Source organism: Oenanthe melanoleuca, chromosome Z, assembly GCF_029582105.1.
Source record: "Oenanthe melanoleuca isolate GR-GAL-2019-014 chromosome Z, OMel1.0, whole genome shotgun sequence".
Lineage (NCBI taxonomy): Eukaryota > Metazoa > Chordata > Aves > Passeriformes > Muscicapidae > Oenanthe > Oenanthe melanoleuca.
The window spans coordinates 41,597,560-41,669,648 of NC_079362.1; positions in this window are offsets into that span (position 1 = coordinate 41,597,560).

Genomic DNA, 72,089 nt, shown 5'->3' on the forward strand with positions numbered 1-72,089 from the left:
TTGTGTTTCCTTCTTGCTTGTTGGTGAAGACATTGCAGTGATCTTATTGATGACCTCAGTGGGGATCTGGCGCCGTCCATCTTGCCACTTCACTCCCAGGAACTGGATCTCTCGGGCAGGTCCTTTGACTTTGCTCTTTTTAATGGCAAAACCGGCTCCCAGCAAAATCTGGATGATCTTCTCTCCCTTCTCAAATACCTCCACTGCCGTGTTCCCCCACACAATGATGTCATCGATGTACTGCAAATGTTCCGGAGCCTCACCCTTTTCCAGGGCAGCCTGGATCAGTCCGTGGCAGATGGTGGGGCTGTGTTTCCACCCCTGGGGCAGTCGGTTCCAGGTGTACTGCACGCCCCTCCAGGTGAAAGCAAACTGAGGCCTGCACTCTGCTGCCAAAGGAATGGAGAAAAACGCATTGGTGATGTCAATGGTGGCATACCACCTTGCTGCCTTGGACTCCAACTCATACTGCAGCTCCAGCATGTCCGGCACGGCAGCGCTCAGCGGTGGAGTCACTTCATTCAAGGCACAATAGTCCACAGTCAGTCTCCATTCTCCGTCAGATTTTCGCACAGGCCAGATGGGGCTGTTGAAGGGTGAGTGGGCTTTGCTCACCACCCCTTGGCTCTCCAGCTCACAGATCATCTTGTGGATGGGGATCACAGCATCTCGATTTGTCCGGTACTGCCGGCAGTGCACTGTCATGGTGGCAATTGGCACCTGTTGCTCTGTCACTTTCAGAAGCCCCACTGCAGATGGGTTTTCTAATAGTCCAGGCAAAGTGTTCAGCTGCTTAATGCTCTCTGTTGGTACAGCAGCTATTCTAAAAGCCCACCTGAACCCCTTTGGGTCTTTGTAGTAGCCATTCCTGAGGAAGTCTATGCCTAGAATACGTGGAGCCCCTGGGCCAGTTACAATAGGATGTTTCTGCCATCCCTTCCCTGTCAGGCTCATCTCAGCTTCCAGCAAAGTGTATTCTTGTGATCCCCCCGTCACCCCAACAATAGAAACAGGTACCTTCCCCACATGTTCTGATGGTATCAGGGTGCATTGTGAACCAGTATCAACTAGCACTCTATGTTCCTGTGGCTTTGATGTGCCAGGCCATCGCACCCACACTGTCCAATAGATCCTGTCATCCCATGCCTCTCCCTGGCTAGAGGCAGGGCCCCTCTAGCCCTGGTTATTATTTCTTTCCTGGGCATACATAGTGGAGGTTCCTTCCAGGGGATCTGACAGATCATCCTCCCTTCTGTGATACCCTGCACCTTTACCATGGGAGGCTGAGGCTACCTTCATCTTAGCACGGTTCCCTCGGTTAGCATTTCCCTCCCTGAGTTGACACACCTGTGCTGCCAGGACAGAAGTGGGTTTCCCATCCCATTTTCCCATGTCTTCTCCATGGTCTCGTAGGAAAAACCACAGGTCAGCTCATGGGGTGTACCCTCTCTCCCTAGCTGGGGGGTGTTGGGTTCTAACTTTGGGGCCTGTGACTCGCACTGGTGCCACACTGATCTTCCTCACCTCCACCCTCTCCTCCCTCATCTCCTCTTGGAGGTCCCTGGCCACGGCAGAGACATTGGCCTGCATTGGGCCATTCATCATACTCTCAAAATTTCTGAGTCTGTTGGCAACAGAACCCACTGTCTCTTGGTGGTCATCAGCGTTGATCATTGCAATGAAGGTGGTATACTGAGATGGCCCCAGGGTTGCCAGATTCCACAGCATCTGCCCTGTGCACCTGACCTTGTCAGGGTCATTGTCATGCTGTCCATCCCTCCCAAAGAGTACCTCTAATACTGCCACTTGTCTCAGCTGCTGGATCCCTTCCTCAAGGGTATTCCAGCGCATTCTATGGTGGTGCTCCTGCATTCTCTCTTTGTGGACAAACTTCTCTCTCACACTCATTAAAAGCCGGTCCCAGAGGGAAAGGAGGCCTTGCTCCCTTACAAATATCTAGTCCAAACCTGAATCCTGGGCCAAGGATCCCAAATTCCTGGCCTCAGTTCCATCCAGTTGCACACCTGTTCCCGTAAGGTCCCAGACCCGGAGTAACCAAGTTGTAAAAGGCTCACGGCCTCGCCGTGCAATGTCTTTACGCAGGTTACGGAGACTGTCGTATGAGAGGGACTCGGTGACAATCTCAATCTCTGGCTCCCTTGCTGGCTGTGAGGATCCTCCTGGCTGATCCCCATTATCTAGGTGCCTCGTTTTGATCTTAGATTTTCTAGTTTCCACAGGGGCAACTGCTGCTGGCTGTGGCTGCCCCTGTGATCCGGCTGGAGCCTGGACAGATACAACATCTACGGGTTCCACTGCAGCACCATCTGACTCTCCCTCTTTAGTGCAGGGGGAGGGTTTCTCACCAGCTGAAGAAAAGTGCTCCTTCAACATCTGCCTGTGCTCCTTAAACATCTGGCTGTGCTCCTTCAACATCTGGCTTTGCTCCTTCAATACCTGGCCAATATCCTTCACTAGAGCTCCCACCCACTCTGGGTGGTTCATTTCTGCAGTGGGCTGTGGGGCAGCATCAGGCTCTGGGGCAGCATCCCTATCCCCGGAGCAGAGTCATGGTCTGGGGCAACATCCCTAGTCCCTTGGGCAGGGTCATGTTCTGGGGCAACATCCCTGGTCCCTGTGGTAGGGGCAGACTCTGCGGCCACATCCCTAGTCTCTGGGGCCACATCCCTAGTCCCTGGGGCAGGGGAAGACTCTGGAGCAATATCCCTAGTCCCTGGGGTAGGTATCAGGGCTGTTAACCAAGCCAAAATTCCCTTGTCTCTGAATGCTGAGAAGAACAGGCCTATCAGCAACGCCAGCCTCTGTATAATAACACTAGCAATTAAACAGATCTGAAATCCTTGAAAACTGGTGGAGTAGCCTCAAATAACTGGGTGATAGTTTGGGAGAAAATTTCCCTTGCATTCATTACTTCACAGTAAGTACCATTATTGAAATAACCCCAGAAACACGCAGTTAGAGTATGATAGTTCTGGATCCATGTGGCCACTTTCCAGAGAAAATTAAAAACCCATGAATTCCTGACATAATCAATCCACCAAACTAATCGGATAATAGCTACAGTAACTTTGGTGAGAGGGCCCATATTCAAAAAAGGGCTTACAAATGGGAGAGAGGTATCTGTGGCCACATGGAGCCCAAACCAGATTAAACCGGACAACATGTTGCCCCTCAAGAGAGCTGTTACTCCTGTCTTAACTCACCTCTTAATGCTCTCAAGCCCCACATTGGGCGCCAAAATCAGTCCTGGTTCGAAGGACAGGTGTCTGCCAAGAAAGGGAGAAATTTTCCTTTGAAACAGACCCGAATTCCACTCCTCCCCAAATATCATAAACGTTTGAATCAAGGACTCTGAGGCAGAGATAAGGGGGTAGGAATAACAGCTCTTTTACTAATATATCTAACTGTACCAGCAGAAACAACAGCAATTGTTAAAATTACCAACAAAACAGAACAGATTACTCGGTTCCAGTCCTTTCTTTAGCTGTGGGCACGCTCTCTCTCTGCAGGAGCGGAGGCGGGAAGGGGCGGCAGCGGCCGCGCCGGTCTCAGGGGGGAGCGGCTGGAGCGGGCAGCTCCTTGCTCACCGTTTGGGTTCTGGTGCTCAGCTGTGTCCGCAGAGACTGGAGGCTGTAGCAGGGCAGATGCAGGGCAGGTGATCGCAGAGGGTCTGGCTCTCCTGCCTTTGGCCGCGTTGCTCCAAGACCGAGAGGATCCCCCTCCCAGCTCGCCGGAATCACGAGTCCCCTCCGGAAGCACGAGAGCCCCTCCCCAAGCCGATCCCACCCACCCCTTTTGTCCAGAGCCAGCAAAGATCTGCGGTGCAACCAGCCAGCTCCATTAGCATGACAATGGGAAAAATTCCCCAAATTGACACAGTAATAGGAAAACACTCAACCCCCAACAGTCAGTTACAATAGGATGTTTCTGCCATCCCTTCCCTGTCAGGCTCATCTCAGCTTCCAGCAAAGTGTATTCCTGTGATCCCCCTGTCACCCCAACAATAGAAACAGGTACCTTCCCCACATGTTCTGATGGTAGCAGGATGCACTGTGAACCAGTATCAACTAGCACTCTATGTTCCTGTGGCTTTGATGTGCCAGGCCATCGCACCCACACTGTCCAATACTCTCTGTAATCCCATGCCTCTCCCTGGCTAGAGGCAGGGCCCCTCTAGCCCTGGTTATTATTTCTTTCCTGGGCATACATAGTGGAGGTTCCTTCCAGGGGATCTGACAGATCATCCTCCCTTCTGTGATACCCTGCACCTTTACCATGGGAGGCTGAGGCTACCTTCATCTTAGCACGGTTCCCTCGGTTAGCATTTCCCTCCCTGAGTTGACACACCTGTGCTGCCAGGACAGAAGTAGGTTTCCCATCCCATTTTCCCATGTCTTCTCCATGGTCTCGTAGGAAAAACCACAGGTCAGCTCGTGGGGTGTACCCTCTCTCCCTAGCTGGGGGGTGTTGGGTTCTAACTTTGGGGCCTGTGACTCGCACTGGTGCCGCACTGATCTTCCTCACCTCCACCCTCTCCTCCCTCATCTCCTCTTGGAGATCCCTGGCCACGGCAGAGACATTGGCCTGCATTGGGCCATTCATCATACTCTCAAAATTTCTGAGTCTGTTGGCAACAGAACCCACTGTCTCTTGGTGGTCATCAGCGTTGATCATTGCAATGAAGGTGGTATACTGAGATGGCCCCAGGGTTGCCAGATTCCACAGCATCTGCCCTGTGCACCTGACCTTGTCAGGGTCATTGTCATGCTGTCCATCCCTCCCAAAGAGTACCTCTAATACTGCCACTTCTCTCAGCTGCTGGATCCCTTCCTCAAGGGTCTTCCAGCGCATTCTACGGTGGTGCTCCTGCATTCTCTCTTTGTGGACTCATTAAAAGCCGGTCCCAGAGGGAAAGGAGGCCTTGCTCCCTTACAAATATCTGGTCCAAACCTGAATCCTGGGCCACGGATCCCAAATTCCTGGCCTCAGTTCCATCCAGTTGCACACCTGTTCCCGTAAGGTCCCAGACCCGGAGTAACCAAGTTGTAAAAGGCTCACGGCCTCACCGTGCAATGTCTTTACGCAGGTTACGGAGACTGTCGTATGAGAGGGACTCGGTGACAATCTCAATCTCTGGCTCCCTTGCTGGCTGTGAGGATCCTCCTGGCTGATCCCCATTATCTAGGTGCCTCGTTTTAATCTTAGATTTTCTAGTATTCACAGGAGCAACTGCTGCTGGCTGTGGCTGCCCCTGTGATCCGGCTGGAACCTGGACACATATAACATCTACGGGTTCCACTGCAGCACCATCACACTCTTCCTCTTTAGGGCAGAGCAGGGGTTTCTCACTGGGTGGGGAAAAGATCTGGCCTATCTCCTTCACTAGAACCCCCATCCACTCTGGGTGGTTCACTTCTGCTGGGGGCTGTGGGGCAGTATCAGGCTCTGAGGCAGGGTCAGGCTCTGGGGCAGCATCCCTAGCCTTTAGGGTAGGGTCAGGTTCTGGGGCAGCATTTCTAGTCTCTGGGGTAGGGTCAGGCTCTGGGTCAGCACCACTATATCCTGGCGTAGTTATCAAGGTTCTTATCCAAGCCAAAATTCCCTTGTCTCTGAATGCTGAGAAGAACAGGCCTATCAGCAACACCAGCCACTGTATAATAACACTAGCAATTAAAGCAGATCTGAAATCCTTGAAAACTGGTGGAGTAGCCTCAAATAACTGGGTGATGGGTTGGGAGAAAATTTCTCTCGCATTTATTGCCTCACAGTAAGTACCATTATTGAAATAACCCCAGAAACACACAGTTAGAGTATGATAGCTCTGGATCCATGTGGCCACTTTCCAGAAAAAATTAAAAACCCATGGATTTCTGAAATAATCAATCCACCAAATGGATCAGATAATAGCTACAGTAACTTTGGTGAGGGGGCCCATATACAAATATAGGCTTGCCAATCAGAGAGAGATATCTGTGACCACATGGAGCCCAAACCAGATTAAACCAGACAGCATGTTGCCTCTTAAGAGAGCTGTTACTCCTTTCTTAACTCTCCTCTCAATGCCCTCTGGGTCACCAAAATCTGTCCTGGTTTGAAGGACAGATGTCTGCCAATAAGGACAGAAGCTCCACTTTGAGATAGAGAATTTAATTCCGTTCCTTCCCAAGTATTATAATTGTTTGAATCATGGACTCTAAGGCAGAGATAAGGGGGTAGGAATAACAGCTCTTTTACTAATATATCTAACCATACAAGCAGAAACAACAGCAGTCATCAAAATTACCAACAAAACAGAACAGATAACTCGGTCCCAGTCCTTTCTTTAGCTGAGGGCACACTCTCTCTGCACTTGGTGCCGGTGCTGCAGACGGGACAGAGCTGGCACAGCTGTGGAGAGCAGGCGGGAGCAGGAGGGGTGGGGGCGGCAGAGGCTGTGCTGTGTCTCAGGTGGGAGCGGGCTGGGAGCAGGCTCCTCGCTCACTGTTTGTGTCCTGGTGATTTGCTGTGTCCTCAGAGGCAGGAGGCTGGAGCGGGGGAGATGCAGGGCAATGGACTGCAGACCATCTGGCTCTCCTGAGTTCTGGCCCCCTGGCTGGAGACAGGGGGTCCTCTTCCTCCGAGCTCGCCGGAAGCATGAGTCGCCCCCCGCCCGGAAGCCGTTCCCATCTACCCTTTTGTCCAGAGTTGTCAAAAGATCCTGGGCGTAGCTCACAGGCTCCATTATCACAATAATGGGAAAAATTCTTTAAACTGACACAGTAAAAGAAGAAAAACCCAACCCTCAAATACTCCCTCAGCTGTTCCTCACAGGGTTTGTGTTCCAGCCCCTCACCAGCCTTGTTGCCTCCTCTGGGCCCGCTCAAGGGTCTCAACATCCTTCCTAAACTGAGGGGCCAGAACTGGACACAGCACTCAAGGTGTGACCTCACCAGTGCAGAGTACAGGGGAAGAATGATCCCCCTGCTCCTGCTGGCCACACTGTTCCTGACACAGGCCAGGAACCACTGGCCTCCCTGGCCACCAGGCACACTGCTGGCTCGTGTTCAGTCGCTGTTGACCAGAACCCCCAGGTCCCTTTCTGCCTGGGCACTGTCCAGCCACACCATCCCCAGCCTGTAGCACTGCAGGGGGTTATTGTGGCCAAAATGCAAGACTCAGCACTTGGACTTATTGAACTTCATCTTATTTATTCAACTTATTTATTAAACTACTTCCTACTTATTTCCACAGAATTCCTGAGTGACAAAAGAGTGCCAAAAAGAGACTAAGATTTAGGCTAAAAATATTAAAAATTTGCTCCCTTTTGCAGTGTTTACCTTTTTCCTTGTCTTAAAAATAATCTTGATTTCATTCAGGTTGTTTTCTTCTGCACTAAATATCCAGGCATATGCATTTCAAAAATTATGAGCATGTGTATGGATTGAAATAAGACTAAGAGAATAAAGCAAAAATATATAAAGTAGGAGGTATTGTAAAGTCTACATCATGATGGCTGCCAATTTCCCAAGTCTGGGATGGTTTCCTATTTCTGTGTCCCTCAGGTATTATCCAAAGAAGGGACTTCAGCATATACTCATTTGAGGGCAGAAAGCATTCAAAATTAGGATTATATTAAGTCTGAGAATCACATGTATGCTGAGCCCATTAAAAAAATACATCACAATAACTTTTATTTCAAATGTGTTTCTCACTTCAAATCATTTCTAGGAAAAAAAAAACAAAACCAAAAACAACAACAACAACAACAACAAAAAAAAACACAAAAAAAAAAAACAAAAAAAAAAACCAAAAAAAAAAAAAAAAAAAAAACCAAAAAAAAAACAAAAAAAAAAACAAAAAACCAAAAAACCAAAAAACCAAAAAAACAAACAAAAAAAAAACTATAGAAACCATTGCTGTGAATCAGATGTTCTTCTTCTCTGCCTTTCTTTCCTGGTACCATCCAGGGGTTCAGTTATAGTTTTGTGCAAAGGGCTGGGAGCACCTGCAGCTGTGGATCAGATGTGTCAGAGGGTGTTTTGCACACCTGGGATGGATGACAGCAAAACACTTTGGGGGAAGATCAAGAAGTTTGTGATTCCCACTGTTACTGTCTCTCACTTCCTGAGATACATGGCAACTGACAGTTTTTAAGTAATAAGCAGAGTGGCTTGATCATATCTCTAAAGACCGCCCATGTCAGTCTGAGAGGGCTTTACCTTCCAAGGCAGTAGGAAAGTGCAATATCTGCCCATGCCCACTGGTGCAGGAGGTGATGGGGGGGCAAAAAATTCATTCTGGGAAATCTGCACATTTCCTTCTTGGTCACACCACACACAACAGCTATCTTGGATATAATTTTTGCATGCATCCCAGTAGGAAAAACCAGTTGTGATTTGCATTGATCCTTTAGACAAACAGAATTTATATTGAATTTTGGTCTGAATTTAAGTAGCTTCAGAAAAAAACCCAAAAAACAACAACCACAACAACAAAAAATACTCAAAACAAAACAAATAAAAAAACCAAAACAAACAAACAAAAAAACCCACAAAAAAACCCCACCCCCCCCCCCCAAGGTTACTGTGTTTTAGATCACTATTATTATACTTTCAAAGTAAAACATTTTGATTCTTAAATTTGAAACCATTTTTCAAAGTCAGATTAGATTTCTTTTTAGAAGCATTAGAATTGCAGAAATGCAAGACCTTGATTTATTTAAGATTAAATAAAAACATTCCTATTGGGTTATTAAATTTCTCATGGACCTTATTTGTTTGTTTATATTTGATTCAGTTTATCACAAATAAATAAATAAGTAGCTGAATTTTCATGGGTCTTGAATTCACTATGACTAATCTGATTAGAAAAATAAGTATTTGGCAATTTTCTTGGTGAGTAGGCACACTGAATGCCACAAATTCACAGACACAGCTTGTGTCTGATGTAAGAAAATATGCGTAGCATTGAATAATAGTAAAAGGGCTTGTTACAGCTGTGCTGGTCTAAGTATAAAAAAAGAGAGGAAGGGTTTATAGTGTTAAATGCCATATGTTCTGGAAAAGTGGGCACAGCTCTCTTCCCTTCCTTCTCCCTCCTCCCTCCCTGGCACTGCAGTCCTGTTCCAAGAGGCACAGCAGCTGGGGGCTCCTGGCTGAGCTGACAGTCTGGCCCAGCCTTGCCTGGGGATCAGCACACCTTCAGTTTCAGAGTCCCCAGTACTACCAGCCCCCTACCAAGATCTCTCATTGCAATTTTAAGTTCAGCAATAAATCTGTTTTTCATTAATGAGAGAATTAACAAGAGAGAGACAATCTCATTTCAGACCTATTAAAAACAAAATTAGGTATATTAAACAAGGTATATAAAGTGCTGTGGGAAACTTTTTTCACCAATAACCATGACTGCCGCCAGAGTAATCCAATCTAAATTGCTATTGAAAAATTGCATCCCACAGTTTTCCTATTTCTGAAGGTCACCAGCTCCCCCAGACTAGCCCTACCTTAATTTCACTTGCATTAGTTTTACCAACAGTACAAGTGAAAGGCCTTTGAGAGAGTTACTTCTTTTTGTCAACCCATTTTAATAAAATCAGGATCTGGTTAAGTAGGTTTAATCACACAGATACAGTTCTTGTCTCATTGACTCTAGAAGTTTGGGATGTAAAGCTATCCAAGAAAAATCAGAATCAGCACCTCTGATTGCGCTGTGGTGGAAAAGCATATCTGAATATGCTGAAAGGGCTTGTAGCTTAGGTGGAAAATGCTAGATTATGAGCAGAACATTATGTCTAAACATGACACATAATTCATTCCGCTTTCCTATAGCTCACTGACATCTATTGTCATTTCTTTTTTTTTTTTCTCCTAGTTATAACAACGAATGAAGATGTGGTAAAAGTCAAAAGGTTGAATTTTAAAGTCACAGTTCTTATGCAGATGTGCTCATTTGTTAAAGCTTAACATTTAACCACAGGCCATGACTAGAATTTATTAACTCACTAAAAAATGATAGTATTAGGTCCTCAGACATTGTGTAGTGACTGCTTGCTTAATTATCCATATCTAAAGAGCTAAAATGGTGGCTTTTGCTGATTTAATATTCTTCCAGCTTTCTGCTGGTGTGCAGTGTACTGTGCATTAACAACACAGGTCATTGAGTACCCACTGAAAGCTCACTCTGGAAATACCTGAAGGACACATTGAACTCTTCAGAAATCTGTGTCACAATACTTCATGTGTTAACAGAATGCAAGGCACAGTGATGCATAGCAAAGGATCAGCCCAGGGTGGGCATCTGAAGTGCTCTGTCTTGCTGCTGAATGCTAGAGTGAAGCATTGTAATTTTATTCCAATTATACTTTTAGTGCCATGATGTCACAGCATAAATTTGTACTTTTGCATGCAGCTCATGCTGGTGTGATGACAGCTCTTAAAATATTGAGCGATTGTAGGCCCGTCAGCATAAAATTATTCTAACACGGTGCCTTTATTAGGGCTTCAATAAATGCCTTTCTTCTTGTGTTCCGAGGTGGCATTTGCAAATGAGCTAATTTCTCAGCAGTACAATAATTGTGTTGCATTTATTTTGCGAGGTGGGGGTGGAGGAGGGAGAAGAAAAACGCTGTTACATAAAAGGGGTTCTTTTGCCATCAAAACTACATTCACCATCGTTAGCAAGTTTAAAAAAGAACACATTAACTAAATGACTGTACAATTATTTAAATTAAGTCGGTGCTTTTTAAAGCCATGGAGGAGTATAAACACTTTTCCAAGCCATATAACAAAAGATGTGACAGCCCTCTTGCAAGAATCACTTCCTGAAAGTCAAGCACAAACTATGTTTGCTAACTGGTGACAGATATTTTGGGGTTCAGAATGCATCTATTTCAACAAACTGAATCCAAACCTGATGTCAGCTAACCTAATTCACAGGGCAAAAAAAAAATGCATAGGAAGCAAAGCTTAGGAGGGGAAGCAGGTTTTAAACGGTACATGTTTCCTTTTACTGTCTTTGTTATCTAGAAAATAGACAAAATGATGCAAAGAAAATGATGCATAAATGGAACTGTGCAATCATAGTGCTAACTTAACAGGAAAGGCTTGAATTCACTGTTTCCTTGATGCACACATCCAGCAATCTATCTGAGATTTTGTGTCATGCTGTGCTTCTCATTTCTTGTTGTGTTACTTAGACTTAAAACAACAACTGACTTTTCAAAGTGGTGCTTAGGACGCATCATTCAGTATTCACAAATGTGAAATCTGTTCAGTGCTGAAAGCCTTTAATATTAGGGATATTGCTTTAAATATATATTTTTAATTATTCCAAGAGGTAAGCTATAGCTGTTATCAATGCCACAAGCTCCTTATCCTTTCCTTCCTCTATTCCTACTATAAATAATGATGTTGTTAAACTTAAAATTTATTCAAAGTCAACAATATTTTCCACTAAATGAGAAGTAATATTTTTTTTAATAATTTATTTGTCAGAAAGAGACTCTTATCCAGCCTCTGAAATGTAAATGTTTAATAAAATCTGTACAGCTGTCTTATGGGTCTAAATTTAAAGGTGTTTTTAAGACAAAACTACTCAGTAGTATCTGCAGTAAAGGCATAAAAAGTGTATCAGAGAGAAGTCACTGTAAATAAAGGACTTAATTGAACCACACCGCAGTAAGTTCAATAATTGAGAAGATGTCTTTTTCTCTCAATTATTCTTAAAATGCGTGTCTTATACAAATATCAGATGTTGAATAAGGTTGGATTTAACCAGAGCATTCAGCAGTACTTTTTGCTTAGTGAGAGTCAGTTGTGTTTAGACAGAATCAAGCATAGGCATAAAAATCAGAAAAACTAAGGAAAAGCCAAACTACATCTACTGCATCTATTGCATAACACCAAAACTGTTGGGGGTATTTTGTGAAAGAGCAGAGAAGTCAGCTACCACATTTTAAGTGCATTTCTTTAGCTGCCTACCATATCTAGCTACAGCTAGGTAAGAGAATGATTTGTACCCTGCAAATGTCTGGTTACTGTAAGTATAAAGACAAACTGATCAGGAAATTGCATTACTGTTTAGTTAAATTGAAAATATTTTGTTACCAAACCTGCAGCAAGAGAGGATATCTGTCAAGTGAGTGTAACTGTTTCATAAATTCATTAAGTATTTGCCATATACATTATATCAACATACATATCTCGATCTATCTATCTATCTATCTATCTATCTATCTATCTATCTATCTATCTATCTATTTCTCTATTTGTCTACACGCACAGAGTAATTTTGGTTGCTGGCAACAGTAATCTAAGTGCCTCGGTAGGATGCAACAGGCCATGAATCAGTTTCACAAAACTGTTGATTTGTGACTAGAAGACTTTCAGTCTCTTATCTACCTGTAGCAGAAATATCAATAAAGAGTGACCTTTTCTGTTAAATATAATGAATAAAAATACATAGGTAACTGTCAGCCAGTCCAAATAAATCTGTCAGAGTTACTATAGTTAGCACTGATGAAATTCTTTAGGCAAAAAGGGGAAATCTTACTCATAAAAATGTAAGAAAAATATATCTTAGAGCTGGATTTATATACAGGTATTTCAGTATTGACATGGATAGATTATCTAACCAGCAAGTTAACTGTGTTTTCATTACCCACTGGAAAAAAAATGGAATAGGTAGTGTTTTCTTCCATGGCCAAGGAGAAAGGGGGAACGGGGACACACAGAGGAGTTAGGAAAAGAAAGCATCTCTCAGGGTCACTTGGATTTTGATAAAAAACTTCTAATCCTATTAATACATTTTACATTGCAAAATACTGAAAAACAGGCAAGAGAACAATAAGGTCATCAGAGAAATACAGGGGACAACTTCAGTCAGTGGCAAATTGGAAACAAAAGTAAGAAAATAAACACATGAAGAAAATTACATTATTGATAAGGTGGAAGGATAAAATATTAACAAAATCTCATGTTCTGGCAATGCAGCATTACAAAACTTAAGCATAGTGATTAATGAAGATGCATATGACTGTATTTTTAATAAAAGAAAAAAATAAAAATTATCAATTTTCATGGGGCTCAAATGAAAATGTGAAAAAATATTCTTCAGATGAAACAATATTTTAATAAAACCCATAAAGAAACATCTCATGTGGTTTCCTTTTTTAAATTTCCTATTCACCATTAATTTCTTCCCAAATTCTATTTGAAAAACTATGAAATGTTTTATTCCATAAATGCCAAAGTGAGATTTTCTGACCTTTTCAAAGGAAAGTCAAGGCAATCAAATCTATTTATGCTGATTAAAATACTTTTTTGAGTGCATTTTCTGTGCAGTTGCATCCATGGTTTTTGGTAAATAAATTGTCCTGCTGAAAATGTTAGTAAAATTTAGTACAGAGAAAAATAAAGCTTCAGAAACATGTGCAAGACTGAGAGCTGGGACTGCTCAGCCTGGGGAAGAGAAGATTCACAGGGAATTATCAATATGCATAAGTATCTGAACAGAGCATGTAAAGAAGACAGGCTCTTTCCTGAGAAAAGGCACAGTGGCAGAACAAGAAACAACATTCACAGGAGGCTCTTTCTGAACATCAGGAAACGCTTTCTCCTTGTGAAGGTGACTGCAGGTTGCACAGAGAGGCTGTGAAGTCTCTGCTCCATACAGACATTATCCTGGGCAAACTGATTAAGGTTGCCCTGCTTGAGCAGGGCCTTTGAACTGGTTGAACATCTGGAGGTCCCTTAAAACCTACCTCAACCATCCTGTAGTTCTGTGGTTCCATGGAGTTAGTGAAAGGGAGTCCACTCCAAATCAACCAATGATGATGTTTACCAGGAAAAATTTCTGTTCCATTAACTTTTAGAAAGAATACACATAGTTATGACTTTCAAATTTTAAGATCAAAGAAGAGGGTCCTTGCAATTATAGATTATCTTCAAGCCCCAGGGTTGAAGGCATTCTTAAGAAATTAGACGGAGCTAAAGAATCCACCCATGTACCTCTCACAGAAACCTCACACTTTGAGAATTTCCCTTGCTTTGAAAGATGTCAGTTTCTTACTATTAAATAAAGAGAATGTAAGAGAAGTAAGAGGGCCAGCAGAAACCCTAATGATGTAATGGCAACCCTCTGAGGTTGGGCAGGCAATTTTCAGGCCTTCAGGAAGTAGAGGAGAGCTGTTCCTAAAAACACCAGTGGAATAGCAGGGGAGTCCTTTGGGAAAATATTGCTCATGATGGAAGGCAGAAGGCCAAGCTGTTGATTCTCAGCAACTGGGGGCTCCTTGTTGGTGTTTTCAACTGACTTACTACACACAGAGTGAATTAACAATTTCCTTTGTAAAAGGAAATACAATCTTCAGCTCAACAGGTGACAGGTCAGAGCCAGCTGTAGGAGTAGTCATAAGACCACAGCTGGGATCACAGCCCCAGCATCCTTGCTGTTAGTGCAAGAGTCACAAAGAGGTCTACTGTGAAGACAGTATAATAACCTCAAACACATTTTACTCTAGTGAGTATTGTGGACCTTCTTTTTTTTAAGCAAACTATAAATTTAAATATCTCAGTGATCCAAATGGTGGGAGGACAGCAGAAACTGATTCTCAACCATATTCTTAGTTTCATCTTCCCACCTAAACCTCTTACAAATTCCCAAGCCACTAATTGTATTTAATCCCTAAGTCCTTTTTCATGTAAAAGTCACTTCTTCCCTGCTAGTGCAGTTATGAGGGATTGCCTTCATACAGCAGTTGTGTATCTGTAATTTTTTTTCCATCCAACAGGCAGAACATACACATTTTGCAGGTAGAGTACAAGTATGTCTGCCTCCTTCCCGCATGCTACAAAACCACTCACCTTCGACTGAGCACATAAACAGAGACACCTGAAGGCTGGCACCTCCCAGTGTTTTCCTAGAGTTTTCTCTCTACTCTTCTATCTAGAAAAACCAACCCATTCTCCCTATACTCACAGGGAAAGAAATCTCATAGGAGCACCTGAAGCAGATCAGATCAAACCTCCTTCTAGCCTGGTAACATGTCTCTAACAACCAGTACTGGAAGTTCAAGGAGAAGTAAAAGAATGGAGCAAATATATTTCATGACAGTAATTCCCCAGTTCCCACTGACTGGCAATCTCAAGACATCGTGAACCAATGGTGTTGTCTTACTTTTTAATAACTCACATTGTGTATTTTCATGTACTAGTACTGCAAAAGTACTACCAGCACTCATGGGTCTACTCTATTTACCACATCAATCAGACTGATAAGGTACAGACCTCAAGAAAAAACACCACCTTCCCAAAAATAAAACCAAATCACAAACAAAAAATAAATCCTCAAATCAAACAAAAAAAAAAGCCACCAAAACCAAAGAAAAACCAAACCAGGAGTAAGGAGTTACTAACAAATATGTAATTAAGATATGTAAACACATGGTTTTGGTAGCTGACTGCTCATTCTAACCATGAAGGGTGGATACACCCTTTTGGTAGACCTGTAAAACTGCTCTGGGTTGGTGTTTTGTCTGCTCCTCTCCCGCTCCCACACCTCGCTGTCTGCATGGAGCTGCCGCCGGTGCCCTTTCTCACCCCCTGGGGGGGTGGTGCCCCGGGGCTGTGCTGCTTGGCTTGCCCTGCTGCCCCGGCTGCTGCTGCTGCTGCTGCTGCTTGCTGCGCTAGCTACCCCGGTCGCTGCTTCTGCCCCGCTGCTTTTGCCCTATTGCTTCTGCCCGCTGCTGCTGCTGCTGCCCCGGCTCTGCCCTGGCTGCTGCTGCCTTCCCCTCCCCCTTCTCTCCTTCAGCTCCAAGATCTGTACCGGCTCTGGACGGGACCTGAGCATCAGAATCTGCCTCCGGAGCCTGCCCAAGAAGCTTCTCGCCCTTCCCAGCAGCGACCGTCTCTCACTTCGGTGAAAACAGTTCTTTTGTCATCTGGGATTGTACTTTCCTGTTGCTGGGAAGTGTTTTTTCTTGTGTTTGTTAATAAACAAGTTTTTTCCACTTTTCCCCCCGAGTAAAATTCTCTCCGAGCCCAGTGGGGGGAGGAATTGTGAGGGGGGTTTATTTTGGGGGGCTCCTTTGGAGGCTTTCCCCCAGTTTTGTCCTAAACTTGGACAAATAATTTGGTGGCCCGTACGGGGAAACGAAGAAAGTGGAAAAAACTGTGTAACTATATATATAATGCTGTTTGGAATGGATTTCAGTATGTGGTTCTGGATACTGGGGTTTTTTGAGGTTTTAATGCCTCTTTGGTCTCTGGGGTTATTTTCCTGCCCGGAAATAGCTCCAGTACTGTCCCTTATTTGTAGTTTTTATACTAGAGGGATAATGACCAAAATATTGATTGGACTGGGCTTGGTTGCAATGGCTTGTAAGAGGTTTATGAAAATGCTGGAATAGGTTCCAGGGATATCTTCTGGATCCTGGTTATGGATATGCATCCAGTTTATTAGAGGAGAAGCAGGGGAGGAGGCTTTTCAGCCTTTGCTTCTCTTTGTCTCCTCTGAATTTTTTACATCATTATTAGGATATGTGCAGTTCTCCTTTAGTATTAAAGAGATCATCTTTCTGATGTTTAATGTTGTAAGCTTCCTCTACACAGTTTACAGTTTATATAAAATCAGGGCTGAGATTTCTAGAGGTGCTGGTGCGACTCCTGATTTAGCAGCAGGACAAAGTGTGAGGAGTCCTGAGTGGTGTGGAAAATGGCAGGACCTGGGCCAGATGTTAAAGGAATTTTCTGATCCTATGGTTTGGGATTTTTCACATGAGCAAATTCAGAACCCAGCTGAGGTGGTAAAATATTTGAAAGAGAAATGCCACAATAACTCCAGGGAAAAAAAAATTACTGCAGTGAGCTGGGTTCTGGCGTATGCTTATCGTACCCTGTTAGATAGTGGAGAACAACAAACAAAGGAAAGGGAACAGGGAGATAACATAGCTACGATGCCAGCTACTCAGGCTGTAGTTAGCACCCCAGGCTCGAGGACAGGGATGAAATTAGAAAGCAAGCTTCAACCAATGGCTGTGGCTACCAGTACAAGGAGTGGGAAGTGCACCAAGAAGACCGATCGGCCAGTGGAGGATGATGATGAGGATGCAGGAGAAGGACCTTCAACACCTCCTGATGTAAAATCAAGAGTTAAAACCACTGGTGTGAGATCAGAAACTAATAATGAGTCCCTGTCCTTAAAAGATCTTTGTGGTTTAAGAAAGGATTATACAAGACAGCCCGATGAATCCATAATTAGTTGGCTAGTTCGGCTTTGGGATGCAGCAGCGGGGCAGAAGCAATAGGGCAAAAGCAGCGGGGCAGAAGCAGCGGCCAGGGTAGCAGCAAGTGCGCAGCAAGCAGCAGCCAGGGCAGCAGGGCAAGCCAAGCAGCCCAGCCCCCAGGGCACCACCCCCCCGGGGGGGGAAAGGGCACCAGCGGCAGCTCCATGCAGACAGCAAGGTGTGGGGGCGGGAGAGGAGCAGACATAACACCAGCCCAGAACAAAAACGAACAAAAAATTTTGGCATTTGAAATACAATATGGTATCTATTCAAGGCTTGATTTTCAAAATGCAAAATGCCCATTAATGCTATCCTAAGTAGTATGAGCTACAAGTGTCAGTAATTTATAGAATAAAATGGTGCCTAGCCCTTGAGTCTTTCAAGACAGATGCTAAAAAACAAGCAGACAATATGCTGACAGCAGTGTGCAGAGGCACATCTCACAAAGTGAGGATTATCAGCAGGGAGAGGAACCTGGCTATTAATTCACTAATGAAAGCTTTTGATGTGCTATCTTAGAATCCTTCCAGTCTCATGTCTGGAGCAATTTTCTTTTTCCTAGCTACCAAGTGCCCTCTGTCTTCTTTTTCAGATTTCTTGTAACATGAAACTCTTTGTGCAGTTTTTCCTCCCTAATTTAAATAATGAATAATAAACCTTACACACTGCCTTTCCTGAACTGTTGTCCTGTGTTTTGCTATGAATTTCTCCTATCTCATTTAGACCATAAGCTTTTCAGATAGGGCATGCATCTTGTAAATTTATGGTGTTGCAAGTGTGTTTAATGCTAATAATGTGCAGTGACAGGGCAGGGCAGATTCATAAGCAATGCCCTGAAAAAGAGGAAGCTATTGAATTCATAATCTGGCACTTCAGATTCACAAGAGAGAAAAAAGCTGTCATCTCAGAATAGGGGATCTGCTATGAAAGGAATGGGTTTTTTGCACTAATGGTTATCAAGAATTCATACATTCCACCTCATTATCAATTCCATATATTAGTGACTATTTCCTAATGTTACTTGTACCATAAAACTGCTGCCTAAGTCCATTTGATCACTCATATTTGTTAAAAGAAAGACTTCACCAATAAAAAGCAAATTAGACCCAAGGTATATGAACAAAACACCCACACACTCCTGCCCATCAAACTTCATAATGCAGGGAACAAAACAACTTCATATGTAAAAGAAGGTAAAAAGTTCCTCAGTGATACTTAAGGAATAATATTTGAGTCATACAAGGAGGGAGAAAGGAAGCACAGTGCTGGGTAATTTAAACAAGGGAAATGTTTGGGAGCTATAGCTTCTGCTTGGGACCTGTAGTTTCAGAAGATGGAAGACTTCATCAAACAGAAGAAGGACTTGTAGGAAAGGTAATTTCTTTACAAAATTGTTGGAGGGCAAAATACTATTTTTGAAGAGCCCATTTAATTACATCTCTGATCTTAGAGTAAGATGAGTGCTCCTGGAAAAGAACTCACATTCTTACTCATTTTTCATCAGCACCAACATTTTGGCAGCACCTGGTAACTGCCTGTTCTAAACACAGTCTAAGAATTTACTTCAGAGTAGTAGGATGCCTTGCTCTGTGTGCTCAGATGCTCCTTAAATGTTGTAAATAAAGATAACACTAAAATGAATTACTCTCAAAAAAAAACCAAAAAAAAAACCCAAAAAAAAACGAGTGAAGAGAAGAGGAAAAGAGGCCTACATTGATCTGGGATAGCTTAATCCAGAAGGAGAATTTTTGTTGAGACTTCACAGCAGGGAACACGAAATTTGGCATGAAAAATATCCTCTTCCAGCACCCCCACTCGTACAGCCCTCCCAAGATACTTCTTAAAGGAGAAGAACTTGTGGGAGGCCCCCACAGAGCACATTTTCCCCAGCCCTTGTCCTTAAACACAGCATGACTGTAACTGAGTTTGGCAGACAAAGCTGTGATAATTGCATTGGACATCTCATCCACGACATTAGTTAATTTTTTTTTTTAATTTCTTCTGATTTCTTTCCACTCTACTAATAGCTAGTCCTCTGGAATAATCAAGCCATTTGATATTTTTGTGCTATGGGATCAGAGAAATAAGTATTTTTCTTTTTTTTCCTTTCTTGATGGGAGGAGCTGAGGGAGTGAGGAAGAGGGGAAGGAGCCCTCAACTATAAATCTAACAAAGTCAAAGCTCTTCTGGCATTCAGAGTAAAGGTTATTTTCTTAACCCAGATCAAACTAATAATTAGAATGCGTAAAGAAGGTAAGGACAGTAATTTCAAAATGTGACAAGTTTTTTGCCAGCACTAACCTATCTAGATTAAACTGTATCTTATAGAAACCATTTCTATTCCTATTGCCTACCATATGTTTTATAAGAAAAAAACCTACAAAATACATAAAACAATAACAGGAGAGTAACATACAGTAGGAAAATAAGATAAAAAATAGGGATTAAAAGCACTGATTGCAAAAGTTGTAGGCTTAATTTCCTTATTTCTCCCAACAGTTTCGCCCAGCCAAAACTACCCATCAGGCTTTCTGCTGTGATTCCATTTGGCAAATATCCACAGTTAAACACACAAACAATCTGTGTTTCTATGTCTGTGTTTGGTACAAGGTGAGTTCTTTCTTGGTTCTTGATTGGCTGTCATGTTGACAAGGACAATAAATATGAGGTAAGTGAGTAGTTTGCCACCATTAATGACATCTTTTTCAGAAAATATATGAAGTAAATAACTGAGTCACAGTGATAGAACAGGACATGCACAGAATATAGTTTGAAATGCTTCTTCAAAGAGTATATATACTACCAAGAGCAGGCTCCACAATTAAACTTTAAAGAAAATAGTTGTGCAGTCTCAGGATACTTCAAATGTTGTATCTTAAACTGGGCCTCCAAAAGTGTCTTTTTATATCCCATGAGAATATTTTCATAAATAGCCTTGATTGCAGATGCTGACCGGGTCAAAAAAATTAAAAAAGAAATAGTTTTTTTCCCTTAAAAATACTTATCACAAAAGCAGAGAATTTAAATTTAAAACAAAGCTTATTAGATGGCAAAGAACTTTTTAATTTTTTAAGAAAATATAGTTTCTAAACAAAAATAACAATTAATATTTTATTGTATTTTAAAATCAATAATTAACATTTTTATGCTGAAGAATCTACTTGCAGCATGAACCAAGACTAAAAACATTTTATGCGATTTTTTAAGTAATATTTTTTTCACCAGCTAATATTCTCATATATAAACTCCTCTGAAGGAAATAGTGATGGAAATATTCTGCAAAAGAAAGAATAATTCTGTCATCATCAATTTTGCACTCCTTCCTGAGGTTAAATTGTGTTATATCCTAATATTCTATCTGCTACAGTCTACCATCTCTATGCCAATTAAGATGGAAACTAAATTTTCCAAAGACAGTAGCTAACTGAGAACACTCAAAGGAAAAGTTGCCTGTCTGCAGAAATATGACAGGGTTGTGCCCACACAGGACACAATCTCTTACTGATCCAACTCGGACATGACCAAGGCAATGCCAAGATCTAGCTTAGCCTCACTGCTGTGCTAGCAATAGCTCTTGTCTTCCAGGTCAGCACAGCCAGCCTGTACTCTTGAGAATAGCAGGAGTTAATTGAAAATTCAACAAAAGCATAGCTAAAGAATGAAATAAAAAGGAGCGAGTCTGTTCAAGAGAAGAAAAATCATAAAAGATACTTTAGAATGAAGAATCAATCTTTCTTTGGCTGGGAAGGAGTTTAGAGTGGGCCAATAAAATGTTTTGTGAGCATTAAAAATACAGCAGGCAGTGGATAGAGCCTTGGACAAACCCTAGCGTGTAAGATATGTCTCTTCAAAAGGGGGGAAAGCCTAAGGACATGTTTTACAGCGTGCTTAGGTAGAGAACAAGGTTAAGACTGCAGCATCAGCCAAGAGATGCTTGTGGTCTGAAATATAAATCAAGTGGAAGAGTGGATACTCTTGGTATCCTGACTCCCTTCTTTGGAAAAATAATGGCGATAAAATGGCTGAGGTTTAGTATATGTGACAACAACTATAGGCATTTTTACTGCTGAAAATTCCATATGAAACTTTTATGACCCTATTCACACTGAGGGGTTTTTTTAGTCAGTGAGTAAGATATTTGCCACACATTTCGTTAATGTCAGTGACAGCAGAGAAGCTGGTAGGAATTTCAGCTAGTTCTTAATAAGAGCCCTTCTGTGGGAGCTCCTTCCATCTGCAGAAGGTCAGAGAATAAGCTAGTTCCTTCTACTCTGCAATGGAGCAGGAAATGCTGATTTATTTTTTTCTCTTGTTCTCATGGAAGGGATTTCTCACAGAAAGTTGAAAAGAAAGTGAAGGCTTCTTTGTAGTGCCTTGTCCCTCTTAGTTAAGACTTGCATGTTACGTAGCCTCAAAAACACTATTCCAGAAATATTTCTAAAAATCTAAACCAACCCAGTGCAGATTTCAGCAACAGAACACAAACCCAAAACAGAGAATAGAGACAAAACCCTCTGCTGCATCTTACCAACATAGCACAGTCTGCACCAATCCTTCCTCCTGTCCCAGCCACCTCTTAGTGCCAGTGCAGATTCCTGAGGTACTTTCCATACAGAGCAGCTTTTTCAAGAGAAGTAGCCTTTCATTGTGACACTCTTCTCCTCCATCCTCAATGCTTCCCTCACAGAAATGCACGGCATGCTTTGCTATCATTATACATGATTATATAATCTAAGGTCAATGAAGATACAGAAATGTGATGGACCTGCTGCACTACAACCACAATGGTCAAGTAGGAGCTCACAACAGATCAATAAGCAAGCCTTTCAAAAAAACCCAAGGAAATAATAAAATGAACAAACAAACAAAATATTCACCTTGCAAAAGAAACAGCAAGTGCAGTTGAATTGTATAGTTCTGCCATTTGGAAATGCTTGTGATGTGCAAGAGGACTATGTCATGTTTATTCACAGAGGTACAGGGATATACAGTGTCATTGCTGCCATTAGAAAATACATGTGCATGCTGTCAGGTTGTCCTTTTGTTGAGAACCACCTCTGGCTGCTGTGCCTATCATTACAATGTTGTGCCTGGCCTTTTTCAAGAACTTCTTAATTTTAGCCAGGTTTTCTTTTTGAATGAGCGAATCAGTTAAGAAATCAATGTGCAAAAATAAAATGTGTTTTTGAGGGTTTTTCATTTCTCTTCTGATAGAGAAAAAATACCTATTATACTGCAAAATATAATACTCATAATAAGCAATTGACCTAGCTAGCTTTTTCTAAACAAAATGAGAATATATGCCTGTAAATGTATCTTACATTTACAATGTAATGTTGCATTTTCAATGCAAGGAAGCAGAATAAAATATTTTCTTATTCTCTGAAAAATTCTTTTTTTAGCACTATGTGAGAAAATGTGGTCTGTACTGACCTTTTTTGCTTCAGAGTTATTTTCATGGATGATGAAATGAAAACTCTCCTTATAATGTACAAATCAGAGCTCATGATTTCACTAACTCCCCTTCTAACTAATTCCACTAAATAAACTACAAGTATGTATTTAGGACATTACAATATAATCAAGCACCAGGTACAGTGAAACTGTAACTGTCTTTCAGGTTCAGGGGTGACCTTTACTTGTTGGAACTACCATTAAAAAATTAAAAATTTACTTATAAACCTGGTGAAAGGTAGTAATAAATATAGTAGGCAAATCTGAGGTAAAGTGGGATGAGATAGTGCCACTGCACTCAATAAAATAAAGATGCTCTCATATAAATATAAGCAATCAGGTAAGAACATTTTCAAGAAGCTACTATATCCCTTAGCAGAGATACTGTAAATTGTTTGAGGTTCTGTTATAAAAAATAATGATGTTTCAAGGCAGATGATTTTACTTTGCAGGCTCAGTAGATTAAAGGCACACATACTCATTTAATAGGTATCAGTGTAAAGGAACAAAGCTCCTAGGATAGATGAAGAAGCCATAAGATATTAACTTTGTCATTTGCAATTGTGTGACTGTTTGTGCCCTCACAGGAGGATAAGAAGTTCTACCATTATGAGTAGAGTAGGGTCAATGATGTTGTTTGTATTATTTTTCCTTCCTAGTACTTCTAGTACTTCCTAGTACTTAATTTCTCTTCTGTATAGCTCCAACTACATATACTTCAACATAAGATATGCATCCATGAGCTCATTTTTGGAATCAGATTGCACAGTTGTAAATATCTGGGAATCAGCATGACTTACAAAGCTCATATTAGCAGCTATTTGAAAGCAATGTTGAATAAGTCCTAAATTTTTCCCTGTAGCCCTGACTACAGCATTCCCATGTGTCCCACAGGAAGCAGTATAATGTTTCTCATCCCACTAGTTTCATGTCATGCAGATTCTTTAAACACCCAAAGGCTGGTATGCTAACTTGATGATGAACAGGGTAACAAAGGCTGCAATACTGCATCAGTTAAAGAGAAGTCGTTCAGTAAACTTTTGCCTGAAGGCAAGCATGTCATCCACAAGTTCTGTGCTGTCAGTGAACCTGCTCTGGTGATGCCCCTCTGCACAGCACAGTAAAGCTGGAGAACACAGTCTGGGTATAATCTTCAGATCATCCCTAACAGAGATCCTATCAGTTGTCAATATGGCAAGGTGGTGATTGGTAGGAGAGGACTTTGTGCTGCCTTGCTGCCACTGAACAAAGGGAGGAAAAAAGATTGTACAATTACCTGGAAATAAGCGTGTTTCCAGCATGGCTGAGTGGACTGCACCTGGGATAATATCTGAACTGAAATAGTCACAATCAAGCCTTGACAAAGAGAAGCCTCTGTTTTGCCATTTGCCACCAGCCTCTTTTTAATTCTGTGTGACTGGAGGGGTCGGTATTGGAATGAATCCTCTCCTAATAGTATCAGCTCACTGCTGGAGATTTTCATTAAACTATTTTAATTGCTTAAAACTTGCATTTGAATTTCTCATAAATGCTGCCTAAAATCAATTCAGTGTCAGACAACATCTGCATCATTCACTGCAACTGGTTCCCGGAAAAATAGTTAATTCTTAAAAATGTTAATAGCTTCACACTTCAATTGAATGATTTAATAATCAAAATTTTAATTTACTCCTCCTTTCTCCCTTCAAAAAGTTTTAAGACAGGTTGACCTGTCAAGAGCAGCATTGCTACTTATCCAGCTGAGGCAGAGAAGGAGGTTGCATATCCTCATTATTACCATAATTGGCATCTGGAATCTGTTCAAAAATTCTGATTTACTTTGTAGCAGAGGATTATGGCTGAATTTGGAGTACTTTATGGTCTACAGAGGCTTGTGAAATTCAAATATATAAACTGTCAGTTAAACATTTCATGAAAAGCCCTACCTTCTACTAATCCAAAGAAACATGAACAAGTGCTTGAGGGGATGAAAATCCACAATATGTTTTGGTAGCTAACCACTTATAGAAATATTAACATTCTTGGGCAGGTTTACTCTCTGAGCTTCTGAAGTAACTTTGGAGCCAGCAGGATTCAGTTTCTAGCAGATTCCTAACACCCTGGAAAAAAAATATTCAGTCAGAAGTGTCTAGTATTTATGAATTATTAATGCTGGCTTTCTCTACTTTTTTCCTTAGTTTTGCTTTTGTGTGCCTGTTCAGCTAAGGAATTCAATAGACTGATAGAGACATGAATAGATATGCTAATTAACACCAAGGCTAACCTTTAAAGTTCCTTAAAGCTGTCAGCTTTCAATGAAATATTTTCATTTTTCTTTCTCTGAACTGGAATACAAACATTATTTGTACACTTGGTGCCAGCAGGGGTGCCCCCAGGAAGCAGCTTTTAAGATTATTTTCGTTGCGGTAAACTGTTTAAGAAAGGTGTCAATTTTACAATCCTCATTTATAGTCCCTGTCTTGGGAGCATGTTCGTGTTTGTGTCAGTAGCTTCCCTCACTTCTCATTACAATTGTCATCTAAAAAAGCTATGGAGATTTGAATACCTTACATATTGTCCTCATGAAATAGAAAAATCTGATGTGGGGGAAAAAGAGAGAAAAAGGGAGTCTTGGAGACAAGAGATGCTACACTAATATGTGTATTGAAGGTAGAAGGAAAATTTCTTACTTTTAAACAACAATTCTAAAACATTTTTGATAAACTGAATAAAGGGCAAATTCATTTAATAATCCCCACTTAACTCTTCTGATAATTTGTTCCTTCTAAAGATTTTAATGGGTGAGAAAACGAAAAGCATCCTTACAAACCAGCAGTCACTGTGTTATATCTGTGTTATATTCTGGTCATTGCTAAACTATAAATATAGATAGCCATGCAACCAAAGTATCTGATGAGAGAAACTAAAGAAAATCCAGTATTATTCCTATTTGTTTGAGTCAGACTTCAAAATACAACAAGCAGAGGCAACCAGAGGCTAAAGTCCAGCTTATGCTAAAGGATAACAGAACTCTTTACCTCTGTTCTATTTTTCTCCTTCCTCCTTTTCTACAACTGAGTTAGACAAATCACTAAATTTCGCCAAAGTTCAACGCTGTGATTTCTGCATTCCTGCTAAAATGAATTGGTACTCAGAAGATAAATTCACAACATCTTTTGAGGTTTGCAGTCACTCAGTCCTGTGAGGAACTCAGGCAGAGCTATTTTGAAAATACCAATACTTTAGGTATATTCCAAATTGCAATTACAAAACTTGGATGAAAGCCTGAACTTTTGTCATAAATAAACACTTCTGTTCATGTTCAAAAATATACTGCCTAAAGCAGCTACAACTTGGATCTGTTTTACTTGATTTGGGCATAAAAAACTGATCTTTAAAATACAGAGAGTTTGTACACAATCATTGTGCTAAAAATTGTGGTTTGGCTGAATTTTTTTAATATACATTATTATTATTATCCCAGCAGGGTAACTACATCAGAAAACTGATTTACTACTTCAAAGGAAGCAGGTATATTTTCAAAGTATAACTTACTTGATTTTGATCATCGTTAGGCAGGTGCTGTAAAGGCCTTAGATACCAACACATCTGTCAAGGGTTAAGGTAAAGGCCTGAAGCAGCAAGTAAATGGACTGACTGGAAAAGTGTAAGGTAAGAGTTCCCTGACCCCACCACAAACTATGTGGAGTTTTCCACCTGCAGGTATTTTTATGTTGGCTTCTGAGAAAATTATTCAAAATTGAATCCTGTCCTGGCTCTCTTGTAATTTGACAAGCAATCAGCAGATTCTGCAGGAATGAAAACCTGCTTTTGCACCCTGTGTGTGACACAATGATCTCATTCAATCCATGAACTGTACTATAACATGAAAATGCAAAATATACGTGCTATATTACATAAAGAAAAGAATCACAGGAATAAAATGCTTGTCATACCAGGCATTTTAAAGATATCCTTCAAATTTTATTTCTTCTCTACATAGGAAGATTCAGTGAGACAGACCTCAAAGAAATTAAGGTTCTTCTTGTGCTCAGGTAATAAATTGATGTCACCTTCACTGCTGTTCAGAGCAGACTTGCTACTGCAGTGAAATGAAGGTTTTAAAACAAAAGTTATGTAATATTCACTTAGTTTCTTTCCCACCATTACTTGTATCATAAAAGCTCCTCTATCTGCATAATTTGCCCTGTATCTGCTGGTCAGGTCAAGTTTGTTGAGTAATTTTCTCTTGACCATTCCTTCAAAATAATGAGGAAATATTCTTTCTCAGGCAAGTACGATGCTTTGCTGTGTGTTTGGCAGCTGTTTCAAATTACTTGTTTGTAAACAATCTCCTGACCTTCAGTTTGCTCAACTTCATTGTGGTTAGTTGAAAAATCTGGAAAATACACCTATCTTTGCATAAGTGATGTCCAGTGAACAGCTTATCAGTCTGAATGTATGATCAGTTACCTCAGTAGAAAAATCTTCCTCTTTGTCCCTCATATTTCCTCTACTTCAGAATGACCAGCTCAGTCCAAAACCTCAATCTATTTTGACGGCTATTGACACAGGAAACAAGTCTGGGTTGCATTATCCAGGCTTTTAGAGATACTGAGGTGTTATGTGAGCCTTTCTTAATGTTTTTTGTAATGGATATAACTTAATCCAACTTTCCACCTTGTGTAATATTTAAAAATTTTATATAATATTGGATTAGGTAACTAATTAATAATATTTTCTAGGTAGTTATCTAATGAAAAAAAAAGCAACAAAACTAGACAGTATTTTTCAAGAACACAAACCCAAACTTTTATAATGATCTTCTTAGCATGTCAGGGTTGTGGCCAATTTTGTCTCTCCACTTTATTTAATATTAACGTTACCAAAAAATGACATTTTGCATTATGCTCATTTGTCTAGAGTCACACAGGGCTGAGAAAAGATACTACTGTTTGAAAGATAATTACCTTCAACAAATCCCACATAGTGCCAAAGATTGAATGAGGCCATTAAAACACCTTCATTTCTGTGGTAACAGAGGAGGAGAAAAAAAAGGATAGAACTGGAGGGACTGACCAAGGGTTTACCATAGTGCAGCTCATAATATTGCACTACAGGAATATAAGCACATTTGACAATAAAAGCTACGCTTTTTTAATTCTAATTGGTTCATAATAAATATCAGGAGAGATTGTCAAAACTCATAAGACAGAAAATTTTGTACCAAAAAAACTGTTTAACAAAACTGCACAGTAGCCAATTGGAGTGCGGGAACATATTGAACCACCTTGAAAAACAAACTTCTGCATTGTGACCCTTTTGAATTACTGCATCAAAAAGTCAGAAATTAAATACATGATATACATTTAAAACTCCCACACTGCTCTTCCCAATGAAAAGCATAAAAGACTAGGCAACTCCATTACAAAACATAAATATAACCTCTTAATGTAAGATTATAAATTTCTAAAGTTAGAAAGCACAACCTTCTTTCTAAATTGAGTAAGATCAATATGACATCACATCCTCATTTATTATTTTAGTTTAGTTAATTACTGCAGCTTTTATGGTTATGAATTTATGGCAATAATCACATATGACCCTACTTTATTTCAGAGAAGGGTCTCATATCTGTAGTCACTCAGACATTTGAAGTCATTGATAATTCTCTAATAGGACTTTAACTCTTGGCTCTCCAGAGACTGTCCCAAGCTATATGAGGTAGGAAGTGGGTAACAGTGAGATGAGTAAGAGTCATAAATCCATAACATCCAACACTGTTGTGGAATGTTGCAAAATCACATCTACGTATGGAGAGGCAGAGAGAGAGAGGGGGAGAGAGGGAGAGAGAGGGAGAGAGAGGGAGAGGGAGAGAGAGAGAGAGAGGGAGAGAGAGAGAAAGAGAGAGAGAGAAAGAGAGAGAGAGGGAGAGAGAGAGAGAGTGAGAGAGAGAGGGAGAGAGAGAGAGAGAGTGAGAGAGAGAGAGAGAGTGAGAGAGGGAGAGAGAGAGAGAGAGAGAGAGAGAGAGAGAGAGAGTGAGAGAGAGAGAGAGAGAGAGAGAGAGAGAGAGAGGGAGAGAGAGTGAGAGAGAGAGAGAGAGAGAGGGAGAGGATTCAAGTATTCTCTCTCCATTCTGCTGCATTTCTGCAGGTCTCTAGACCACAGTAGTAACCAAAGGCACAATTCTAAAGGACTGCAGCCCTTGTTCTTTTCTAGCCCAATAGAGAATTATTTCCTTGTTCTGTAGAATTTACAGAAGACATTATCTCGAGAAAAAATAAATTGAGAACAGGGTTGTCAAAACTGAATAATTTCATCCCACTTTCCTTTTCTTAACCCTTCCACATCTGCTCATTTCAGTGAGGCTACACCACTTGTTTTGGATTTTGGTTGCTCACCTTCTGGGGAAGCAGTGGGCTTTGAGAGTTTGTTCTTCCTGCTAGAAATATTATTGAAAGAAAATTATAGAGTTTACCTCCTTAATTTGTGAATGGAAATTTGGGTTCAAGCTGAATACTTTGAAATAGAAATTGCTAGTTTACTATGCATAATTATGATTACCAATTTTCAGGCCCCACAGTAATCTTCTCCTACAAGTTCCAGATGGGCACACAGTATTGGAATACTGTCACTCTAATACAGAATTCACCAGGTTTGTAAATCATCATAAAACCCTACACATATTTAGTTCTCAGAAAATATACCACATCGGGGGAGGCAATGTATAAATAAATATATTACACTTAAACTCCATCACAGCTGTGCGACTTCATATAGCAGATCACAAGAATAAGCAGAAATATTTGATTGCTTGAATGCTGCTGGCATTTGAGATATTCAAGAAATTGCCTATTCACTTAATTCTCTTGTTAACTCTGACCTTCCAGACGTTCATTTCAAATCAAATTGTGTTATTCTGATCATGCTATCAACATCGACATTTCTATTAAAAAGAAAACTCATTTATTTGACAAAATCTAAGCATTAAGATATCCAATCCCACATGCTTTGTACCCCTCTAGTGTATTAAATGGTATGATTTGTTATCACTCACAACGTATATAAGAGTTATACTTCTGCAATTGATATGGACATGGTTGCAACAGTCAAGAGAGATGAGATTAAAGGATGAAAGTGTTCAATATCAGTAGCTGAAAAAAGTCACATTAGAAGAAACTGTACTTTCTTTTTTTTCCTCTTCTCTAAACCTACTGAGTCATCATCCTTTCTGTAATAAAGCATCATGCCTGTAGTGGACAGGCATGGAACAAGGTGAAGCAAGTGTAAGAAGAGAGAAGCAGACTCTCAATTAAGAAAAATTATGAAGTATTTTCTAAGAAGGGCTGTATTGCTAGAAGAGAGATTTGGTACTTCGTTTGCAAATGAAAAACCTAAAGAATATTTTTAAACATGGACAATGAGGAAGCCAAATTTCCAGGAAACCTTGGGGCGAAAAAAGGGCAAAAGCATAAGTTAGAGGAAGATAAAATCAAACCAGCACAGTATCACTGAATGAGAATCAGTGCCAGAAGCTGAGCTGTCTGCAATGAAAGGGACAACCTATGTCAGTGAAGATAGGAGGACTTTCCACAAGAAATAAGCTGTGGAATTTGAGTTGAGGTCATATGTGATGTGTTGGCTTTGGCTGGGTGCCAGGCACCCACCAAACTGCTGGTTTTCATTTCCTATTTCTTCCCTTCCAAGCAGGACAGGGCAGAGAAAATCAAATGTAACACAGCTCATAGGTTGAGATAAGGAAGTTTGCTAAAGCAAAACAGAAGTTTGCACATGAATAATCAAAGAGAAAAAAAATAATTATTCTCTATTTTTTATCAGCAAGTGATATTCAGAGTTCAGCTGCTTCCTAGGAAGCAGGGCTCCAGCATTGAGTAGGGGTTGCTCAAGAAGGTAAATATTGTAAATAAAAAGTGTCCCCCTTCCTTCTCCTTCCCTTAGTTTTACATCTGAGTGACATCACATGGTATGGAGTGTCCCTTTGGTCAATTTGGGTCAGCTGTGTCCTCTCCCAGGACCTTGCCCATTCCCACTCTGCTGATGGGGCAAAATGCTGAGAGACAGGGCTGGTGCTGTGCCAGAGTTGGCAGCAGTAGCCAAAACACTGCTGTGTTATTGACACTTTTCCAGACACCAATGCAAAGCACTGAGAGGGCTGCTGTGGGAAAATTAACTCCAGGTCAGCCAGAACCAACATAACACACAGCTTCAATTTACACCAATGCATGCATGTACTGGGTAAATAAACAAGTAAGAACAAAAATACAATAGATACCTGTACAGATATTTTACCTAGAAGGATATTACACTGCATAGCAATGCATATTATTTGGCTTTAAATACCTAGATGTAAAGAGGAAAAACCCCAACTTAATCAAAGAAAATTACATATAAAAAAATTTCATTAATTAAAGTTACATATCAAGTTATCCTAATGGATATAAGTGTAGAAATGTCTCAGTAGACTGATAAACTGTAACAAAATACTGCCTAACCCAAAGATCATAATTTATACATATTTCATTTCCTTTACTATCTTTATCATACTCCTTTTGCACAGGCCAGCAAGAAATCTAATATACAGAGGTTAATTTAGGTAAAAAACTAACACAATTCACAATTGCATTAGCACCTATTAAGAGTCATTGTTCACAGAAATTTTAATGATACATTCCAGAGAGAATAAAAGCAGATGATTAGGAATAAAATTGTTTCGATGTATGCTGACAGGACTGCTGAGCATAATTATACATTTCTAGGGCGACCTGTTTGGAGTTTACTGCATAATTTTATGTAAATTTTGAATTGCTTCATTTTTTTCAGTTTAAATGCTAATATGTTATTTCATTTCTCAGCAGAGTTGCAGGATTACTAATGGACACCAATTGCAATTGATGGAACAGGCATTGGATAAAAGTCTAGAAGGAATTCAGAATGACAAATTATTAATTCATCGTTTTCTACTGCCACATTCTTGTTCCTGAGCAAGCTGCCAAAATTTTCAATCAGTAAGTAGATATTAGCTGTATTATGTATATTGATAGCAAAAATTCATTCCAAGGAAAATATTCTTTCAGGAGAAGTATTTTATTTTTCCCCTCCTTTTCCTCATTTATTCACTGCATGATGCAGGCTTAACTCAGCTTATACAGCTTCATGTAATACACTTGCAGTAATCTGTACAACAAAAAAAGACAACCAGAAGAAAAGAAAAATCAAATACTCTGAAGACAAATACGGGGGATCAGAGCTGTTGAAAAACCTGCCTGTTTAGATTTGCCAAGGTTTCAGCAAATTATACCACTGAAAGCTTGTGAAAGTCAGTTGAATCTTCATTAGATTCACACAGGGAGGAAGGAAGGAAGGAAGGAAGGAAGGAAGGAAGGAAGGAAGGAAGGAAGGAAGGAAGGAAGGAAGGAAGGAAGGAAGGAAGGAAGGAAGGAAGGAAGGAAGGAAGGAAGGAAGGAAGGAAGGAAGGAAGGAAGGAAAGAGCCACTTTGCACCTATTTTCTCTAACTTTTTTAACTCCTGACCTTTTCTTCAAACTCGGCCATCCTCCATACTGGGATTAAATATGCTCAAACTGAGAATGGATCACCACTATGTACAGCCTGACAGGAAGTTCACACTCTCATATCCCACTAGAAGGGATATGTAAGCTTTCTTTAATGATTCTTCTTTCTCCATATCTGCCTTGTTTTACTTGTGTTGTGCAGCTGTTCTCAGAGATGCAGAGAGAAAGAAAAACCCTCAGTAGCAGGCTTTAATTTCTCCATAGTTATTTGATAACAAGATGTTCCAGACCAAGAACAACAGCACTGTTCAGATCCCTATAACCTGAATATTTTTCTGGACCTCATGAACTGACAAACAATCCTTTCAGCAAAATAAATTTGATTAGCATGAGCAAGCTTAAGACGTCAGAGTTATACCTTAACAAAAAGCTACTGTCAGGAAAATAAGACTTTAAAAACTGTGAAATAGACTACAAGAAGACCCCGTGTGAAGCTTCCTGAGCAGATGCTGAGACAAAAGATCAGTCAGCTGTTCTTTAGACCTTTTTGAAGAAGGGTTTGATCAAAGCCACTGGACAAGAAGGCTGTTGGGAAGTGTCCTTGTGCTGAAACACTGATTTCTTGACTTTGTCTTACAACTGTATGCTTCTGATCTTTCCCAATTATGGGCTTATCTTTCTTTCCCTTCTTGCTACAAATGAATTGAAGGATGTTATCTGTCCCTGTAGCAAACAAGTGAGATTGTGGGGTTTAAAGACTCTCTAGGTTGAATTATCTGTATTACTGAAAGAGGAATGAAGTGAAGATAGTTTGATAAATTATAACAGTGAAGAGGTAAGCAAGTGTACAAGTGTAACTGTGATACCATCTACAAAATAATCCATTTCCCCTTAGCAGTAAATTTTAAAATAAATAAAATCAGTAGCTTAGTCATTAATTGTGGCAACTGCTCAGTAAACAGAGAAGATGCTTTGCTTCCCTAAACCATATTTTATGTCTTGGACGTGGGGTGGATCTGTAGCTAAAGCTCCAGAAAGAAATCTAGCTTTCTCCAGCAATTATTTTCAAGAAATGTGCCCCTCACATGATCCTAGAACTTATCATTATGACTGTACAACATGGCTAAGAGAAAGGAATGGAAGAAGAATGTTGCATTTTTTTAATGTTTAATATAATATGATCCTAAAGAAAGGAAAATATTGTTAATATAAAAAGTGTCTTTTGATGGAATTAATTTCAATTTAATTTTCAACTTAATTATATTCAGTTTTGAATAATTTCCCATTAGAAAAGTTGTGTTTATTATTATCACAATAGCCTCCTAACAGGAATTTCTATTTAAACTTCCTACCTGTACTTTTTACTGGTTTTCACATGTAGCTATCTCCTTTCTTTAATTCTATCTCTACTATACTTCACAGACTACTTTATTCTAAGCAGTAAAGAATATTTTACATTTGGTCACAAAGATGACAGCTTTATTAGTATGGCAGTTATTGTGGACCTTATAGAAAATCAATTACTGGTGAAACTCTTTGTGGAACTGATCAAACAAAAAGGCTTCTTTGCCTACCACTAGGCAGATGATTGATTGGTTTGAGTGAGAACACATGCCAGAAGAAGATAATGTTCCTAGAACCTTAAAATCCACGAATAACATTTTGAATTGTTTCATTAATACTCAGTCACAGTATGGAAAAAAAGCCAAATACTCTAAACTGCACATCACAAGACTGTCAAGCATTTATTTGGGACTGGTGTAATGTATGTTGAGAGAAACTGATGTCTATGGTTAATTTCTGTATAACATGCTTACCCTCTTTTTTTTACTTTTCCTCCTCATTCCTGAATCTTTGTTACAATACAAATTAAAATAAAATTCTTGGTTACATTTTAAATTCATGAATCATTCCTCTGTATTTGCCAGATCTGTCCCTCTTTGCAACTTGTGTGTCTTTAAGGTAGAGAGTCACCCAAGAAACACCAAATAGCATGCAGATCCAAAAGATCTTCTAGTCCATCTTCCTTTATGGTCATAGAATCAGCTATGTTGGTGATATTCAGATGAGAGATATGGCCTTTAATCTATTTAACAATAATAAAAAAAAAACTTCGCATCTTCTATAGTATGTTGTTTTTTTATTACATGCAATTTGAACTTATCTCAGTCCAATGCTAATCTACTGTTTTTTAGTCTGTCCTTCATGCACTTCTGGAAGAGAACTCATCCTTAGGAATATGAAGACATTCTCATTGCTTCCCTCAGCCTTCCCTTCTGTGATCTATGTGCTCCAATGTCTGATAACACAACAAAAAATACACAACCTTAAGCTTAAATAGAATTACTTATATTCAACTTCTATTTCTTGTGTGGTGTCCTGCCACTGGGAACCACTGAGAAGAGTCTTGCTCCATCTTCTTTTAACACTTCCATCAGATATTTTTGTACACTGTTAGGATTCCCCTGAATTTTTATCTCCAGGCTGAAGAGTCACAGGACTCTTGATATTTCAGTATGTCAAATACTCCAAAATTTTCGTGTTTGTGACCTGGATTTGAATTTACTGGTTTCATTGCCGGATGTCCATAAGTTTTTTGTACCTGGCAGCCAAGATCTGGACACAGCACTCTGGTGTGTCTCACCAGAGAGGAGGGATTATCTCCCTCTGTCTGCTGATGAGGCTTTTCCTAATGTAACCTAGGAAGTTTGCCTTCTTTTCCAGAGGGATGTATTGCTGGGTCACAGTCCACTTGTTCACCAATATTTTAGGGTCTTTCTCTGTTAGTTCCTTACCATTTAAGTAGCTCCAGTCTTGTATTTGTGGATGGATTTATCTTTATTCAGGGTCAGGACTTTATGTTTCCCCTTGTTGAGTTTCATGAGGTTCCCATCTGACCCTTTTTCCAGCCTGTTGGCATCCCCCTGGATGGCAGCACAACCAGTTGTTGTGTCAGCCACTTCTAGTTGTGCACCATCTGCAGACTTTCTAAGGGTGTACTCTACAATAGATCCAACTCACTAATAAAAACAAGCAGTATTTTGTCCAGTATTGAAATGTGGAACACAGAACAAGGCATAAGGGCTGTGATTTGTGGCCTCCAGCTGGATTTTGAGCCACTGATGAGAACTCTTAGAGCTCCTCAGTTCATCCACTTTTCAGTGGACCTCAAGATCCACTTACCTACTTGATATTTTCTCACTTTGAGACAGTGTTAACTGCCTTCATTTCCATTTGTGATCAGCTATATCTAAGTGATGTCCTAATATTTCTTGTATTTAATAATTGCATTCTCCAACTTTTCCCATCTTGTATGTGCACAGTTGATCATTCCTGCCCACAGATTTGCACCTTAGATTTTCTAGCTGTTTTTCCATGCTGACAGAGGTGCACTGGTTTCAGGCCAAAATCACAGGACAATCTTGCCCTTCAGTCACAATACTGTGAAGAAAAATAAAAAAGGAAACAAAAAAAGAAAAAAAAATAAAACCAAACTAGGAAACAAACAAACAAAGACCCAACATGTAAGAAACCTCAGAAATATTCAGATGCACTATAATAAAACCACTACTCACAAGTGCTCTAAATCAAGTGAGTACAGCTACAGACACTGTCGTTGCTGTCATTTTGAACCTGTCAGCATTTCTGCTTCCTCTGAACAACTTGGATGGCCAGAGAGCTCAAATCTGACACACAAATTGCCAGCCAGGGCACTATTTTCTTTTAAAAGCACCAGTGAATTTGTTATAATGGACTTCCACAGGGGAATGCTCTGTTCCCAGTTCAGTAAAATGAAAGAGTTAAAAAATGTTCACTCAGGGATACACATTAAGAATAAACCTCCTACCAGGCAACACATTATGAAGGAAGACAGAGTGACAGAGGATTTCAGTGACAAAGAGCTGCATGTACAAACTCAGCATCTCCGGCATACATTTAGCTTTTTACCATTTTGCCTTTTGTACTGGTGTGACCCTGGCTGGATACCAAAGCCTCTCTAGCACTCCCCTTCTCAACTGGACAGGGGAAACAAAATATAAAAAAAGTTTCATGAGTTGCAATAAGGTTGGGGAAGGTTCACTCACTGGCTACCATCACAAGCAAAACAGACTTCGCTTGAAAATATTAATTCAATAAAAACCAGACTAGGATAATGAATAGTAAAACAAATCTTAAAAACACCTTCCCCCTCACCTCTCCCTCCTTCCTGGATTTATTCTTAATAACTTTATTCTTTATTCTTTGCCTGAACCCCCTACAGCAGCGTAGGGAGATGGGAAATGAGAGTTGTGTTAAGTTAATTACGTGTTGTTTCTGTCACTGCTTTGTCTTCAGCAAGGGGAGCCCTTCCCCTACTCCAGTGTAGAGTCCCACAGACAGGGAACTTCCCTGACAGAAGAGAGTTCTCCACAAATTTCTCCAAAATATGTCTTTCCCACAGGCCACAGCTCTTCATTAATTGCTCCAGCATGGGTGCCTTTCCACAGGGTGCAGTCCTTCAGGAATAGGCTGCTCCAGTGTGAATCTCCTGTGATGTCACACGTCCTGCCAGAAATGGGTTTTTTCATGGAGCCACAGCTTCTTCCGGGAGCTTGCTGTGGCATGGGCCTCCCATGGGAGAACAATCTCCCTCAGGCATTCACCTGCTCTGTCATGGGGCTCTTCCATGACTTTACAAAAGGTGCAGGGGAATCTCTCCTCCAAAACCTGCACATCTCCTCCCTTCCCTTCTCCTCTGACCTTAGTGTCTGCAGACTGCTTCTCTCACATATTCCTACTCCTCTCTTCTCTGGCTGCACTACTTTTGCAACATTTTCCCCCCTTTAAATACATTGTCATTGGGGCATTACTATCATTGCTGTTTGTCTCAGCTTTGGCCAAAGCTGGGTCTGTCTTGGAGCCACTGACATTGGCATTAGCTCTGTTGAACATGAGGGAAGCTTCTACCATCTTCTCTCAGAAGCCACCCCTGTAGCACGATATGAGATGAGATACTAGAGACAGGGGGAAGATCCATCCACAAGTTTGTGGCTGTCATATGCCATAAACGTAGAAGATTCACAAATCAGGCTCACTTCAATACTTCCCAAAGAATAAGGGAGGAAATATTCTCTCAAGCGTATTTTTTTCAGTTTCTCAACAGAAGCAAAACATCAAACCCTTGAACATCTTGGCTAAGTCTGCATGATGATTTGAGCAATGAGGGAAGGTGCAATATTTTTTCTGTAATACTTAATACATCCCAATTGATCCATTCAAAGGACTGAAGAACTGTTTAATGGTGGAAGAGCATTCCATTTATGCTTCTTCCATTTATGGGGGAAGAGCATGTTGGGAATGTACTTCTGTATACTCAGACCCACTTAGCTGCAACATATCTGTGTTGTGGCTCTGTGGAAATTTCACCAATACTGAGCCCCCAGTGATTTAAGGTATTCCTATTAGTGTTTCCTCTCCTGCCGAAATGAACTGTATAAACCTGCAGACTTCTGAACAGAGACTATCCCATCTGCGATGTGAAGATAGACATTTGTCACTTTTTCCAAAAAGCCTTATAATATCTCTCTGTTTTCTAACAGTCAGTAGACTGCCTCTGGACCAAAACTGTTAGTTCTGAAAAATAACATTTCACAGCCAGTTAGGCTGCAAAGTAAAACAAACACCTTCTAGTATTACAGTACATATTTTAATGATCAATAGATCTGCAACTGAACTATACATAGAAACTGGTGTTTACCAAATGTAATGCACATAAATCTGAGAGGGTTTGCAGGTCAAGGCAGACACATTATCTTCTATAAACTGTACTTCTATTAACAGTCATGACATACCTCCAGTTACAATGGAAAGAAGATGCTCTAAACCTGAAGTACTAGCCATCCACTACTGACTGTCCATCTCATTTTTCAAAGAGACTGAAACAATAACCCTCAAACACAAACTCTTAAGCCTATTTCACCAAGCCTTAACACAAATATCATCTCAAATCATCTGTACTAACTATTAATTTATTTAAATCATGATAGTGAAAAGGGCATTATTATCCTGTCACTTATGGATAAACTGCAATAGACTGGTTGCAGAAAAGAGTAATATGATACGAATTATGCTGACTAGTTCCTGAACAGTAAACAGTGAACTAGTAGCATGTAAGGGAAGAAAAGCTAGAAAAGCTTCACTTTTTACGAGCTTGAAAAGGCTAGAAATCAACTTTCAAACCTTGGGAAATATTAAGGATATAAATAAGCTAACACCTCCTGCTGAGAGAGGACAGCACATCAACCATCAGACCTGACACTGCAGCCGGCACTGCCACCCACAGCCTAGCAGTTCCTGGTACTCAAGACAACATTTCAGGGACATACTCTCTCATGAGTTTCTTTGTGGGAGGTGATTCACCTCCTGGCCCTTGAAGCAGAGCAACTAATGCAGTTTAATGAAAACTGCAAATGCACTGTTTAGCAGCTTGGGAATTCAGTTTTTTCAGAGTGTGGAAACATTGACTGAACCACTATTTCCCTTGTGGGGTTTGCTGAGGTTTTGGCAGTAATCTGGTGATATTTTTATTTCAGTCTAATTTATATTCCTTGGCAGCTGGACGTTGTAAAAGCCCAAGAACCTCAACTTGCTGACACTGGAGGTTAGGGTGCCTAGGAAGAAAGAAAAGACTAAGCTGGATTCCTGCACTATGTAAATAGCCAAAGGCCCAGCCTTTCAGAGTGTCACTTAAGCTTTTACTTAAGAAAACACACCCGGGAGAAATGAAGGAAATGTCTATTCTCAGTGTTTGCAACTCTGATACTAGTCCTGAGCCTGAACAGTTCTCTTTTGGTCCATTTGACTTGGCACTGAAAGCCTTCCTTGCCTCACTCAAGAGAAAAGCCTGTTATCCTCAGGGCAACTGGTCCACTGAGCTGATAGACAGGGACAGGAGACAGATTAGATCCCCTGTAATCCAGGAGGAAGTAATTAGTGACTTGCTCTGCCACTTAGACACTCAAAAATCCATGGGGCCTGATGGGGTTCACGCAAGGGTACTGAGGGAGCAGGCAGGGAGCTCACCAAGCTCCATTTATCACCATCTCTGGTTATCTGGTGAGGTCCCAGACAACTAGAGATGTAATGCCCATCTGCAAGAAGGTCAGAAGGAGGACCCAGGGATCTACAGGTCTGTCAGGCTGACCTCAGTGCCAGGGGACTTCATGGAGCAGATCATCTTGAGTGCAATCACATAGTATGTGAACAACAACCAGCCAGCAGGGGTTTAGGAAAGGCAGGTCCTGCCTGGCCAACCTGATCTCCTCTTATGAACAGGCAACCTGCCAGGTGGATGAGGAGAGGCTGTGGATGTTGAAAAATACATTAGTAAACTCTAATACTTTAATACTGTCTCCCACAGCATACTCCTGGAAAAGCCGGCAGGCCAGGCAGGCCATGGCTTGAGCAGGTGCTCTCAGCTGGTGGCCAGTTGCTGAAGAGTTTTGCCAAAACTCAGAGCTGGGTCTGGCTCTGATTAATGACCTGGACGAGGGGATCAAGTGTGTCCTCAGAATGCTGATAGGGGACTGTAAGTAGGGTAGGAATGCTGGTCCGCTGGAGGATAGGAAGGCCCTGCAGAGGGGCCTAGACCATCTGGATCAATGTGCCAGGGCCAGCCGTATAAGATTCAACAAGTGAAGTGCCAGTCCTGCACTTCGGAGAAAAGTACCCCATGCAGCCCTGTGGGCTGGGGGCAGAGTGGCTGGAAGGGGGTTCAGCAGAAAAGAACCTGGGGGTGCTGAAAATGAGCCAGCATGTACCCAGGTGGCCAAGAAGACCAGCGGCATCCTGGCCTCTATCAGAAATAGTGTGGCCAGCCAGACCAGTGATTGGCCTCAGGTCAAGTACTGTGTTCAGTTCTGAGCCCATCACTGCAACAAAGACATTGAGTGAGGGGTTGGAGCATGCCCAGAGAAAGGAAAAGAGGCACTAATAGGTCTGGACCACAAGGCATGTGAGAAGTGACACCTGTGAGGTGTCTAACCTGGACAAAAGGAGGCTCAGGGGAGACCTCATTTCTCTCTAGAAGCACCTGAAAGGAGGGTCTATTGAGCTGGGGGTTGACCACATCTTACAAACAGTCAGTAACAGGACAAGAGGCAATGGTATCAAGCTGCACCAGGGGACTTTCAGGTTGGACATCAGGAAAAATTTGGCTGCTGAAAGGATGGGCAAGTGTAAAAACAGGTCACTTAGGGAGGTGGCAGAGTCATCACCTCAGAAGTGTTCAAGAACTATTGGAGGTGGCATTTAGCAGTCATGTTTAGCTGGTGGGGTGGTGTTCAGTCAAATGTCAGGCTTGGACTTCTTGAGGTCCTTTCTCACCTTGATAATTCTATGGCTCTGTGATTCTATGATTCTGTGATTTCCTTTATTGTTTTCTTTACAGACAGATAAAAGGGAAAGGGATATCCTGTGCAAGAATCAAGGGAGTGTACCTCAGTCTCTTTCCCCTTTTCCAGCATGCACAAACACTAGGCAATGCAAAATATTTTAAAAAATTTAAAAAAATAAAAAAAAGTGTGACCACATTTCTTTACCAGTTCAGGGTACTCATGTTTCATAATATTGGCTGTGCTACAAGGATGTTGGATAGAAAGAACTAGGTGAAGTTTTTGCGCTAGAATTTATGAGCTGGCAGAAGTTGTTGATCACCCCTCCAGCAGAGGAAAAAGGAGGATTTCCCTCCTATGGCCTCCTTAATAAACAGGCATGTCTCTCTTCAGTCAACCAGCAGGAAACATCCATTTTCTCTATTTCATAAAGATCCTTATTATGTTAAAATAATTTAAGCAAAGTATTCAAGGAGTTTGGTTTGGTTTGGTTTGGTTTGGTTTGGTTTGGTTTGGTTTGGTTTGGTTTGGTTTGGTTTGAAGAACAATGCCTAAGGATTATGTTACTTTAATCCTAAACTCATATGGGTGAAAAGTAAAAAATTCACCATCTCTGTACAGAACTTTTGTATGTGTGAGGAAATTTTCTTGAGGTTAGACAGAATTCACCATCAAAAATAAAAAATTAATTATCTAAATAAACAAAAATTGGTGTTGAGATTTTTATTCAGATTACTTTCATAGAAGCAGAAAATAAACTGTTACACAATGAGAGGGAAAAAACTTCACAAAACAGATAAAGCAGAAATAGAAAACAATTAATAGAATTCATCAGTATGCCTCTGCAATTACCTGACCTCACTTTTGCTGTGCATCTCTTCTCCATATTATATCTTGTGTTTTTATTAACAATATGTTATACACAAAATATTACATGCAGTATAATTTGAGCTTCTAAATGTGTTCTTGGGTAGGATGACTATGTCTATTGAGACTCCTAGATTACTCCTATTAGGGAGTGAATGTCATGCTATTTGTCATCCAAAAGGTAATTTTCTCTAGACTTATATTAAGGTTTCATGTTTTATGATAACCTCTATATTATGTTGATCTGGGCATTTTTCATGAACCCATTCATCAGACAGGTATCTCCAGTAATAACTGCAGCTCTGCAACATTTTACTTGTTTTCAAGATGTATAAGATTTTTTTTTTTTCAGCTGCATCAGTAATACCAAAGGGGCATTTGGGTCCCTGTGATAATGCCAGTAAAATTCCATGACAAGCTTTGCACATTAAGAAGTATATAGGTAGGAGTTAATTTATTGATTTTAGAAAATACTGTATCAGAAGGGAATCATATTTATCCTGGAGTAAATGTTATTCTCTGGAGGCTGTCTCGTAACCTTCAATCTCTGGCTGGTACAGAATCCAGCACCAATACATCCAAACAGTTAAGAGGTGCAGTGTCTATGATTTTTGATGCGGTTCATGATGATACATTTACATGGGTGAATGGCAACTCTGTGTGAAGGGACGACCGTGTTTGAATTAACTGTAATTTCTGCTTTACACCTGGCATAGCATGAGACATTCCTAAAAAGAAGAGTTTGCTTAATCTAATTAATAAGCATTAAAACAATTTGCAAGATGTCAGATACTGCCTAGAAATTGTACCAAAGCTTCACAGGATAAGGGTCAGGGACTGGCTCCAAGGATGGCGTACTCAGTGATAATTAACCTTTGGATTCCTCTTAGATTTACAAGCAACTTGTGATCCTAATTGAAATTAAATTGAGGGAGGCAGAGAAAGATGGCTCTTGCCAAACTATAAACTGCAATAAAACATAGCAGATATAGCCATGCACGCTAATTTCTTCTTGCAGAGGACTCTCAGGAGCTGATACAGACACTAAATCAAATCCACAGGTTTATCTGACTAGGTGAGGCCTCAGCACTCTAGTCAAGAAGCAAAACAGATGAAGATCCTTTTGCCAACAGAATGCATTTCCCATGGATAAAGGGAGCAATTTCCTTTTCCGTTAGGTGAATTACTATGCTAGTAATCAGTAAGCCTAACAAAAAATCCCAGCTGCTCTCACCTCACACGAAGAAAACACAAACAACTCTAAAAAATCAATCTAACATCTCCTATAGTCTCTAATGTGGAGCAGTCAATTCTTTTCTGTCTCCTCCCCTTTTTTACATAAGAAAAATCTACCATCCCTGTCATCCCCAATATGTCATAAGCCAGCAAGTGTAAATGCAGCCATTCATATAATTTGAATGATAATTGAAAATAAGCGGAAAAGGAGGATAAATTTATCAAACTTGTGAGAATATTCTGGGGAAAAAAGGAATTTCCTGAGGTAACTGTCCTTGACCTGGCTCTTTAATCGAGTGAAATTTCATCACTTTATCTAATATCATGCTTCATGCTTCAGGCTTCCAGCAATTCTATTTTAGTGTGGTCTAATGGGCAGCTGACACATCCACTCAGCACCAGACTGCATAATATGTGCTGACACACTGTGTGGTGAGCACCCTATTGAGAGCTGTTTATTTGTGCCTGGCAAGGAAAAATTCCATCCAATAAAGTCTCCTCATAACAATTTTAGTCTCAGTTTTCAGGGCCTCCACAGGCTCCACATTTCAAGAGGTTCAGAAGCACTTGCAGGGCAATTCAGCCGCTTATTTGGGTGGCTGTACATTATCTGACTTTAGGTGAGAGGTTGTGAAAGCACTGGTTATGGTTGTCTGAAACCTGAATCTAGATAGTGTAATGAATAGTGTCATTCTAACAGCTTTGGAGCCAGCTCTCCTCAGAAACCCTGATTCAATTTGATATTCTGAGGTTAACGCACTGTATTGGGACTGAAAATAGGAATGCACACAAAAAGCTTTTATATTTACTCAGTTCAGTAAGCATGGCAAACTCATCAACAGCTATTTGTAAACTGTAGAATGGTGGGACTTATTTTGATATACTGATTTATGCTTGCTGTTTTTCCTGCAGCATTACTTTAGAGTAGAAATGGACTAAAAGGAAAAAACAGACATGGCTCTCAACATAATAGCAAATGACATTATCATAAACAAAGCAACATGTGAAAATAAAGGAATGACATAATCACAGATCTTAACCTCACGTAGAAATGAAATTTGCTATAGAGATTAAGGAATACATTTCCTATACATACGTTAAGAGGGAAGATATTAAGATCATTGCTTTACTTATTAGTTATGGAGAAGTAAGTAGTCTGTAAAGCAAGTTATACATATACACAGACGACAGAAACAATTAAAGGCCCAAAAATAAGATTGGTTAAAATTAATGTTTCATCAGCCCATTCACACTGAAAGGTATACCCAAACTATATCTAGATAAACAATTACTGATCAGCAAAGTACTTGGAGTGGAAACCAAATTTATTTCACAAAAACTGTGGAAAAATGATTCTCTAAGTCTGTGAAAACCATTTCAGAACTTTTACCTAACCTTAATATATGTATTACATAACATTTGTCTTTTCTACAAGGAACTACATGACATGGCCACATAGAGAATGCACATGTATTATTCACAAGCTTATCTTGCAGGAAAAGTGCTTTGACCTTGATAGTGTTAGAAAAGTAGCCTCAACTTTTACTTTAGAAAATTTGAAGTCAGAACCTTTGATAATTGGAAAAATCACTAGAAAATTCTGCAAATAGAAAAAAGATCAAGCCTAATAATAAACTTACAGACACCAATTATATTCAGCTATGATACATATTTCTAGAATGAAGAAATGTATATTTTTGGATTTAAAAGTTACTTTACTACAGAGTGTCTAGAGGCTTAGTGAAGAACCTATGTACTTAACTAACACTTTAGGACTGCAGCTAGGAAGAACTTAAATGAGTAAAGGCTGTTTCTTTTCTTTTTTACTTTTTTAAGAAAATTAAATTCTGAGAGGACCAAGCCAGTTTTCAGTGTTCCAGATTTTGCCAATTCAGGTTCATTATTATCTCTTTTAAATTTTGTTTGCTTGCTTTGCAGAACTGATCATTTTCTAGAAAACTTTGCGTTAAATTCTCCTTTTACCCCAAATAGAAAATAGAAAACAGATACCAAGAAAATAATATGCACTGACAAAGTGCTTGTCTCAGTTAGCACTATCTCCCATGTTTCCACATTATTGCCATGTAAGAAAAGATTCTATAAAAAAGACTGATTTTTTAATAATAATAATATTCATACAATTTGCTACCAATATAGTTAATATATCCATTTGGTTAATGTGTGCTTATTTGCATGTACCCACATTCACAGGCATGCATTTATCTTTGCACCTCTATGTAAATAGTCTACTGCATTATAAAAGCATGGAAGTGTCTATTGTGAAAATGTAAAATTAATGTAAAGGTGAAGTAAACTAAGAAAACATTGTAAGTAAGACTGCAGCTTCAGTCTTTACAGGAACATTAATTTTGCCATCTTGTACAGATTGGGAGGTGTATTTTCAGTGCATGTACAGTACTTGCCAATCTTTATCACAGGACAGAGGGTGCAGCATAATAATATTGTCAAGAATAATATTGTCAAGAACCTCAGTCACATAGTTTCTTGGCTCTTACTTCACCCATGCAAGTTTCATTGCAAATTAATATAACTTCATTTCAGTGTGATCTCCGGTTATAGAGAGGACCCTTCCAGGGGAGAAGGAAGACCTCTAGTTAAGAATGATGTCATAGCCATGATGTCTGTAGCAGATTTTCAGTTTGTGCACTGTATATAAGCTACCTTTCTTGCCACAGTCCTTGGTCTCACTTCCTCCTCATAGATGCTATGCATACAAAATGCAGCATCAGTGTGGCAGATGGTATGTGGCTGAGAAAACTGGGTCAAGTGAAGAAAACCATTAAAACTACCACCCTAAAAGAGGATGTTTCTGGGTCATTTTGGACAACTGTCCCTTCTTCCCTGCAAACATCTCTTTATCTGTAAGAGATAGAGATGGCTTAGCTCAGCCTAGGGGGTCAGACCATCCTTTCACATTAGGGGCAGCTCTGTTCCAACACATCAAACTCAGGACAGCAGCATGGGATTTCACACACTCAAGCAGGTGTCACTTTCCAGAGACTATTCCCAAACAGTGGGATAAATGTCAGAAGCAAGAGAAGCAGGCAATAAAAGTGAAGATGTAGCATCCAAACACAGAGCAGTTATATACAGGTTTGGTGTCAAACAAGGAGATTGACCTTTAGCTTTCTAAGTGGAGCCATATGGGCAGTCATGTTGACTATCACCTCCTAAAAAGAAAAAAAAAAAAAGACAAACTGGTACCTATGTGCAGATACAGCCACACCAAGTAGCCAGCACTGATATCAAACAAGTACCTCATCAAGTAAGTTTTGCTTTCACACTTGCAATTGTCCAGGGGCAGTCTTATTCACTCTACTTCAGGCTCCCCAGAGTCACAAGCTACACAGGAACTGTTTTTTATCTTTGAAGTGAATATTTCACAACTTTTCAGACATTACATGAATTGAGCAAATCCTGCCAGGAGATGCCAGAAGTTTCAGAAGATTCCTCAATAGCTTTCTACTAGAAGAACGATACATTTGTTTCAGATTTTTTCATCTGTAAAGGTGAGTCACAGCATGCTACAGCCTTCAGTCAGATACAGTATTGATCTTTCCCATCCAGCCAGAGTTAAGTATTTAGCAGTAAATTCGAGTTTTAAGGCAGGGAACAGTAATTGGACACATGTGTCGTGATCTTTAGAGAACGAGATAAAGTAGAGAGGTCTTTTAATGAGCTTGGAGAAGGAAAGAGGAACTCAGAGAAAATAAGGGTGTTATTACAGTTCAACAGTAAACCCTGTTCGTGCTCAGAATCCTAATAAAATCTGCATGCCAGTTATCCAAATGCAAGACAAAGAAACAAATAAGCTGTGGAAAGAGGAGAGCCAAACCAACAGAACAGTTTCTAGCCTTGTATGTACATTTCTCTGTAAGTCAGCATCAAAAAACTAACAAAGTCATGAAATTCTCACCTTCTGAGACAGGAAATTCTAAGAGTATCTTCACGTGAAATTAAATGTGAGAAAAAGGGGACATGCTGCCTAGTATTAAAACACTTAGAACCACCATGAAGGCTTGCATAGAAATCAGTTTTGATATATGCATAATTGTGTGCATACATATGTTTGTCTATATTTACATACATATAAACATCTACACATGCATTTAATTTGTTAGGGAGAACTTTTGTTAATTTTGAATATTACCTAAATTTAGTAATTTCAAATTTTTTATATGTGGCAATTTCTGATGCCTGTTAACTTTGAAATTAAATCTTTTTCTCCTCTTTCTGGAAGTTGCAACTAGAATATAATTTGGTCTGCATTCCTTGAATTGCAGTCATTAATAGACACAGGAGCTTTGTGAAAAACTACATCTATGTTCTCCAAGAACAATTAATAAAGTAAAATTCTTGAGTAATGCAAGACAGACCCTCCTAAAGATGCTTAAACAAGGGTCAGCGAAAAATTCATTTATTTAGCATTGAAAACATGTTTCATAGCAACCCACACATATTGTATTGCTTCTGCTTTATGGCTCACTAATTCCATAAATAATGAATTTAAATTAAACAATTAATTAACGAGGCCTAGGGTTCAATGTGGGATCAATAGCAATATTTCCTCTGTAATGTTTTAGGTTAAGATCCACAAATAAACATTTAATATAAATTTTCATAAGGGACTTCTTTTGTATATACCAAATTATTAAATGCTTTTATAGAACAAGAGATATACTATATAATAGACTAAACACTTGTTAAACAGATCCTAATTCTAATATCATTTCAAGGTATTATACTTGTTTTACAGGAGTTGTATTAATATATTTTACTTTTTATGTAATTTTTTTAATTACTGTTTTCTATATGCATTGTGAATGAACAGAGATGCTTTTGTGGATTTCTTACACTTTCCCTGAAGCATCTGATATGCATTGTTCAGTATGTAATAAAAGATAGGATGGAGAAAATATTCATGTTATATATGGGCATTTTTTCGCTGCTAATTGAAATTATTTTTTGGTTAAAATTTATTTCAATCCTTCACCTCTGTCTGCACACAAATTTTTCTCACCTTTACTGAGAAGTTCAGTAAAGGCTAGTGTTAGATGCAGAAAATCTTTGTAGAATTTTGGGCAAACAAAAAAAATACAAGTATGAATACTTATAACAACCTAGACCGTTATCTAACTTTGGGAAATGTCTCTCATTCTTAATGAAAGTGCACTTGCAGGACATAAAATCTTGATCACTGAATGCAGTGTATTTCACCACTTATTTGATCACAAGATGCATTTAAGATCTACCCAGGGAAAACATACCTGTCCTTAGGATATAATAGTAAGAGCATGACAGACACATAAACAGTGCACAGTTATATGAAGTCCCAGTGCAATGCCTGAATGCAAGGACATATTTATTAGGGCAGTTGCTCCCTGGCTCTGAGTGAATTCCTGGTGCTCTAGATTTTCTCTTCTTTGTCCTGAGTCATTAAGATGCTTCCACCTTTCAAAGGCTTGATGGACTTAATGGATGTTCATAAAATACTTCAAATATTTTTGAAGGAAGGCATTGGAATAGTATGAAGAATACTGTTTCCCACATGTACTGTGAATGAATAGAAATGCTTTCATAGAAACTCACATTTTCACACATACTGAATTGTTTAAAAAAAAGAGACAACGCAATTTCCTTGTATTAAATATTTAGTAGGGATTTCCTTTTGTTTTCTCCCCCAGGAATTCAGTAGACACATGAAAATATTAACTTCTACAAAAGCATTTCTAATTATTTCTGACAGATGCTTATCATAATAAAAGACAATGTAAAGGGTCAAAGTTAAAGAGAAAAAACCTTTCTCTAAGATGAGCTCTGTTATCTGCAATATTCTAATACTAAAAGGAGTTGCAATCTTTAGTGAGGCTCATGAGTTTGTCTCTATGCTTGTCTCATACTGACAGAGTTTTATGAAAATCATATCTCATCTAAATTTAGCCATCCAAATCCTATGGGAATAAGGACTTGCAATGGTTGTGACTTGAAACCTGTTTATGTCTGTTTGCCAGTATAACTGTAAAGGCATAGAAATGGTCTTTAACTTACCTCATACCATACAAGTGCTCTTAAGGCCTTTGCTTGTACTGAGATATATTGTTATTGGTATTTTCATGAGAAATTCCACCTTAGCCTATGGTTAGTGTTTCCTGTATTGAAAATTTTATTTAAACATAACTTCAGTGAGGATCTGGGGGGCGGATAGGATGAGGGTCATTGAAGTGTCTCTGTTATTTAGTTCTGCTTCTAGCATGCTCTTTTTGATTCACAACATAGGTTTTCTTTTCTTTGTTACCATACATAAATCTCCACGTACATGAAATAAGATCTTCAGAGCAACCACGCAAATGTTACATTCTTTCCACCCATGTCAAGTAACTGGGAAAAATAACCTGTTTGCACATTGTCCTTCACTGGCAGTTTTTACTTTTTGTCAGTGTTCTGAGTTATAGTCAGAGAGTATATACTCTGAAGACATCTAAAAGCTATAAGTCAGCACAAATTTTACACTGTGGGTTGTGGGTGTTCCATCTTCCTCTTCAGGGAGCAGTTCATTTTGTCATCAGCTTTAGCATATTTTGAGGGTTTTACTTTGGGGATACATCTGTGTCATGAAATTACCTAAGATAGATCCCACAATATTAAAATACGTTTTACAAAATACAGAGCAGGTGAAAATGGCTCCAATTGCATCAAATTCAAGATGGGCTGCAGAAACATTTGTGACTCAGTGGATGCATTCTACCTTAGGCATCAGGATGTTTGAATTATTATAGCTATACCATAGTTTAGATGAAGGTACATAAGCCAAATTACGTCATCCAGACCAGCAAGTTAAAAAATTCAGTTAGGGCAATGTCTTGGGAAAAGGTAGGTAATCAACATTTCTTTTGTTGGCTCAAAAGTCACTGTCATTTTTTAATTCTTATTTAAACGTCTAGCTTCATCTCTTTGCTAATGATCTGGGGACATCTAGGCCACCTTCTTTTTTCTTTCCACTTGATGCATTAAAAAAAAAGGGCTCTGCTAACTTTATCATACCTACAGAGCCTTTCCTTAGCCATCCTCACAGTGGTTATTAAGTGTGGTTGAGGAGACAGAATTAATTGTAAAGAGCTTGACACCCAAAAAGAGACATGCAGAGGTGGTGGTGGGGCCACAAAGAAACTAAACCACAATTACAGCTTTCTATACTTTTGTATTCTGTGGTTCTTTTACTGACTGCCTTGACAAGCTGGTATGTAAAAAGTAAGATATATAACTTTATTTCTTAAATAGGAGAAATTGCATTCACCTCACATTTTCTTATCCAGAACGTTTTGAAACTTCTCTTTCCAAAAAGTGAAGCTCTGTAGTCTGATCTAGGGTTAAATGTATCACTGTGGCTAATCCAGACCATCTTAGTTTGTGGAGAAAGACAACTTGAACTAAAAAAAAAAAAAAAAAAAAAAAAAAACCACAAAGAAACAAGAAAATAAGAAAATACGTGAAGCTTTAAAAACTATATTTTAGCAGAAGAGGGAGAAGAAAGTTGATGCCAAGAAATGGAGACATGTAGATTTTTGAACACGACGGAGACAGATGTCACACAATGAAGACAAGAGCTCAGGAGAAGTTTAAGAATAATTTTTAAAAATTCTTAGAAATGTCCATGGTATTTTAAAACAGTAGATTCTCCGTAGGTTAGAGTCTGAAATCTTTAAACTAGATGAATTACAAAGCCTCCAAAGAGACCTATAATGTCCAGCAAGGATGAATAAAGCAAAAGGAAGGTTCTGCTCACTGTACATAAGGGACAGGGTTTGATAGATACACTGTATTCCTGTAATATTATTTTCTCTCATCAAAATACTTCAAGGCTCATCATGGCTCTTTTCATGCTAAAATAATAGCAATAAACAAAAAGCATGATCAGCTACAGTGGCATTTCACACCATCTATCACTTACAGAGCTTGAAACTGGAAGCACCATTTTCCAAATTGAAAATGTTTGAATGGGCTGTCAAAAAGCCTCTCAGTGAATGTGTTCCATCCAACAGAAACAAGCCCTCTGCAAACAAATCAAGTGGTGCAGAAATCCTTTGCACAAGATGATAGGCGAGGCCTCCATGCTGACACTGTATGCAAGCCAAGTTTTCATGTACTTTGATGGCTGACCTCCAACTCCTGACATATTCATTATATTCCAGCATGTTGGGCGCAGATTGCATTGAAGTGATGACAGCTACAAGACAGCCAACAAGGAATATGGGCATTCTGGCAACAGGTGGCCTTTCATTTGTACTGGGAAAGTTAATCTAGTTTATCATCAAAGTATATTATGTTCAAGGAGTGTCATGTTTTGAGAAATATAGTGACAGATCAAACAGAGGAAGCAGTCTTCCATAGACTGTGACATTTTTCATAGACCAAACCTTTCAAGCTGCTCTATTGTTTATGCTTGATTTAGGTCAGTTAAAAATTATTCCATTGTCTCAGGGTTTACACTGCTGGCTCCAAATTGTAGTTTCTGCCCTTTGTCAAAGTCTGATGGAGGTATGCCAGAAAGTATACAGTCCTGGGACCACCATCAGCCACACGCTGGGGCATACTTGATTACCTTGAAAAAGGTGATTTTAGAAAGATGATACTTCTCAAGGAAAAATATCAGATAGAAATGCTTCTGGGAATGTGCGTGTCTTTAGCTCTGACAACCACATTAGCTACAAATTCAGTCCTGAAAATTCTTACTCCCTTGCCCACTTTGCTTATCTTTTTCAACAGACTGAGGAAAAAATGTGTAAAATTGAAATCATGTCAGAGACTCATAACTCAAGTGGTTGATGTGAACTCTTGGTTTAATTTCACTCCTGCCTCTGAAGATAGGCCAGAGAAATACTGTGCTGCAGTTAAAGTAAACCATTGATTTTTACATGTGCGAATATAGTCACAGAGCTGATATCAATTTTTTTGTTGAAACTGTTTTTTGCTAACAAAATTTTTATTTAACTAAACAGATTTTTACAAATAAATCCACTTGCTTTTTGTAATTTGTAAATTACAAATAAATATACTCAATAGATACAAATGAGCAGAAAATATCCCAGCCTAAAATACTAAAACTGGAAATGGACATCTGGAAATCCTGGTGCAGTCACCAAATAATGCAGCTTAATTTTTAATTCTTTACTGACCACTCCCTGAAATACAGACTTAGCTGATGATGTTGGAAGTAAAACTGGACACTTGAAGAAAAATGTGATCTAACCAGGGAAATTAGGTCACCAACAGAACCAGGAGAATAGCAGGGCTCAAACTACAGACCGTGTTGGATGGCAGTATCTCCAAATCAAAATATCAGGAATTCAGATGACATACTCTTTTATGAATTTCTATCAAATAGAGATTTATGGAAAATGTCGACAAAGTGGCTTCACTCCATAAAATAAAATTTGCCAAATAAAGGGGAAAACAACCCCCTGTCTTTTTCTAGCATTTGTTACTTATGGTATAGTTAATATTGAACTGTTACTGGATAAGGGTTCAAATATATTTTTACAGAAGAGCAGTCTGAAAACTCCAAGCTATGTCAATATTATATTTGTAGAGGTGAATATTGATAAGGAATCTCATAAGAATATTTAGCTTTTGTATTAATTGAACATAATATTTTAAAAATGCTGAGCTATCCAGATGCATTGATGCTTTAACAGGTAAAGAATGTATTCCCTGAAGTCATCACTACCTCTTGCACCATGGCATTCATCATAGAGTTGCCCTTGAGCACATGAACCAAATTAATTCAAGATACAAGATAGTGAATATCTTCTATAAGAACACAGGTTACATCATTTAGTCCTTGCAACTAGACCAGATTTAACCCAAAACTATTTGAAAACAGTTTCTAGCTTTCCAAGCAAAGAATTAAGTTTTTTGCTATTTTATTTGAAAGATGTTAAGTAGGCAATTTCTTATGTAACAGTACATTTAAGACATCTCAAAAACTTCTAGAAACTGCGGCATAAACACATAATGTTTTTGACATGGCCAGTAAAAAATCTGAATCATCTTCTCATAACACCTTCATACATGTACTTGCTAAGAAAGTCAAATATTTTAGGATGAATCCTGAGAAAATTTTGGAGTTTGATGAGCAGAATCCTCTTTAAATTTGGGAAAAGCAGAAACACATCATCATGAAAAATTAAGCTAGGTAGGACAAAAAGTGGAGTGGGAAACAAATTACACAAGTTTTCCAAATGTGACAAATGAACCAGAGCTCTCAGCACTATCTAACAAGGAAAATCAGAAAAAACAAGCAAGTATGCTTCATTTCATGGATGAATATACCCAGACCACCACCTCTCACTGCTACAAAGGCCATTGACTCCCATTAATTGGCAGCTGTGAGCACCTTCACTTCTCTAAGTCCTTTCTGGAGAGCTGCTCCTGGTTCATCAGTTGTATGCCCTAACCTGTCCAGTGGATTTACAGCTTCTGATTGTGATCTTCTTTACAACATTGTGCAGTTAATTAAGATATATGTGCATTCTACTCTTTGTGTGACTGAAAGCACAATTATACCCAGAGGCTCTAACTTTTTTCACATTACAAAAAAACATGTTTCTCTTGTTTCTGAGCAGAGATGTTGATGTTTGCTCCATGTTCTTTGCCTATTTCTTATGTGGGCCTAACTGCCTGCAATTGATTTTGCAAATTAATTTTAATTAAAAATTATATTATGCAGTTCCTTATGCTGCACTCTTATCTTTCCCCCATGAACTTAGCTGTCAGAGGAAGAATTTTTTTTAATTTTAATTAATTTTACTGCAAATTTCTTCCAAATGTTGTCCTTAATTCCTGGAGCCTTAATTCCTTGAGTAGCTGGAAGCTGAAAATCACATGCTATTTGGATAAGCAGGGAATTTTGCAAGGTTTCTGGAAAAAAATCCAAAACCCACACGACAGTGTTGACCAAGCTAGAAGTTAAATAATAATCATTTGAAACAATTTTTACCTGCTGCATTATGAAGAAACTTTCTCTTTTCTGCTCTTAGGATGTTGCAGTCAGCCTGTGAAATCAGATCTATGGAAGATAGGCTTTGTAATGGCATCCTCACTCAAGAAAAGGGGAAAAGAGCGGACCCAGCAAGCAACTTTTAATGTCTCAAGCCCAGAGTTATATTCTTCTTAAGGAATAAGACAGAAATAAACTTAATTGATGAAATCAGGTTTTGAGTCTTGACACAAAGTATTTTAAGAAAAATCTTAAATGCTAAATTTGCTTACTTCTTCATAGCCACTATTCATTTGAATCGCTGGATGTTAGCATCCAGGTGCAAGGTGAGAGAAAATCACACCAAGAAATTTTAAAGTCTTCCAAACTAGGAGCAGTGCTGCATGGCTTTCAGTGCTGCATAAAAACCTCCTGCTAGCTTCCTGTGCACGCCTTAGCTCTGCAGACTGTGCATTTTTGGAGGGTGTTCCACCACCAGAAACAAGGCTGAGGAAAGTAAGTCTTTTCATCACACTATTTCATGATTTCTAATGCTTTTATTCTTAATTACAATGTCTAATAATAATGGTTAAACATGCAATAGATGAGTGCTGCTCACTCAAAATACCTAGAGATTGAGATATCCTTGTTAACAGGACACAGAAGTGTCATAGTTTATACTTATGGCAAGAAACACTTAGACACAGATTTCTAGTGAAACCGCTCAGAAATGGGAATTAGATTTCTCAGTGCTCTTTTTTCTTTCTTTTTTTTTTTTTTTTTTTAATTTAAAGATCAATTCTTGCATTTGCTTAAAAAATCACTTCTGCAGCAAACATTCCAACAAGCAAATTCTTCAGAGAGAGAATTTGTAAGGAAAAGCACTAAGTAAACACTAGGGCTTTCTCTGTACTGACTAAAAGCTATTGTTTTCTCTAACGAGATTTTAAAAACCCAGCGTATCATTTATTTCAGTAAAAAATCATAGCAGTAGACAAAGTATGTTCATTGTTTGCTGTGAAGTATCCAGGTAAGGTCAAATCTGTACCATATCCCTGGAACTGACTTGATTTGATTGACTTTGCACTAACTCTGGAAGTGCTCTATTTACACTACAGTTTTGTCTCAGTTATTAGCATGTGAAACACTTCCTTGCCATATAAGAAAAACAGAAAAAAAGAACTTTTACAACTCTTCCACTTATGGGTGCTATCAGACTGCTCCAAAAGCAGATAGTGTTAGACAATTCTGCTTGTCTGTCTCATTTTGCTGTTGCCATACAGAAAGTGTCAAGAGAAACCTAACTATTGTTGCAACACTGTACACTGGCAGAAGTAAATGCAAGCTCCTCTGACTGCACTGTGGAGAGAGTCCAAAGTGAATTGCCTTTCCCAGTCACCCAGAGAAGCAGAATGTGAATTATGAAGAAATTCCATCATTCCCCAGCAGAAATTTGTGAAGTTTGGCTGACAGCACCACTGATTTACATCCTCACACTGCTACACCTCCTGTCCTGCATTCGGCCTGATAGATATTCATTCTGTAGAACAGTATTTCATATCTTTACACATCTGTAGCACACATCCTGAAAGCTTACAGGGCAGCCTTCTGCTGATGCTGTCACACATTGAAATAGTCAAGATGTTGAACACACAAACAAAGATATATCATGTAATGAAAATGCATTATAGATATTATATTTTATAGAAAAATTATTCAGAAAAAGAGGACCAATACGTTTTCACCTAAAGATTTACGTAGACAGTATTTATACAGAGCAAGGAAAGTATCAAAATGCATGCTAATGTGTCAAACATCTGCAGTAATTTCATGGTATGAGCTTCCAATGACCTTCTGGGACATTGCCACTAATTTTTCTTATTAAGAAAAATTATTTCTACATTCAATCATGCCAGTTTCTGGAGGTGCGCAATAAGGAACTACTGTACAGTAGCTCAAATTAGATACAACATGTCTCTGCTTAATTTACTTCATGCTGTTAATTACCTATCTAGAGAGACTTTATGATGCCACATTTAATAATCCAGATCTCTCTACATATAAGCAGATGTTTAAACTGAGTGGAATTTATTTTATTTTGGTGTATGGCTGGCAACCTGGCAATTTCATGCAAGAGGATGTTGAGTAAGCTGATTTTTACTAGTACTCCTGCCAATTACAGGTTGATAGTCTAGAAGGCTTCCCTAATAGCCATTTTTTTCCTGATGAGACAGTTCTGTGGTAAGCAAAGTCATTTAATCCCTTCCTCCTTTTCACCTGCATTCAGAACAAAGGACCCAGCCACATATGGTCAAAGATTTAGTGTGTATTCTGCAAAGAGGTGTGCTGAGGATGCAAATCCTCCACTTTTCTCATAGCCCATGCTTGACTGTAGTGGCCATAGTTGTCCTTTCCTGGAAAACAACATTGACTGATCAAAATGTACCTCCTAGCAAAGAAGCCACAAAAGGTTAGGCTGTGGTGTGAATCTCCTCTCTAAACACCAGAGCAGAAATAGGGCAGATGCTAACATCTTCAGACTTTGTTTTGATGGGATGATGCAGTTATAAATGGACTGTTCCTTTGAAACTAGTTAAATACATAACTAGGTACTTGCAAAATTTTGGAAATAAGCCTAGACTGTCTTTAAGCTATCTCACAAATTCCCATTTTTGATGATTAAATTCATTTTTTATTATACATACCTACTTGGAGTTCTACTGCCAGTAATGTAGGTGCAACAAGGAAGGATTCCTGCTTCAGTCTGTGCTTTCCATGCCCAAGTACTGCTGCCCATGGTCTGTGGCCCTCCATAATTGTCCTGTAAACCAGGGACACTTGGTTAAATAATCATTCCTGCTGCTTTCTGTCACATTGCAAAATTTCAGTCTGTAGGGGTATTTTTTTTAAATTAAGTAATACATTTATAAAGAGATAAGCTGTACTTAAATGAAGAAAATATGCACCTATGCTTTTAGGGGTTTAGCCTGACCAAGGCAGAAAACTTGACTTTGGTTAGAACACGTCTTGTAAGTCATGAAGATGAAGACCATGCAGAGTAGTATTTTAACTGCTGTATGAGGAATTGTGCTTAGTTTCTTATTTAAATGTAAATAAGCAAGCAGCATGCAGTAAATAAACAAGCTTGCAAATCACTTTACAAATTTCACAAATAATTAATACTGTTAATCTATCCTATTTCCTCTTGTCATAGCCTTTACTTCTTTCGAATGTTTTGAAATCCATAGAGTTAGTAAAGTGCTTAAGATGGAAGAAAGGAAAAAAGGTTAGAAATTTAAGCTGCCAAAATACAAGAGTTGTGCAAAATACCAAGAAATCACTGACATTCCTTTATCCAGAGTATTGACATTGCAAACATCATGTAGTAAAAAATGTATACACTTTTATTGGAACTTTCTTTCAAGCTCTTATTAACCTTAGTAAACTGACCACAGAAATAGCATGTCAAAAGGGATCCAACCATTTACTTAATAACGTCTCACAATACTTTAAAAATAGGATCACAGTCTTCTAAGTGTTATGATCAATTAGATTTCTCAGATCCTTTACATATACAGCACAGAAAACTGCACCTGTATTATTAAGTAATACTCAACAGCTTTGATTTATATATCTAAGGTAACAATTTGGCTTATAGCAGTTCTAAGGCTTTCGATTTTTACTTTTATGTGACTCTTTTCCAGTTACTTGTCTCAGTCTCACATGTACCAATAGTCTATTACTTTGCTCTTGACCTTGCCTACTGAAATGTCCCTTAAAGGTGCAAATGAAATTTTACTAGACAAAGAATAAGGTGCTGTTCTGTCTTTCATATCACTTTTTTTAACTTAGGTTTAAATTAGGTACTCATTCCAGGACCCCTTTGGCCAGCACATTCAGAAGTCCTGCTCTTTTAGTTCTTCGCTTGCATTTGATCAATAAAGAGAAGTTCTCTTATAAATTGTACTACTCATAGTCAAGTGGTCCTCTGGAGGTTAGTCAAAGTTCATTGTCTCTCACTGGTTAGATGTACTTTCTTTTTTTTGGAAAACTAAACCTAGACCAAAAAAAAAAAAACACTGTTTAGGAAATTATGAGACAATTTGTAGACTTGGAAAAGATTAAACTGTGGGTCTTGATATTTTATAATTAGGCTTCTACAGAGTAATGATAGAAGTGAAATTTTTGAAAAGACTGAAATACACCCAAAAATTTCCATAATTTAATTTAACAAATAAAATATCTCAAATTGTACACCTAATCCTTGCAGTAGTTTGTTGTTATGATTTCTTCATAAGTACAAAGGTAGGACTTAGGGATATTACAGAGTTGTAAAGATGGTAAACAGATCAAAATTGTATTGACATGACAGCAATAGACGTATCACTTAACTCTTAAATTCATCATATGTCATTATGCAAACCACTTTTGTACCTTTATTTCAGCTGAAAAACCTACTCCAGAATCTCCTTCTCAAATGGAGTAATTAGGGAGGGATGTTTGGTTTAAATATTTCTTCAGGAGTATCTTACATATTATTATTTTTAATATTTTTAAGCACAAGTTAGTCAAAGCTTCCTTTAAATTTAGTATGGGCACATTTGCACATAAAAGAACCCCCTAACAAAACTCCTAATTCTTGCAATTGTTTTATATGCAGACTTTCCTTAACTAATGGGATAGGGTTTCACCATGTCTCTGAAATAGTCAGATTTTAATCATTTATGTTTCACTATCCAAAGGACTAGACTTGCCTGAGATATGAATGTTCTAGACATCATGCCAAAAAATGTTTAAAGAGTCCCAATCATTACACTTATAAAAGATCCTGCAACTTTATATATTCTGGGATTCGTACATCCTTCAGCTAAACATTTCTGATTCTGTGTGGACTATAGACCCAAAGGATTTAAGAAGTCTCTGTCAAGCTGTCAGGAAATAATTTATTCTGATAAATGCAAAAACATTTTCTTTTTAAGTCTTCAAAGCTATATCACTATCAGGACATTTGCCTTTGATCCAATATAAATGAAGATATTTGTTCTGAGCAGTAGCATAATTTAATTATTTATTCCGTTCTTTCTCTTCCCCACTAAAGGACAGTTAACAAAATATGGATTAAAAATACATTAAATACAATTAGCCTTTGAAAAAAGGCTTACTTACTTTGAGTATGGTGAAACATCCTTCTTGGCTCTTCTGAAAGCATTCAGCCTATGAGAGAAAGGCTGTTGCAATGAGAACCCATATCAGTAAAAACTGATAGACCACCCTGATTGATGGGAGACTGGACACCCAGAAGTTTCAGGACATATGTGAAACATTTAGGTATCTGTGCCTAATTAAGTTGTTTGTCACAGTAGGATATAAAGAAAGGTGAACTAATTCCAGCCCTGGGAACATGAGAAAAAGATCACTTTCACTTTCCTGTACTTCCTTTCACATTCTGCCCAGCTGACAGACACCACTAAATAGAGTGGTACCAATATAAAGACCGACAAAGTACAAAGACCAGTATTTTCTAAATCATAAGTGCTTAAGAGTGAAGTTTTGTGATTCCTCAAAAAATGCTTGCTATTGCATGATTCAGGGTTAGAATCCAAGCCGAAGTAGCAAATAAAGATTTCATCAAATGAAAATTTCCTTGTACAGAAATTTCTCTTCTAGGCACTCGTAGCGTCTTTCTGCCAACATGGTGAGAGATTTTGATCTACTGGATTTCTTTAACCCTTACAAAACAAAAAAATATGCCACAAAAACAAAGGTTTATCAGAAGATGGAACTTTTGTATTTCTATCTTTCACCATGCCACGTGGTTGTGGGGTTGAGTATAAAGAACACTATGTAAAAAGAATCTTAAAGAGACTGGTTCTCAGCACACGGAAAAAAAAAAAAAAAAGAAAATTATTGGGTTTACAGCTTTTTGCAAGCTCCCCAGTTGTCTCATAACAAGAACATCTAAGCTGACCCATCATTTCATGCTGACATCATAGAGCTAAAACAGTTTTCTGTGAATGGGAGAACAGATAAAATGCAGCACTGCCAGATCTGGCATTCAACATTGAAGAAATCCAAAGACAATGTTTGCACCAATTTTTGGGTCACAAAGCTTCTGACTCAAGCCTAGTCTGATTTGAAGTCCATTACTTCTTTCATGTCAACCTCACTTATAGTTTTGATTCACCACTGCTGTTACAGGGAATATGTCATTCACATATCTCTCCTTTACAGTCAGACGTTTGAAACAGCATGCAAAATGGGTTTTGAAAATTGATGTTATCACACAGTTCCAGCGGTAATCCCAGGCCAGGTCACTGATTTTTACAAAGTAAGCACACAAAACCCCCATCAACTTTTTGGTACTAGTGTTGAGTATGGATATCTCAATTAAATGAGTAAAGCAGACTGAATGGTATTGGAGAACACAAAGAAGGTTAGTTTCTTCCCTGACTTCAAGATCACCTACCCCATTGTGTTGGTTTTGCATGGCTGATTTTTGGTGAGGAGAGAAGTGGCCAGCCATGGAAGTGCTACCAGCTTCCTCCATGCCTGGCAGAAGCAATCACTGGCTAGCTTTGAGAACAGGCATGCTGCTATGCCAATTAGGGAAGTTGGCCATGCCTCTGTAACATATTTAAGAATGAAAAATCCCACGAGAAGCTCTCTTGCTTTCTGCTCTCTGAGGGGTGGAGAGGGGGCTAGTGGCCAGTGTGGCTTGCGCAGTGCCAGCTAGTGAGAGGCATGGCGAGCAATCCCCCAGCCCAGAGCTGGACAGAATCAACTTTTCATTGCTGCAGAGCTCTATAAAAACTTTTCAGTAGATAGAACTTGAGAAGAAATGAAACCTATGAAAATCAATCTTCCCCTGAGTCAGAGAAAAGGAAACAGTGAGGACAAGTGAGGAGAGCAATATGGTGGCACTAAAGTTGGTGCAAAAGAGGGAGAGGGAGGAGGAGGAGGTGCTCCAGATGTTGGAGCTGAGACTCCTCTGCAAACTGTGGTGAGGACTATAATACAACAAACTATTTCTCTATAATTCATTAAGTGGGGGGAGGGATGCAGAATCCACCCACAGCCCGTGAAAAAATGGGTGTTAGCACTGGAGTGCATGGATGCTGAGAAGCTGTGATCGGTGAGAGGCTTGAACAGACAGAGGGAGAACTCTTGCTTCCAGAGACAGAAGAAGAGCTTTGCTTTTATACTAGAAGAGCCCATCCTTAAAAAACTGCACCCCATGAACAAATGACCCAGGAAAAAGCAGTTGTGGGAAGACTGCTTTGCCTGTGGGAGGGACTCACATTGTAGCAGGCTTGGGCAGGACTGCTGCATTGAAGACTGAGGCAAAAATATGGTTGAGTACCTCAGCCTTCTCTTCATCTATAGTTACCAGTTTTCCAGTATTGTTTATCAGTGTGGTACAACTTATTTGAGCTTCCTCTTCTGGTTAGAATCCTGTCGAAGCCTTTCCTCTTATTTTTTGCATTATTAGGCTGAGTTCTGTTTGGAATGCTCTTCTTACGATGAATCTATAAACTTCTTAAACACTTAGAAGAGGAAAGATGACAAATAGGTTGTCATTTCTTTAAAGCACTCTCTAATACATTTCCATGAATTATTTCTACAATTACAGGAGTGCCATTCTTTAAAAAAATCAACTGTAGTGGTTTTTGCTACTCCAAATAAACACAGGGAAAAAACTCTATTGTTAATTTTTTTGGTCAAGCACAGATTGTTAAACCTGTATTTCAGCACTATATCTTAACAGTAACAGAGTTAAGATGTTTGTCATCCTTGCCATTTTATTTATCACTTCTTTCAAACGTTTTGGAAAAAAGGATACATGACTTTTTCAGACAGACACTTAACCTATGTCCTTAGGTTGAAAACCATCATAAATTTAGAATAGGGAATTTTATGTAATTGCAACTAAATTCAATAGTTTGATGAACAGGCAGGATTGTGTGATTTAAAACAAGACCCCTCTCTGGAAGCTGTAAAAATCACACTGCATCAGTATGCAGTATAAAGAAACCCAACCCTTCATTCATCATACTTAATGGTAATGAATAACTATTTTTATGAAATATGTCAGAAGACCTTGTACTGAAATGTGACTTTGTTCTCAGTTCACTCATCTATCCCTTTGTATTCTGGAGAACCCTCTTTAACTCTACACCCTTGGAGGTTGAATTCTCTGAGAGAAAATAGAGAGTATTGGTTCCCTGCATCATGGGAGAGGTTCTTCAAGGCTGGGATCTGACAGATTTTTCACTTGATGAATTCTTTGACCTGATCATGAGTGTTAAGTCTGAATATTACCATTTCTGTCTGCTCTGAGGCCCTCAATGTCAAGGCAGAGACCTGTTGAAGTGATTTCAAAGAAGGGCTGCCAAATTGATCAGAAGGATGGAGCAGCTCTCCTATGAGAACAGGCTGAGACAATCGGGACTGCAACCTGGAGGAAAGAAGGCTTTGGGGTGACCTAATTGCAGCCTTCCTGAAGGAAGCCTCCAAGAGAGATGGAGAGAGACTCTTTGCAAGAGCATGTAGTGACAGGACAAGGGGCAATGGCTTCAAACTGAAAGAGAGCATGTCTAGATTAGATGTTAGGAAAAAATCTATGCAATGAGGGTGGTGAGGCACTGGAGCAGGTTTCCCAGAGAAGCTGCAGATGCCCCATTCCCGGAGATGTTTAAGGCCAGGCTGATGGAGCTCTGAATAACCTGGTCTAGTGAAAGGTGTTCCTGTCCACAGCAGATGGGTTGGAACTATATGATCTTTAAGGCTCCTTCCAGCTCTATGGTTCTATGACTCTATAACTCTGACACATTTTAATTAAACATCTGATAATATATAATCTTTATTATTGTTAATTTTTTCATTTATTTTATGTAAATATGTAACATAAAAATATTTTTAATTATAGGTGCATATCACAAACACATACACCAATGTTTCAAGATGCTTTTATACTTTTCAATAACAAATATTTACCTCCTAAAATGAAATGGTGTTTTTTCAATATCAATTAATAAGAAGGAAATTATTTTTGTAGTACTCCAATTAGAAAAGCTAGATCCTATGATCATGTATCTGGGAATACAGTTTTATTTTGTTTTGTGAGGAAAAATTATAATATATATTTTTAAAAAAATAATAGATGAATACAATGTTTTCCCTGTGTAGTACTAGTGTTTACAGCAAAATTACACAAGCCCATATTTTTCTTGATTTCTGTATCTACTTACAGACTGGCAGAAATTATCTAAAAGTTTAGAAATAAAAAAACCTTCCTCACAAACACATAGAAATATTAATAGAAGGATAGGAGGTGTATAAAAAGTTTATTCAAACCTGAATTAAACCCAAGGTTAATATTTTGATTTGATGTATAGTAATAATTACTAAAACCCCCCTAATTTTTTTGCTACAGAAATGGCAAATACAATCTTTGGAAGTCATGCAGGGAGTGGACAATGTTGTCTCTGTGAGAGGCTTTGGGGGATTTGTGAGCAGCAGTGGGATAAGTGGCCAAAAGAGAGGAACTGCAGAGTGTGCTGCTCCGTGGTGCCATCCATGGTGCCATCCTCAGCTGGCTCCATCAGCTGGGCTATTGACTGCTCATCTCTGAGGCCAGCTCTGGTGCTGGCATCCAGACTCCCTCAGACCCACTTCCCTGCATCCCTGATGGAGACCAGCGCCTTTGAACAGCGGAGTCACAGCTGCCCTCTCTCCCTCTCCACGTCTGGATGCCCGGGTTGGATACACCTGGAGAGACCACAGTGAGCACCAGGCAGTGTGCAGCTAGTTCTGGTCGTTCTGTCCTGGTTCTACAGCCTGTGTAACAACAGTGCTCCCACCTCTGCCACCTGCCCCACCTCCAGTGCTCGGGACCAGAAAGGGGACTTGGGTCATACACCCCCAAGAAGTCTTTCCACTACTTTAGGGAGAGACTCTAAGGCTTTGTATGCAATGATAATTTCTGTACAAATAATATATAGATTAAATCCGTATTCCCATGGCTGATAGAGCATTGACAATCTGATAGAAAATGGTATACATGGGTATTATTTATTCCTGTTTAAAATTAAGATTTTTAATTCCAAAGCAGATTAATGTTTATCTTGCAACAATTTGCCTGCTGAGTACAAAGTCACGAAAACCATAGTGATGTTTATAATTATGATTTATCTTTTGCTTCAGGATCATCTTTATACCAATTTTTACCTTAAAGTCAGCTTTTACTGACTTTAAGTAAAAATGAAAACATTGAAAATCTGGAAACTAACATTGCAAATGCTCAAAAATCTGCTGAGATGCAAACCAAATCCTTATAATTATAAAGTCGCGATAAGAGAAAAGGCTCTAACCTTCCTGAGAGGGAAAAGCACAAGTGTGTAATTGAGGAAACCAAAATAAAGGAGGCTTAGTGAGTTACAGATATAGAAAACATATATTTAAAAAGATTATTCATTAAATAAATGTACTCATGGGTGTGTCTATCATGAACCAGATTCTACACACTAGGGCACATGTTCAAATTTAAGCACTGACTGTAAAGTGTCTTATGTGGATGCTTAGGTGCTACGCCGAACAGATATTTTGCAAGATAAGTTATGTTTGTCTGCTTCACTGACATACAATCTGCTGTGTTTTCTGTAAAGAACAAGAACTACTTACTAATGTTTTATACTGACATAGATTTCTCATTGCACTCATTCCTTTTTAACAGTTAAGAAGAATTATTATAAAGAAAACATTTTTTAGATATTTAAAATATTGGGCCCAGGCATCCCTTAAAATCATCCTCTCATGCTGTTTGGAAAAAAAATGGGGACAGTAATAGTAGTCCTATACAGCCCTTCAATGATTAACAAGGCTAAAAGGATTAACACTGAGTATTTATTTTATGAGGGACACAATGGCTTTTTGAAAAACCACATAGAGAAATCACTTGCAAAAAATCTGGATTTTTTACGAATTAAGGTTTCTGTTAGAACTGTTTGCAATTGCAGAGCATATGGCTGCTGGCAGCCATTGAAAAGTGACATCATCTTTGACCCTAGAAATACGAGTGATAAGTATAAGAGGATTATAAACCTTTTTTCATAGTGCTTTAATGCTACTTCCTAGCATGTCAGAAATGATTGCCTTAGAAGCAAAGTAGTAAATATTTAAAAGTCTTCGTTGTTGGCAGATTTAGCTTGTTAACTGTGAAGGCAACATTAGCATAAATATTTTCTAAATAGTACCATTATCTCTCTGGCTGTTCATATGACCAGACCAGAACTGAACTGAGCTCATCACCACCCACCACTATCAAAGGGCTTACTATACCTTTTGGAAACCACTTCTTTTCCCTGGCCATGGCTTGCCCTTGCAGCTTCTCTCAGACATTGGGTTTTATACACTGTTCATAATGACCTTTTGTCCTCTTCCTACAGGCTGCAGAGAACAAACAAGAGCACTAGAAGACAGCAGTTGCCTGATCACAGTTTGGTTTATTAGTCTATGGGAATAATATCATCACATGAACTATTGTGCTGAACTATCTGTCAGATAGAAATGCCAAAACCATGATTAAAAAGCAGAGCACTTAACAATATATTTTTATAAAATATATATATATATATGTATGTATGTATGTATGTATGTATGTAAAGTACATACGTATATGTGAAGTGTATATATATATATATATATATGTATAAAATATATGGATTAAATATAATTTTGTCATTTTCTTTTGCATAGAGTGATAGAATTAAAATAAGAGATATTTTAAAAATTTAGCAGCAGGGTATTTACACTAAGGCACATTTTCTGCTGGAGGAAAGGAAAAATATGCTAATATTTTATTTTTTTCCCATGTACGCCAACTTGTTTATCTATTCTTATATCTCATTTATTTTACATATCTGATCAAGCAGGCTAGTTTCTGGCATCACACAGTGTTGAGGACTTAAAATTTGAATTCCATAGCATTTTGTGCTGCAGTCCTACATGTAATAGAAGGACTGTAGAATGAAACCTCAGGCTTCTTTACTGTACCTGGCTACTGTATATTCCACGAGATATAAGGCTGCACTAAGACAGATATAGGGAATATGATTGAAACCAGGATATCTGTTACACACTCCAAGTATGGAGATCTGAAAATACTTACATTTACAAGGAGCCCTTACTCATTTTTAGGAGGGCCTATAATAAAGATGAAGACAAACATTTTAGCAGGGCCTGTTGAAATAGGAAAATGGTTATTGGTTCTCAGCTGAGGGAAGATCAGTTTAGATTGGATGTAGGAATAACTTGTTCAACAGTGAGGGTGGTGAATCACTGGCACAGGCTGCCTCAATGGATGGTGGAAGTCCCATCCCTAGAAAGATTCCAGGTCAGGTTAGATGAGGCTCTGAACCACCTGGTCTAGTTGAAATCATCCTTGCTCCTTGCAGGGTGGTTGGCCTGGATGATTTTTAAAGGCCCTTCTAATCCAAACTGTTCTGTGGTTCTATGATGTTATGATTTGGAGCTTGGAAAGAGCTTTACAGCTTTTCTCTACTCACATGAACGTCACAGCAGGATCAAGCTTCATATCAGATGTGCACCTGCCCAGGCAAGCACACAGTGCCCCTCAATTCAAAACTAGTGTAAGAAGTATAAAACACCTTTGTGTTACTGGAATTGCATGCAGTGAACTCTTTCCAAGGTAAGAACCTCTGTGCTGTGTCTCTTCCTGTTTAAGAATAACTTACAGAAGTTATGGTCACACAAGGCTGAGTAGTTACAAATCCATGAAAAATAGAACTTTCCTGTACTTTACAAGTGTAGGTGTTGAGAAGCTGAAAACCAATGGCTAACCTCTGTATTCTTACTAAGTCAGCTTCATATAGAAACTCACTAGCAGTGAAGGCAACTGGCCTCCACAGAGATTAATTTTAAATAGAAAATATACTACTCAAAATTCAATTTAAGGTGAATGTAATTTGAAATAATTAATTTTCTTGCATTTCCTGTTTGAAACTGATAAGGTATTGCAGGTTTTCACAGAGTTGCTTTAAATAGTTGATGATTGTTTACCAGTGCCAGCTTACCCTTTGATGTTTGTCATATTATTTCTCTTTTAGAAAGCACTTACAGCTGCATAGTAGGATTATTTAATCATCAGTCAACTGATGTATCATAGATTACTGCTAACACAGAGCTCCAATCCTGATTTTACCAGATAAACAGGAAATATCACATTAAATTTAATAACATCATGAAGGATATTTTCATCTTCTTTCAACATCCAGCCAGAAAGCACACAGGATCCCCATATTCACATGTGCACAGCCCTGGAAAATCAAACACTGCATTCTGACTCATACAATTAACAATATGTCCTCCTACACGTTAAAGGGAAGAGAAATCTCACAGGGATGGAACCACCATTGATATTCTATTATTTATACCTCTATCAAAAGAACTGGAGACTCGGATGTCAAATTGTTATGCAATCAATTGCTTCATGTTTTCACATTTTCTACCAAAGGAGTACAGATTAGAAGTTACTTTGATAAGCAAGGGGATTTAGTGTTATTTTTTTTTTTCTTTTTACTTGATTTTTATGTTAGCATATCTTGAACACCAGTTTCTAGTTAAAACTTTATCTCATATTTAAAAAAAAAATAAAATTGTAGGAATATTTTTATATGGGACAAGAATGTCATAAAAAACCCACACACAACTACAGCAATGTAGAAACCAGAAAAGAAAAAAAAAAGTCATCAATTACTCAACGTTTAGCACATGATGTTTTGAGGTCTAGCTTATTAATTTCATTATTCATTGAGAAAACTAGTGCACTATTTTTTATCTAAATCAAGTTTTAAATGCCTTTTTTTGTGGTTGCTTTAATTTCAGATATTTCAAATGTTGCCATGCTCAACTTCCCCTGGCTGATCATCTCCTTCTCCCACTGAAAGTTAGCATGCCTTCAAATCTTCCATCTGAGCTTCCTAACATTTCATTTCCAAATGAATCAAATTGGGTCCTTTTAAGCTACTCTTTGCAATTCTTTAGCTAACCTGTTACATTTGGACCCAAGTAGTTTACAGAATGTATACATAAACAGCTTTTCTAATAATGCAGGAGACCAGAATAACCCCAGATAGAGTGTGAAGGAAGATTCCAGTCTAAGTAGAGGCAGGAGGACAGCTGTGTCTCTTACTCTTAGAACTGCTTAAAAAGCCCTCACATTTGTCCTCCTCTGTATTTCATTCTTATTACACCCTATGTGCAATCTCTCAGAGAAATACAATTCCATTCTACTTTTTTTGTTTGTTTGTTTTAACCATTTCTATAATAAATAAATATAGTAAAGCATTAAAGTAAATGATAAGTATTTTGTTTCAAGGGTCTGAAATAATATGTGGGGTGAAAAATAACTTGCACTAGTACCTGTCAAGTTAGTTACTAATCAGGAAAATATGTATAAATACAATCCTTTAGATAATTGAAAATTATTCATTACTAGTAATTTAACTATTTGAATTGGAGCAGATCCACATCCAGGTCTTTCTGTGATGTACACAGCTCAAGACTTCACACTTGAGTACATGTTTGCATCTCCATGATCAGCTGCAGTGATATGGAAAAACTGCTGGGAACCAACACATGAAGAGAAATAGCTAAGGGACATGAAATTCAAACATGGTACTTCACAGAAAGGTTTGGAACCTTCACACAGAACAACAATGCAAAATATAATACACACTTGAAGAAATTAAAATAAAAATTTATCCCCTCTAAGTTAAGAAAGGCAGTGTGCATGCATGTTTGTACATCAGTGTTGGGTGTAAGAAAGCCAAAAATTGTGAGAGAGAGTATGCTACTAGCAAGATGAATTGATAAAATAATCTAAACAAAACCAAACCCCAACAGCAAAAAGTGTAATGAGACAAGGAAAGATCTGAGGCAGCTGCCTGACCTAAACCAAAAAATTGAACTGAAAATGTGCAACAGCGATTCCTTGTCAACCTTAAAACAAAATATGGAGTAAAATGTAGAGATAATTAAAGATTTTCAATTCATGTTGCCTAAAGATGACTTTTAGTTGTCAATACCAAAAATGCTGTGGTGATAGCCAACCATGCCTATGTATAGACCACCATCTGGAATGCTAAGGCTGGTGGAAAACTCGAGAGCAGATGACTAAGCTCAGATCTTACATAGCAACTTTATAAATGAGAAGCAAGAACATTACAGGCCTTGTCTATTATAAGCAATCCTCAAAGCAATTCCTGCAAAGGTGGGGAATGAGAGGAAAGGTCTGGCTCAGAGCAGACAGAATGAATGAAAGAAGCCAAGAGCATCATGTTTGTTGCCTACACCTTCTAGAAATCTATAACTTAGTTTAACTTTCCATTTTGAGGGCTAATGATGCAAGTAAGAATGTAAATGGACATCTACATGAGGAGCAGATCCTAAATCTGAGCATAACTAAATAAGGACTGTTTTTAGTTTGGTGTCCTACATGCTGCATTCAGCTTTCCTGACTTTTGAAAATGTAATTGGGTAACCTTATGCTGCTCCTAAATATCTTTTCTATATTAATTATATTTCTAAAATGATAAAATAGAAAGTTAGTAAGATTGAAAATGTAGTATTACTGACCTGGAAAATGGTTTGGCATCTTCAGTGGTGACAATAAAATTGTAGCATTTCTGAATTTTTGGGGGGTTTCAGTTTGTTTTGATTGACTGACAAATAAATTTGTATTACTTATTTATTTTAAACGAAAAACTATATTCATACTTTTGAACTACAATATATTCTTGCTAAATATTAAAAAATAGTAACTGCTGAAATCCAGTTGTCCAAGTATAATGTGAACCTTAAACAAACAAACAAAACAACCTCATCTAAGTGTGAGGGAAAGACAAAAATTTTATAAATGCAACAAAAAAAGCAAGTGACACCTAATGACAGACCAAACATTAGAAAAGAAGTCATGACAGACCTTCCTGCAGTTGCACTATTTGCAGATCTCTTTACACAGAGCTGCACAGTGTGTGCCAAGAAATCTCTGGGAGAAGTCACGACTGCTAGAATGCTGGTGATGAGAGTTGATAGTTTGAACCAATCCACCTGGCAGAAATGAATTACAAAGAGGATGTATTTCTATAGAAGAAAAATACTTTTTTTTTTTTTTTTTTTTTTTTTAAAGTTGACCATGCAAGTGCATAATGTACAAAGAAAGGGATCCACAGGGGTTGGTATTTTTACTCAGATTTTCAGATGAGAAGTTAAGAAACAGTGGAATTTTTCTCTGTTCCATGAAACACATGTCTTGCAATCAGTGGGACATAAATCTGTGCTCAAACCTCTTGCCAAAATGTGACCTGAAAAGTCTGATTGAGGTCATTCCTGGCATGAGTAAGAGTAGATGCTGTGTCCCAAATTTCAGTCAAATGTCTTACTTGAAACACAGACTTCCTCTTATCAAAGTAGTAGGTAAGCATGAGACAAAATATCTGTTAATTTAATTATCCATACTCAAGTACCTGTTACCTACTAACAAGCCCAATACTGACCTTTATCAGCTTTAGAAATGTTGACATCCTTTAGACATATTTTTAACTGATCAGTACTTGGGAAAAGCTAGAAGCCCATTTATTTTGGGAAAAGTATTGCAGCATTAATTGCAGGATACATCTCTCCCCTCCTCCTCAGCATTCAGTTCTGGAATAGCAAAGGTTTATTTACCCTTATTCTGGGAATACTGCAGTTTTCACAAAGCAGGGATACACTGTCCGCAGGGGGTGCTATTTTCCAAAAGCTACTCCAGTACTCAGTATTTTGAGGGCTTGTTAAATGACAAGGAATATGCCTATCTGAATCTGTACTGAGAATTGCTAAGTCCATGTATTTATCTCTATATTTTAAAGCATATTGTCAATATCTAATCCACAACCTTTCTATTCAGAAATACTGCAATTTTTGTGGGAATGAGACAGAGATATATATCCAATTCTTGGCCTGGCAGGTTAAACTGACAGCTGCTTCATCACCAAATTTTTTATTCTTGTTTTAATTGTCATGAACATTTACGAAACTGAAAAAGAACAGAGCTGCAATTCCGATAAATTAAGACTTCTGATCTCTGGAAACTGCACTTAGAATTATTCACCAAATCAGAAGAGGTTTTATTCACAGAATGTCACACTCTGTATAAGCCCTATACAAAATTTTCAGCAGTTTTGCTCGTTCAATTTCTTTTGAGTTTTGCAATCCCAAGAACACCAGTGATGAAAAGCATTCAGGACCACAAAGTTTAATCACCTCAGATGTCTGTACCCTATAAATACTCCAAAAATTGCTGAAAACCAAGAAGTCCTAATAGTAAGAAAAAAAACAATAGTAATTTGATGATATCTTGAGAGTAGAGCACCTTTGGGAAACACACACTTTGAGTCAACACCCTATAATTAAACTGCCTCATACAAATAATAGCAAAGAAAACAATAGTAAAATGAAAAGTAAAAGCAATAACATTTGCTGAATAAAACTGACATAGACTAGATATCAGCCAGTCTTGGCTGCAACCTGTAGTGAAATGCTTTAAGCAACTAATGGTTTCAGGTGGTAGTTAGATTGGAAACTGCAGTCTGAATGAGAGAGACAAACAAAAATCCATTCCAGATCCATCTGCATCTTCACAAGGCTGTAGCTTGCCTGCTGTAGTAAAGACTAACCTAAATCTCAATTTTGAACCAGACTTCTGATATAATGCTTACAAAATTCATCTACCATCACCATCTAATTAACATAACCAGTTTGAATATCAGATGTTCCGAGGCATTAAAAATATTCATCATGGAGTCAGCAGTAATCTGAAGTTATTTCACAGACTCATAGAATGGTGTGGTTTGGAAGGAACCTTAAAAATCATAGAGATCCAATCCATCTGGTGTAGGCAGGAACACCTTTCACTCGACCAGGTTATTCAGGGCTCCATCAGCCTGGCCTTAAACACCTTCAGGAATGGGGCATCTGCAACTTCTCTAGGAAACCTGCTCCAGTGCCTCACCACCCTTATTGCATGGATTTTTTCCTAACATCTAACCTAGACCTGCTCTCTTTGAGTCTGAAGCCATTGTTCCTTGCCCTGTCACTACATGCTCTTGTAAACAGTTTCTTTCCATCTCTCTTGGAGGCTTCCTTGAGGTACTGGAAGGCTGTAACCAGGTCACCTCAAAACCTTCTTTTCTCCAGGATGAACAGTCCCAATTCTCTCAGCCTTTCCTCACAGGAGAGCTGCTCCATCCTTCTGATCAATTTGGTGGCCTCCTCTGGACTGTCTCAAATAGATCCATGTCCTTCCTGTGCAGG